The sequence below is a fragment of the Phalangium opilio genome, unplaced genomic scaffold (assembly GCF_054372755.1).
Source record: "Phalangium opilio isolate 3A_F unplaced genomic scaffold, DU_Popi_V2 ptg000009l_1, whole genome shotgun sequence".
Classification (NCBI taxonomy): domain Eukaryota; kingdom Metazoa; phylum Arthropoda; class Arachnida; order Opiliones; family Phalangiidae; genus Phalangium; species Phalangium opilio.
Window position 1 is genome coordinate 11775897 of NW_028324146.1, and position 72089 is coordinate 11847985.

Here is a 72089-nt window from a genome sequence, read left to right on the forward strand (position 1 = left end):
ATCCACAAGTATCCACAAGTATCCACAAGTACCCACAAGTATCCACAAGTACCCACAAGTACCCACAAGTACCCACAAGTACCCACAAGTACCTACAAGTACCCACAAAAACCTACAAGTACCTACAAGTACCCACAAGTACCTACAAGTACCCACAAGTACCCACAAGCACCCACAAGTACCCACAAGCACCCACAAGCACCCACAAGCACCCACAAGTACCCACAAGTACCCACAAGCACCCACAAGCACCTACAAGCACCCACAAGCACCCACAAGTACCTACAAGTACCCACAAGCACCCACAAGTACCTACAAGTACCCACAAGTACATACAAGCACCCACAAGTACCTACAAGTACCCACAAGTACCCACAAGTACCTACAAGTACCCACAAGTACCTACAAGTACCTACAAGTACCCACAAGTACCCACAAGTACCCACAAGTACCCACAAGTACCTACAAGTACCTACAAGTACCCACAAGTACCTACAAGTACCCACAAGTACCTACAAGTACCTACAAGTACCTACAAGTACCCACAAGTACCTACAAGTACCCACAAGTACCTACAAGTATCCACAAGTACCTACAAGTGCCTACAAGAACTCACAAGTACCCACAAGTACCCACAAGTACCTACAAGCACCCACAAGTACCCACAAGTATCACAAGTACCCACAAGTACCAACAAGTACCCACAAGCACCCACAAGTACATACAAGTACCCACAAGTACATACAAGTACCCACAAGTACCTACAAGAACCCACAAGTACCTACAAGCACCCACAAGTACCCACAAGTATCACAAGTACCCACAAGTACCAACAAGTACCCACAAGCACCCACAAGTACATACAAGTACCCACAAGTACATACAAGTACCCACAAGTACCTACAAGAACCCACAAGTACCTACAAGTACCCACAAGTACCTACAAGTACCTACAAGTACCTACAAGTACCCACAAGTACCTACAAGTACCCACAAGTACCTACAAGTATCCACAAGTACCTACAAGTGCCTACAAGAACTCACAAGTACCCACAAGTACCCACAAGTACCTACAAGCACCCACAAGTACCCACAAGTATCACAAGTACCCACAAGTACCAACAAGTACCCACAAGCACCCACAAGTACATACAAGTACCCACAAGTACATACAAGTACCCACAAGTACCTACAAGAACCCACAAGTACCTACAAGCACCCACAAGTACCCACAAGTATCACAAGTACCCACAAGTACCAACAAGTACCCACAAGCACCCACAAGTACATACAAGTACCCACAAGTACATACAAGTACCCACAAGTACCTACAAGAACCCACAAGTACCTACAAGCACCCACAAGTACCTACAAGCACCCACAAGTACCTACAAGCACCCACAAGTACCCACAAGTACCCACAAGTACCCACAAGTACCTACAATCACCCACAAGTACCTACAAGTATCCACAAGTACCTACAATCACCCACAAGTACCTACAAGTATCCACAAGTACCTACAATCACCCACAAGTACCTACAAGTATCCACAAGTACCTACAATCACCCACAAGTACCTACAAGTATCCACAAGTACCTACAATCACCCACAAGTACCTACAAGTATCCACAAGTACCTACAATCACCCACAAGTACCTACAAGTATCCACAAGCACCTACAACCACCCACAAGTACCCACAAGCACCCACAAGTACCCACAAGAACACACAAGTACCTACAAGCACCCACAAGAACCCACAAGTACCCACAAGAACCCACAAGTACCTACAAGCACCCACAAGAACCCACAAGTACCTACAAGCACCCTCAAGAACCCACAAGTACCTACAAGCACCCTCAAGAACCCACAAGTACCTACAAGCACCCTCAAGAACCCACAAGTACCTACAAGTACCCACATGTACCCACAAGAACCCACATGTACCCACAAGAACCCACATGTTCCACAAGTACCTACAAGCACCCACAAGTACCTACAAGCACCCACAAGTACCCACAAGTACCTACAAGCACCCACAAGTACCCACAAGTACCTACAAGCACCCACAAGTACCTACAAGCACCCACAAGTACCCACAAGAACCCACAAGTACCCACAAGTACCCACAAGTACCCACAAGAACCCACAAGAACCCGGGCAAAGCACCTACAAGAGCTCAAACGCCATGTTTTTCTTGATAATATCCCTCTGACGAAGTGCATCACAACAAAAACGCCGTAAGTCCAACATAAAAAATTAGGGCTAAAATGCGTGTCTCTTACAGTGGTAAAACGCCGTAATTCCAATACCCAAAACAACGTAAGTCAAAGTATGTGTTAATAATGATAAAAATCAATACTTAAACTTAATTTATCTTAATGAAACTAAGAAAAGGCACATCTATGGACTGTTATCTTTCATTTAAGATGGTTCCCAAACGTAACGAATGAATAGTTTTCTTTATACACGATCGCAATTAAGGTCATTTTTCAAAAAAATCCCATGTTATCTCTATGGAACAATATAGTATCTTTCACCAAATGTCTTAATAATTTTATGGATTCTAAAACCACCCTTAACAACTTTTTTCATTATAGAATTAACTATTAGTTGGATCTCTTTGAAATTTTAACCACAAAAGTAGGGCCCAAATTTTAGTTCACTGGCAAAATTTCAAAGCGGCAAACACAATACGAAAAAAGTTACAGCCAATCAAAGAACCCTCCTTTAGCATTAGAGGGAGTATCAAGTCTTATCTAAGAGAGCGACCGCTCTCCTAGAATAGATTTAATTTTAGAAGTAGAATTGGAGAACGGTTAGTGTTTAATTCAGTCCGACTCATAGCCCAGTATAGAGCCCTCCCTCCAACGTGTGATGAAAAGTTTAAATTTTGTGATTGCTCACTTAAACTATACGTTTTGCTGACGTTGCAGACGGGATCGACGAAAAATGCGTAATTCCTTTTTACCTTTGTCACTATGACCAGCCTCTTCTTTCATATCCCCCTTTCCGTGGAATTTGACGCGCTCATAGATTACTCTATTCTCTATTCCCACTTCTAAAATTAAATCTATCCCTGGCCTCACATTTGCGCTAAACGCGGGAGGCTATAGCCCAACTTCAGGCTCCGTTTAGAGAAGCTCAATCGCGTAGCGAACATTCCTAGCATAGAAGCCCTTCTCCTCTGAAGTTGTTTCATGTATAGAATAATCGAATTTGTCTATTTGAAGGGATCTCGTGCAGCGCATATGCCATCATGAATGCGATTTTCACTGGGCTGCAATGAGTCGGGCTGAAGACCCAAACGTAATTAATGTGAGTTCTAAATATTATGATATCATGGCCCAAATAACAATATTTTCAAACCGCTTATCCTCTTCAAAAGACGCGAGTTTTCTCTTAAAGGGAGGGGAAAGTGGAAATGAAAGTGATTTTTATTGATTCTTCTACTAATCATGAGACCAGTATTCATAATGAGAAATTCAGGAAATACCACCCATAGATTTTAATATTCAAATTAGGCTAAGATTTTAAGAATAGTTTCAAAAAAGGAACTCCGACCAATCGCGTAACGCCGTGCGTTTTTGATAATAAAATTCTCGTGACACACTCCATGTCTCGCGCCACAATTGTCACATCGCGCAAATTTTTTGAAGTCTCGCCATAAATTTATTCAACACTGAGCGTGCCAAGAGAAAATTGTTGATAAAAAGGCAGGGCGCTACACGATTGGTCGGATGTCCTTATTTAAAATTGTAACGGATCGCCCCGGGAAAAACTATGTGGCCGGTCGTGGAAGGGGATTCGCGTTACAAGTCCCTAATGTCCGATAGCGAGGGGAGTTATGTAGGCCTAACTCAAATCGTCACTATCGTCCCATAGGGGATTTAAACCAGAGGAAAATAAAACATACCTTGAAGTTGAGCTTTTGAACAATTCTTTATTTAGTTGAATGATATTTACTTTGAAAAATATTTAAGCGAAGATCCAATTGTGGAAACGCGATGTCACGCGGAATACAAATCTTGTTTTTTCTCGAAATTCGTATAAATAAAAAAAAACGGACCCGTGCCTGGTCCCGCGGAAAACGCGAACTAACTCGTTCGAAACGAAGCGGATCTGACCCGCAGTAAACAAAAAAGCGAACTTATGGTTCGAGAACCAAACTTGAACTAACTTGACTAACACAAACCGGCGTTTCTTCTCGTCTCGGTTGAGTTTTGGGGACAAGGGTTTTTCAGATGGGATAAGAAAGAAGGAGGGGAAGCTTAGATGATGGCGGGCTGAACATAGTCCCAAAGGTGGACTAGGGTGCTCAGCCCTCCATCATCGTCTGCAGCGGCTTCAGAGGTGAGGCCGCTGCATGCACCCCCTCGGAAAAGAAGGAGAAGATGGAGAAGAAAGCAAGGGTATAGGGAGAGTGAAGAGAGTAGGGGGGGATATAACAAAAAGGCACGTCATAAATATTGGGTGTGTGTGTTATTTTTTTTTTTTTTTCAAACGTTCAATCAGTGTGTATGCGAGTTTTCATATTTCCGTGATGGCGGTCCCTCAAGATGAATTTCCGGGGGCATAATGAAGAAAAATGACGTCCGACGGCTGCGCATGCTTGGCATACGTACGTGTGACTTGGGCGGTGAAACATTGGATAACCGTTCGGATGAATAGGATACAGGCGGACGGCTTGGCCATTTGGAATTCCCTCCCAGGCAACGGGGAACAGGTCTCGATTCTTCGGGGGTTCCTGGAGATAGGGGAGTTCTTCAAGGAAGAGTTTATCATATTCGCTGAATTGGTACAGCCTGTCCTGCGGGATGGGAAGTGGGCCATAGTCTTCAAAATCTCGGTAGGCCTGAGAGCGGAGCGGAAATGGATTTTGCGGTCTCGGGATAGCTGCGTCCTCGAGGTCTAGTATTGGTTCCGGCTCGGGCTCCGGCTCGGGCTCAGGTTCTGGCACCGGTTCAGGTGTGAGGGGTCGTGGTTCGTCCGCTATAGGCGGGTCCTGTGGTGGAACGTCAGCCTGGGGGGATACTTTCGGGCTCTTGGGCTACAACCTTGGGGATGGTGTTGGCGTGATCTGTTAAACGTGGTTTGGCCCCCTGGGGGAGCGAAAGAGCCATTTCTGGAGCCATAGGCCATGGGGCCGGATATAGGAGTGCAGCCTCCAACATTACTTCTTCCAGTGTACACCTTGGGATTCCTCCGGTAGCGGCCGCCTGAGCTTGTACGGGCCCGTCTTGGATGGTGCGTGCGTCCGGCAGAAAATTTTGACGAGGGCGTGCGGGATACTTGTTCGAGCCCGTTGGGTCAGGGCGAACGGGGTCTTGTTGAAGGTCATGGCCCAGATCCTCGTTTTCTTCGTGTAAGAGCAGTATATCTAGTTCCGGGACCGGAGGTGCGATCCGAGGAGGACGGACTTTTTCGGAGGGCGTTGGTTCTTCTTCCCGGGAAAGTGGGCCGAACGAGTGGGCAACGGGGAATGAAATAATTGGCTGCTCTCTGGGGATTGGACGCAATAAGAAATCCTCAGGTGCGACTGTGGACATCCGGCCTCTTTGTCTCCGGGGAGCCACTCTCCAATATAGAGGAGGAGGGGTAGCCATCTAAAAAGGAAAAGATTTAGAAAAGAGTCCCATAAGGATATAGTAAGGGTTCCCATTGGGATCGAGTGTGACGAATCGCAATGGTAGGAACACGTTGTTCTGATTAAACAGCTGTGGGAGCCAACCGCCTCGGGTGAGCTAGTCGAACCCTTTCCCAAGGTGGTTTTGCAATTGGTTTTCGCTTAAAACAGAAGTCTATCGGGTCTAAGTCCGTAATGTTGTTTATGCGTAGGTACTGAGCGACTTCATTTGTTGAGCGTTTCATGCGCTTCTTTCCTCCCGGTGGATAATAGTATATATCTAGTTCTACTTTGCCGGGTTGTACGGTGTGTCTATAACACAGCTCGCGAACCCATCCTTTTTTGAATGGCTTCTCATAATTTGTCGGAAACTGTTCTGCAATCGCTGGAGAGTCGGGAGAATGCATATCTTCTCCAGTACTCGTGGATTCGGACAGTTCATCCATAGGAACTAAAGGGTTAGGATTCGTGGCTTCTGACTTATTCGAACTTGGTTCATTTGGCGGACGAGGGGCTTCCCCTTCCGGACTAGTAGATATGGTATGGAACTTCGGCGTCTTTTTCACTGGCTTTGTCGATGAACTAGTCGTCGTTGTAGCTCTCCTGCGCTTTCTTCGTTGTTGTCTGTCTTCCTTTCGGTCTATATCTTCTGAAGACGAACTGAGTTGGTCTGGTAGACGCAATTTTCTTCGTCTTTCAGCTTGGGGACGCGAGAGGGACGGTTCTTTTGACGACGTGCTTTTGCTGCTCGATACTTTGCGCAGTGGTTTCTTTCTCCTTCCAATGACTGAAGATGAGGTAGGGGGGTGACTTCTTTTGCGGGGATCGTGGATCTCTGGCTCGTCACTTGAGATACTGCTACTCATCATTTTCCGTGTAGGGCTTGGAGTTGGTTCCTGAGCGACGGACAAAGGGGTTGTAAGACCTCTCTTTTCCTGTTCCGGGTCCGTTATTCGGTCGACATCCGTCGAAGTACTCAATTTTCGGAGTGTCTTTTTCTTAGGTTTAATGTCTTCGGTTGTTGACGTAGTCGGGTGTTCTCTCTTTTCTCTCTCAAATCTTGAAGCTTCCACTGGAACTTGGGGTTCAGGGGTCAGTGGTGTGGCTTCCGGGTGTGTTACTATCGGACTGACGATCTTCTCTCGACCTTCCTCCGCTGGACGGACTTCTCCCGTTGGCGTTTTAGGTTCTTTCGATCTCGTTTTCGGAATCTTGTCCACAAATCGAAAAGGTCCGATCATTTCAACAACTTCCTCGAAGGATTCGGAGGAAGGTTGGGATCTTTCCTGGGGTACTTCTTGGGGAAGTGTTCCTTCCGGAGGTGGCGTGTTGGTTTCTTTTCCTGGAGGAAAAGGTTCCTTCGGGACAGTATTTTCATTTTCCTGAATGAGTTCCGCGGTTTGGTCTTCTTGTGATACAATGGGAGGTGGTACTCTTTCTGGAGCTGGCGCTCTGTGTCTCCGTGGGGAGGAAATTTCTTCGAGTTGTTGGTTTTCATTTCTCTGGATAGGGTCTTCAGTGGTTATGTCAATCTCGGCTGGTTGTCCCGACTCTTCTCCTGGAGATGGCGTCCCTTCGATTCCCTCTAACGGTACTTCAGGAGTTTGGTACAGTTTGAGTTGAGACATATTAATCGGGCCGGTCTTTTGTCCCGAGATCATGTCTTCTAGGACATAGACTAGTGGACTCCTCTTTTCGATGATCTTGTAGGGACCTGTCCACTTTGGACATAATTTGGCCATTCGTCCCAAGTTAGCGTTAGACAGGGGATGAGTCAATTTCCAAACGATTGTCCCAATGTCGAATTCTAGATTTTCTCTTCTGAGGTCATAGTATTTTTTCTGTTTGGCTTGAGCCAATTTGGAGAAAGTCTTAGTTAATTTCCACTGATCCTTTAAGGTCTTCAGGGTCTCCGAACGATCTTCGAATTCCTCTATGGGCATCCCTATGTCGATGTCCCATGGGAGTCTCGGTTCTCGTCCCATGTTTAAATAAAAGGGAGATCTTTTGGTCGTTTCGTGGGGCGCTGAGTTTATCGCGAACGCAAGGGCGTTCAGAGTTTCATCCCACGTTCGGTGATTATTTTCAACGTATATGGAGATGGTTTCGCCAAGGACTCGGTTCACCCGCTCCGTGATGTTCGACTGAGGGTGGTATGGCGATGTATGAATAGGTCCAATGTTGAATAATCTGCACGTGTTGCGCCATAGTGAGGACACGAACTGTGTTCCTCTGTGGCTAAGGGTTTGTTTCGGAGCTCCCCATCGACATACAAAGTTCTTCAATGCGAGGGCACATGCGTCGGCTGTTATTCTTTTTAATGGGACTAGTTCCACGAATTTGGTCATATAATCCGTAAAGACAAGAAGAAATCGGTATCCTCTCCTGCTGACCGGAAAGGGTCCCATGATATCGACTCCTATTTTGTCGAAGGGTCCAGTCGGAACTGTAGATATCATAAGGCCAGGTGTCCTACGGTTACTGATCTTGTACTGTTGGCAAAGAACACATTCTCTAACGTATCGTGTGACGTCTTTGTCAAGATCGGGCCACCAGTACCGATGTCCTACTTTTTCTCGCGTCTTGTACTTTCCTCTATGGGCAGACAGAGGATGATCATGTAAGAGTCTCAAGGCTTCTCTTCTGAGAGATTGGGGTAAATAAATCCTTGCTGGACGAACTCCCGATGATTTCCGGTAAATGAGATTGTTTACCATCTCGTACTCTGTATTTTCTGGAGGATTTTCTTGTCGGAGTTGTTCAATGATTCCGCGAATAACCGGATCTTCTCCTTGAGCGGTGATGATGTCATCGCGATCGAAGATATGAAAATTCGCGTGAGGGTAAGGTGGTAAAATGTACGCGACGTGTGAATGATCCGATGGAGCGGTCGATTCTTCCGGTGACGTGATCTGATTATCGTCTTCATCCATGGTGGAGGCTATCGACATGGCGAACAGTCCTATGGGAGCTCGTGATAGGGCGTCGGCTACGACGTTTTCGACTCCCTTCTTATGCTGCACTTTGAAATCGAATGTTTATAGATACATGGCCCACCTGACAAGTTTCGAGTTTGGTTCTTTGAGTCCAAATAGCCATTGTAAAGCCTTGTGGTCGGTGACGACGGTAAAGGGTTTGCTTTCCAAAAAAGGGCGGAAGTGTCCGATGGCCCAATAAATTGCTAGACATTCCTTTTCTGAAGTACTGTATTTGGATTCCGCATTTCCAAGATTTCGACTCGCATATGCGATTGGAACTTCTCTTCCATCTTGGACTTGAGATAGCATCGCGCCCAAGCCGGCGTCTGATGCATCTGTTGTCAATATGCTCGGCGCATCTGGTTTGTACGCGGCCAATGGTGGTGAGCTGCAGATGGCATCTTTTATCTTCTGAAAAGATTCCTCTTGATCAGGACCCCATGTGAATTTTACGCCTTTCTTCTTCAATTTATTGAGTGGAGTAGCTAGTTTGGAGTAATGAGGTATGAATCTATGATGCCATCCTGCCATTCCAAGGAATCTTTGGACTTGTTTTAGTGTCTTTGGCTGAGGATATTTCTTGATGGCATCGACCTTGGAAGGATCGATGTAAATTCCCGTTTCGTTAATTACGTGTCCCAGGACGACTGCTTCCGATTGGGCGAAGCGGCATTTCTTCAATTGAAGGGTTAAACCAGCGTTCTTCAGTTTAGTCATCACGTACTCTAGAGCATTTTTCTGCTCTTTCCATGTTTCGGAGGCAATTAGTATGTCGTCGAGGTATACGACGATAGCAAATTTTTCTCCATCTCGGAAGACTTCGTCCATTAGTCGTTGAAAGGTACTCGGTGCGTTGCAAAGTCCAAACGGTAATACGTTAAATTCGTATTTTCCAGCGTGCGTTATAAAAGCTGTCTTTGGTGCACTTCCTGGTTCCATTTCAACTTGCCAGTATCCTGATTTCAAGTCCAATGCAGTGATGTACTTTGGCTTTCCCAATTTACTGAGAGTTTCGTCGATTCTGGGAATCGGATAGGGATCTTTTGCAGTGATGGAATTCAATTCTCTGACGTCGATGCAGAAACGGTATTTCTTCTTGCCTGTACCGGATCCGTCATCTTGTTCTAGAATCACCACTGGCGAAGCCCATGGTGACGTCGAAGGTTTGATTATTCCATCCTTGAGCATGTCATAAATGCTTTGTTCTATTATTTTCATCTTGGCATCACTCACACGATATGGTCTCTTATGTATCGGCTTAGCATTTCCGGTATGGATTTCATGGACCACTAAGCTGGTTCTTCCTAACTTATCACTAAAAAGTTCTGGGAATCGGAGAAGGAGTTCTTTCAACTCTCTCTTCTGCTTATATGAGAGAGAGGTTGATTCAACTGCTTCATTAACGTTCGAAACCATTTGGGGTGAGGGAGGAAATTTATCTTCTGTTACTTCTACGAATTTCAATTCTAGTCCATCTATGTTACAGGTTAAGTTTCCAAAATCGATAATAGTTTTCCAGTCTTCAAGAAAATCTTGGCCTAGAATGGCCTAACACAGAAGTGAAGGGACGATGTGGAACTCTTGACTAAATTTCCTCGTTACATCTTGTTCAAATGTTATTTCAAAATCTAGTACGGTTGAGCCCTTAGTGAAGGAGTATTGCCCATTTCCCATTATGATACACTCTGATTTTTCTGAGTTCGGTTCTAATCTGTTATCCCCTCTAAATCTTTGTATGGACCGCCATTGATCTAAACTAATCATGGAAACTTCTGCACCATTGTCTATTCTAGTCTGTAGGGTTTCATGTTCAAATTTAATGTTTATTAGATGTGGATTTCTTTTTCGGGGTCTTCTTCTTCTTCGAATTGTGGCCAATTGTAACGGTGGTGTTGTCACAATTTGGTTTTTATCTTGCGGGACTATTGGTTGGCGGGAGGGAGACGTCCTCTGGAATTCCCTCCCGGGTTGGCGTTTCCCGGAAACGGACTTCTCTGTCTTTCCACCCTTGGAGATGGACATTCACTGGCATAATGACGTAAGCCACCGCAGTTGAAGCATGTGATCGGTCGATCATCCTGAGTGACTCTCGGAGGATCTTGGTTATCCTGGCTTTGGTTCTATGGACGTCTTGGGACGAGTTGCCTTTCATTTTGTTGAGGCTGGTTTTCTCGAGGCTCAATTTCAGGATTTCTCCTCTCAAAGACTCGAGTTTGTTGAGGAAAGTCCCTGGGTAGGCTTCTTCTTCGAGGAGGTCTGGACGCAAGGTGGGATTGCCTTGGTTGGGAGTTTGGCCTCGGGAAAGGAGCTCGACAATCTTGATTCGGATAGCTTTGGGAATCATTTTGGACTGGGGGAGGATTGTAATATTCGTCCCGATGGGGGTTGTTAGTGTTCCCATGCGGGATGTCCCTGTTAGTATGAGTTCCCATGCTCGGGATATTCCCTTGATTTACTCTTTTTCTGGGGGCTAGATATGGTGGGATCTGTTGTATGGATTTCTCTCTAACATCCCTATTGTGTTGTGAAACTGGATTTGGGTTGTCTTGTGACGAGGAGGGTTGGTCTAACTCAAAAGTTTGCTCTATTTGTAAACAAACATCTTGTAAATCGGACAACGTTTGCGCTGGCAAAACCATAAGTAATCCCTTAAACTCCATCCTTAAATTTTGTTTAATTATAAGGAGTAATTCATCTTCAGGTATTGGAGGGTTTAAATTCTGATTTACTTTCACGAAATAGCCAAAAAAAATCCTCGATGGACTCATTTTGGTTTTGTTTTCTATTATGTAATGCTATTCGGGCCTTAGCTCCCTCATCCTTAAGCCCAAAACGCCGTTTGATACGTCCCTTAAATTCTGCCCAATCTACTCCTGGGGGAAGGGAACGGTACCAATGTAGGGCATTGTCTCTTAATATAATGGGCATGAAAAGCATCTTATCATTCTCACTGATTTTATGGAAGCTAACATATTCCTCGAATTTTCTTATGAATTCAGGAACGCTTTCATCCTTTCTACCATAAAACGCTAATCTCTCTGGGGGTTCTAAACCTTTCACATGTCCCTGATTTGATGTTGCCAGGTTTGTAAAGGACTGTAAGACTGATGCTAGAAATGCAGCCTGTTGGGCACCTCCCGTATTTGGATTAGTTTGGGGTTGCGGATTTGCTGTTCCCTGGGTTTGACTAGCACCCTGGGTACTTTGAGAGCTACCTCTAGGTGGGGACTGAGCAATTCCCTGTGGGTTCTGTCCTGTAGGATTCTGTGGTTGTCCAGGATTTATGGGACTGGGTCTATTTGGTCTACTAGGAGCAGATGTATACCCGACCGAGCTTCTACGGGGATTTGCCACCTCTGATAGAACAAAACTAAAGTTGCATAGATTTTCGAAGGCTTCTTAGACCATTCTTGAGTGCGACGTGCAATATTGGATACCCTCTTTATTTTATATAACATTCAAATACTTTCCAAAAGTTCAATGTACATTGAAAACTGAAATAGTAGTGTGTGTTTAGTTCTCAAGAAAACATTTTAGTTTCTCAAGAAAACATTTTAGTTTTAAGAATTAAGATTTTTCAACACAGTGATTATATAAACAGATTTTTAACCCCAGATTGGGAACTGCTAGCATTGGTTAACGAACTGACTACATGACAAACTGATCATTCAGAAAGCTCGGGTTGATTTTCTTCTTTTCCCTTCTTTTGATCATGCACGCTGACAAAATCTCCAATGCCACAACGACGCATGAGACGACTATACCCTTGACCCAAAATTCGAAAGGGAGAGAAACGGTGCTGAAGTTTAATGACTTGACTTTCGGTTCGGGTTTTTTCCAAGTAACGAGGTCCAACAGCGCCTTCGACTCTGGCGTCGTCCAGCGATGGAATTGGTGTTCCGTGTTAAAAAGCAAACTGAAAATTTGGCCATTTCAATTTCTAAAACTGAATAAAATTAGAATAATGGAAAATGTTAGATCTAACACTTTTCGAAGAATTTCCGTCTTGGTGGTGTCGTTGATGCGGCTCGAAAGCGGCACGTATCTAAATTCAAAGTAAGGCGGTTCTTGTTTAACGTGAACCGACTCGGAATAAAACCATTTGTTTGTTGTTTTGATAGTTTTCATGTTTGATTTAAAGTCGTCTTCTTTGATGAGGTAGGCGCCTCGCCTTTCGCTCAATAATTTCACAATACATTTGCTGTTACTGGGAATTGGTATCGCACCCGGAACCCCTTTATGCAACGGATTTTTCGCTACCTGTCAAATAAGCGAACATTGAAAATAAAGTAAAGAGAGAACCGGCACAAGATAAAACTTCACCCATTGCTGGTAATAAACGTTTTCAAATGAGTGAGCAGTGACATATCCTTGTAGCTTCGGTCCAGTGCCTTCTTTAGCAAAAATATCCGTAAACTTATCCAGAGTTTTGTAGTTTTTTTCAGAAAATTGACCTCGCATGGTGGCGCCAACACAGGCAAGGATCACTGTAGACGCTAATAACCAAACTGCCAAAACTATTTCTTCAAATGGTTTGCCTTGTTTTTTCCTCGGATAAGCTGAAAAATATTGTGAAAGAAGTGCACAAAATGGAATTTTTTTTAGAGAAAAGTTCAAAATTGTCCTTAAATCAAACAGATTTTTACGGGAATACGGAAACATTTGTTGTAGTAAATTTTGGAAGAAATGTTAATATTCATGTCTAGATCGTAGTCGGCCTTCTAGGAAAGAACGGGAAAAAAGGGGTTCTGCTTTCCAGACGCTGAAGGGAGTCAATCCCAAAAACATTTCTAACTCGAATGATCGCTATTCAGGGTTTAAAAATTTTTTAGTTGCCGGATTAGTGCCGCTTTGACCAAAGCTTACGACCTCGTTTCTAATATTAGTTTTATCAGAAGTAAGATAAGGGAGTAGAAGTATCGAGCTAACCAAATTCTTCACTTGGCGAAAGTGAATATTCTTGATAACACACCAGCGGTTGGTCCTCTGGTAGCGGTTTCTGAATTTTCCCTCCAAAACGTGAGACGCTCGCGGTGGTAGACGGCCAAACTAGATTCAAGCACCCGCGTCTGTGTTTCGCCGCTTAGTGTAGGCACGATGGAAGCGGCATAAAATCCTCGAATTTGTTCACTGGTGCCAGGATCTATTACCAACGCTAGAGCACTTCACTTCTAGTCCCTTATTTTACTTCTGGTTTTATTAGGTATTAGAAATTATTCAACTATAGAGTAAATGTTGCGATATTTTCATTTTATTTGGAGGTACAGGCTAACTATATGTTTACCTTAAATAAAATAGAATTACCTTCGGAGAAAAATGTTGATATCAAGTTCCAGACATTGTTGAAAGAATTAGTGAAGATTTTCGTGATAAAATTTGGAAATTTTGGTGTTCTACGTTTTGAATTATCCAAATACAAGTGGACAGATTTTCTTAGCGACAAACAACAAGATATGATGAAAAAGGAAACCACCAAGAGAAATACGGTCTACAATGAAATTTAAGAGTGAAACAGAATATTTCTATCATTGATTAATTGATTGAAATATTAGTCATCCAATTTGTCTATAAAATTACATTGCCATCCATTTCTAACAGTTGAGATACTTTTTTAATTTCCTGTTCAGGTTTCGAAGAAGCTGTGACGATCTTTTCACAAAAGAAATAACCCGGGTAAAACTTTGATTTAGATTCTTCGTAATGGTAAAGCGTATTTTTTATCATCCAATACATATCTATGATCTGAAATTTATTTGTGATATACGTTAGACCAAAACAATTAGCTTGCATGATATTTAATTTTTCCTTTTTTTCAAATTTTGTTATGAAATGGAACCAAAATTTGAAATCTACACATCGCTTGAGATTTTAAACGTACATTGGCCCAGAACTTGAAACGACTGTTGCTTATTTCGCAAAATCTTATGACGAAATTTCTGAAAATAAAAAGCAATATTTTTTCAAAAGTAGATCAAATGGATAAATTGATCGTCGATATCAATAATGTTAAAGATATAACAAACGATGGAATGGGTACATAAACAACACTCTTGGTATTACGGATAGTTAAATGCTGCTCTACTCAATAATTGAAGCAAGTTCGTTAATAGCAAAAAACAGATTGCACCATGCACATTCGGTGCAATTGAACATCTTTCCCGCTGTCAATTAGGGCTTGAATTCTAGCTTTTGATTCGAGACTCAACGGAGCCTCCGAAATGAACTAGGCCCATGCGTGTCGGTTTTTATGTGGGGAAATATCCAGTTTCATAGAGGAAATATTTTTACCCTTTGTGTGTACGAGGTGGCGCTTTTATCACCGTTGCGACCAGGGTCTTCCATAAATTATCGTTTATATTTTAGGGGTCAATTATAAAACTTTTATGAAAGAGAAAGGTTTCACCTTTAAATTAACGTAATTTTTAGGGGCTATCCACTTTTTATTGAATCTATTGGTTAGATTGTATGGACAAAAAAAGTAATTATGAGATTTAAACATCGTTGTTTTTTCAGAAAAACAAAACTTCTTGAAGTTGCTAATTGACAGTTTTCATATACCATTAGAGGATTTTTTTACCCCTTCATAACATTTCATTTTTTTCACCTCAACTTTTTTATCCTTTATTTCTCTGGAATGATTGTTTAATAAAGGTCTTCGGAAATTTTCTAAAACACTTTTTAACTATCCGCGACCTCGGCTTCACCGCTCTACGTCTATATCTTGCCCTAATATTGTAGAAGTCGACGGGGTAATGAGGCTAAACTTATGTTTATTTTACGGTACAAAAAGCGCCACCAAGCGGAAAAACACGGCGAACTAAATTTGTTAAAAAAATATTCTCGCTTTGCTACACGCATTTCGGAGGCTCCGTTCTCAAGTATTGAAAATTTCTCTTATCGTGTATCGAGCCGAGTCTCGAGTACTCGAATCGAGCAGTTGGAAAACTTGTTTCAGGTATTTATAGATTAATGGGAATAGGTTTTCTAGTATTTCCACACTTATCTGTTAATTTATCGCCCTCATCATGAGTGAATCATATACTAGCTCCCTATAAGTTACTCAGCCACACTGGCCTAATGTATCCAGCATTTTCTTCCCGTCAAAAATGTGTTACCTATATGCGACAACCAGTGAGAGAAAATAACACCACTCTCGGCGCTTGCGTATTTCCGGCAACAAACCGGTAAAGGGGATCAACCAGTGAAACTTTGAACTGAAAGGTAGTTAGTATAAGCAGAGGACGTTTCAGAAATGTTGTGATTGCTTGCGGACGGTTCACATTCGTATTTTATCTTTGAAATTATTTTAATGGGTTAAGGTTGGCGCAAAGTTTTATTTTTTCACATTAAAATGGCAGAATTTTGGATATTTTTTGACAAAGCCTAAACGAAAGAAACTCATTTGAATTCAGAGCGTTGCCCACGGAATAAGAATTTTTATTCCGTAGGCAATGTTCAGAGGCAGGAACTATTTATGGTGAGAGAACCAAACTTTATCAAAAAATAAGAAAAACAACAACTTAAAAGTTATCTCGAAAACCTTAATAAACTTTTTAATAATGCGTCTAAAGAACTAATAGAAAAACTTAAAGAAAGGCCCAACCCATTTTTAACAAAGCCTGTTGTGAAAACCAGATTATTTTTAAATTAGCAAAAGAATGAATGTGACGCAAAGAAACCAAAACCTCTAAAACCGTTAATAACATTTGGAACTATCGTCACTTTCAAGTTCTCGATATATTAATTTCAAAGCCCTATGGGAGGGCGCCGTCTACTATCACTTTCACCCGCCTCCCCTCCTCTCGACTACTATTCGGAAGAAAATGCTGGATACATTAGGCCAGTTTGGCTAACTTATAGGGAGCTAGTATATGATTCACTCATGCCCTCATACTAGACATTTAGAGTAATTTCGATCATTACTTAGTTTTGACAGTGGAAGGCTCAATATTTTTGTAAAGATTTTTATTTATAATAATAAATTTAATTTATTACTCAATCATCGTTATGAATTTATTTACATCATATGCGTGCATCATGCATGATACTATCATGCTATGTATTGGTCCAGGCCGGTTTGGGAAACTACGCCTATGATAAAAGCAGTTGCAACTTTCTCCCTGCCCGTCTTCAATGAGTCGGGTACTCTAGCGAACTCGGGTCATAGTGACGTAATAAGCGGATAAGTGCATTTCGAGTGTCAACCTGCCACCACGAGAATTATCCCTATAGCCTATATGCAATAAATGTAGAATGTTGAAACCAAAACACACAAGATCTCGTCTATTATTATTATCAAATGGCTTGGTAAATTAGTCCTAATTTTATAAAATGACAAGTGTATTTTACTTTTTCGTTATGTAATCGAAAATCTCGTTTCTTCCTCCCCAAACATCAGCAATACCGCTCTGAAATATTTAGATTTAAAGAATTGTCATGAATGTGTGTACCTTACCATAAAAAAGGGTAGTTTTTCAAAACTGCTGTTCAAGAAATAGCGGCTTCTGTTTTAAAAGTAGCAGTTTTTAGCTTGAGTGTTCAACAATTCGTGGCCCTACAGTTTACCTTGCCAATTAAGTACAACCAGGTCATCATACACCAACCTAACCTAACCTTACCTGACCTAATACTACTCGGCTTAAGATAACAATACCTAAACTGACCCTAATACTATTGGGGTTCAAATAACCAAACCAAACCTAACCAAACTTCATTTCACCTAACCAAACCTCACCTAACCTAACCAAACCTCACCTCACCTCACCTAACCAAACCTACAGCATAAACGACTGTAGTTTTTCACTACTCGGTTGTACTGCACTTTTGGGAACTTCCGTAACGGTATATATGCTGGGTTTTCGGGAAACATCTATTTGGGGAACAGCGGTTATGGAGACCGCTATTATGGGATCCGCTCATACGGGAAGTGGTTATATGAGAGTTTCTAGAAATGAACACGTTATAAACTTAAGAACAGCCGTATGCTTCTTATTAAAGTTTCGTTAATGGTGGAAAATGGGTATCAGCAGAAGTATATAATACTTCTCTTCGAGAGAAGTGTGCCACAAAGCGGGGTAAGTGTGTAACGTCATTCTTCTCAATATCGGAACATTTGGAGCAAGGTTACTAAACCGAATCACATACGCGATAAATAGTTCCCTCATCATTACTCTATTAGCGCTTAAATATTTGGCAAAGACGCGCTTGTGGATCTTTGTCTCACCTCAAGGGTTTGTGGGATGATTGTTGGGGATTTAGTGCCAAACAATTATAGAATTCACCCTAGCACGGTGCGATGCCTATCTGAAGTTTGTTGAGCGGGAGAGCAAACGAAAAGGGGATAAGCCCGGGAAGAATGACTTTACATAACTAAAGTATTAAGAGGATGCAGAGTGTCATCCTTCTTCTATTACCCCCTTCTGGTATCACGGAAATATGGATTTTAAAGAAATGATAAGCATTCCTTTGGAAATTTATTTTTTACTTGAAGTAATAAACGGCCAAATAAATACTTACTTCGTAGGTGAACACCGAAATTATGGACCCATTAAACCCCACATTTCTTGTATAAGAGAAAAAAACCAGAAATATTATTTTTCTAATTTTAAAATGAGTACTGCTAAAGAAAGTTAATCATTGTGAACGGAAGAAGAGGGACCACGGTCTGAGAGCTCCCGTATTAAAGTTTTAATTTAAATATAACCATTTAAGAACTCCATGAAGATAGCAGTACTCATTTTGAAAAAATACTTTCGAAAAACCATGAATCAGAATTTTAATATTAATGAAATCAAGAAAAAAGTGGCCATAATTCACTCGAAATTGTGTACCTATCATTGGCGTAATTGACACAATAAAGTGAGATTTTTTCGACGTCCTAAAACGTGGAAAGCATTACGAATTATTATTGAAAAGTAATTATTATTTGTCTTTAACTTGCCAAACTGTATGGTGCACTAACAATCATTTCGAATTAATTTTGTCTTGAAAACTGCTCTAAATAAAATAATAGTAAATTTCTTCACTTAAACAATTGGGAAACAAATCCGGGTCAGTCAAATTTATTCCCAACTTAATTAAGGAGAGGGTGAAGTGGAAAATCAAGTGATTTTTTATCGATTCTTCTACCAATTTTATGACCAGTCTGCATTGTGAAACATTCAGGAAATACTTCCGAATGATTTTAAAATTCAAATTAGGTTCAGACTTTAAGGAAAATTTTAAGCAAGGACATCTGACCAATCGCGTAATGCCCAGCCTTTTTGTTAACAAAATTCTCGTGCTAAGTATTTAAGGGGAAGCCCTCGTATAAGCAGTTCCCTTATGAGCGGATCCCATAATAGCAGTGGGTCCTCATAACCACTTTTCCCTAAAGAGAGGTTTCCCGAAAACGCAGTTTATCTGTTACGGCGACTCCAGAGGATCTCCTACAAGTTGAATTTCCTTGCGAACTCTAGTTTTGGCTTGGCGAAGCTAGAGGCATTTGTAGGCGGGATTTGTACGTGCATGTATAAATCCCGCCCACCCACTATCCTTTGCCAAGAAAAACCCGGAGTTCAGGAGGAAAGTCCCCTTGTAGGGGATCCACTGGAGCCGCGCTATACTTTAATTAACTGATATCAGAAGTCTATAACCCATCTCAAAGTACTGAGATGTAACGGTTTATACCCTGGCCGTCTTCAGTATGGAAATTTATCCCACCCCCCGCCTGTTTTCCTACTAGTTCTGGAAAAAATATTCCCCCCCACCCCCTCGTTCAAACCGGACTTGGCGCCTAAAATATTTTAGAGAGGGTTCTTTTTCAAGAACGGGGTGACGTCATGTAATATTGACCAATCAAAACGTTCCCACTCTATCGTTTCCTCTTGTCACTATCATATCTTGTCATAGTTAATATGAAGAGAGTAATTAAGACAGATGTGTTCCCATTGAAATTCAAATCATGGGAACTCTATTCAAAGTTAGTAAGGGACGAGTAATGACATTGTTCACACGAAAAGTTAACAAAAACAGAGTAGAGAAGTTGACTTAGGATAGAGACGATTGGTTTTTATAGTTAAAAAAATCAACAACGAAAGCTATAGTGGGATACACTTAAAGCTTATTTAAAGAATTGTTTTCATGCAAAGCATAAGACGAAGCGATAATATTTATAATTCTTTAAAAGCGTGCAGTCTCTACTCCTTGGTTCACACTACCTTCTTGTTTTTACATTGTGCTGGCATGAAAATAACTCTCAAAAAACCATAATATTTTCTTTCTTTGCAATTTATTAAATGAAAATATGGTAATTATGTTTCGGCATTACGAATGTTTTAGTAGTTGTGTAGCTATGATGCTTTGTTTCATTTCGAAATTCTAGGAACATCTTTTGATATTAATATATCAAATGCGTTGTTATATTTTGTATTAGCTATACTAAAGAACCTTAAAGTGATACTCTCAATGTTTTCCGACAAGTACAAGATGAGGGCAGTTTTAGGTAAAACAATGTGGCTTAAATTATGTGTGCCAAAAATATATCGAATTAAAACGTTTAAAATTAAGAAAAGTACGTTAGATATTTTGAAATTCAAACTAGCCACGAAATACCGCCCAACTTGTTTTTCACGTAATGACGTTGATAATGTCTCTGATTTCATTGGTTTTTTGGAAATAGGAGAATGTAGGGTGCTCTAGACCACTGTATAGTAGCTTTTCACCATCACTGGGGAAGCGGCGCATATTTGAGAAGACCTTTGTAAACATAGGGTTGGTACCGGTAATTGTGAACGACTCTAAATGTGAACACTTTTTCTTTAAAATTTTGTAACTAATTTTTGGGCGGCTCAAATTCCTTTTAAAAGAGCTTATTTTGTAGATTGAATATAGACGATTACGATAAAAATGATCCGAATATTGTAAGAATACGTGGATGAAAGATACGGGCCAATATACGCACCAACTCGGACTGATCGACTTAAGTTGATGCCAATTTTTAGGTGTTTCTTAATACAATACCATAATAAGCTTTAGCAAAAGTTACAATAATCCCACGATAACAAACCTTTAACCATTAGATAGAACACGTTTTTTGCTATAAGTTTGATATTAAAATCTTTGGTTTCGGTTCGGAATTCGATTTAAAAATAGAGTTGGAAAAAACCAAGTAAAAATTGCAAATGTGAACACGAAGTTTCAAGGTTAATTTGAATCCTTTTTAAGCTATTTTACTAAAATATTAAACGTAACAGTGGTGTAAACAAGCTACTTTCTGATAATATTAACTTTAAAATACATCATTTACCCAAAAAAAGACTCAAATTTCGCGCCTTCAGTAAAGTTTTCAATTTAGCCGTAAGAGGGCCGTAGCTACCACTACTTATTGGGCGGGAAAACGGCAAACCGAGTCGGCTGTTATGCTAGGGACTGAATAAAATGTGACTTCTCAACAAATTATTGAGCATTTTGACTCAGGTATTGTTTTTAATTATATTATCCTATTATCACTTATCAAATCTGCGTAAACTTCAATCCAGGTGCATGAATTTAGGCCCTACGTATTGGTAGCTTTTTTTCCAAGGGCCTTTTTTATTCCTCCCATTTGATTAGCATTGGTGTTCACATTTTGGTCCCGCGTTCACTATTTAGGGTCAGGGTGTTTACATTTACCAGCGATTGTTCACATTTGGGGTCCTCTAAGGGGTTTTGGAAATAGGATATTGTGCAAAATTTAAAAGAGTTAAAAAGCTAAAATCATAGCGAATTGTGTTTAAAGAATTATATTTCATGTCCTGAAAGTTTCAGGTGTCTAACGTTAGCGCCACGGAAATTATTCAAAGATTTGTAAAAAGTGTTCACAATTATCAGTACCAACCCTAATTCTGATTTTTCATGTTTATTATCCTTTGTTCTCTTAACTCTTGGTTACGTTGTAGAGTAAGGATGATTTGTCAAAATTGTTACAGGTAATGTCCAAAACACCACATGTTTACGCTATTTTGGCAAGGCTTAGCTTCCATGTATAATAATGGTATGGCCACATTTTAGCCTAATGGCCCTAATCTAAGCTTTAACATATTTTTATTTGTAATTAAACATAGTAAAACTATTACTTTGAACACCAAAATTACAGTGAAACTCTATACCTTCCTTTATAACTTTCAAAGCATCCCCGTATCGAAATGAGTTATATTAATTTGGCGAAAATGCAGAATAGTATGAAAACTACTTTTAGGAGTAAATCTACTGTACCTCCGAGCGAGAGGAGAGTCGCGGGAGTAATTCAGTTTTTTCGCTCGTGTTTTTGCAAACGACTGTAGAGGGGGCAGTGATCGGAGCGGCGCCGAAAACTAATACTTTTAAAAATTAATTAAAAATAGTTAAGTTATTAAAACTATCAATATCTATATATTTTTGAAAACGTAATTTTAGGTTCTATCTGATTTAAAAAAATGAAAGCTTTTCATTAGAAGTCAAAAGATTGATTCTATCCCTTTAAGCGGGGTTTTCACTTGACCGAAAAAAACTACTTTGCAGCTGGACGTCAAACGTCAGATTTGTTTTAACGTTGTCGCCCAGCGTTATAGCGTTTTCACTTAGCGTAGTTCCCGCAAATAATGGAACCAAGGCTTAACAGATAAACTGAACACTGCACTAATTGCGGCCTATTGTCTTTCTTTTTTTGCAATCTTTGTTTCTAATATCATACAGATTTGTATCGTTCCTAACCTCTTCAATAAACCTTTCAGCATTGAACTTCGGCACTTTCAGGGATTTTTATTAGTGACTGACTCGATTAGGATCGAAATAAATAAAAAGATGGCGGACCGCGGACGGCCTCTTTCGAACACGCGTGGTCGAAAATGACGTCACGACTCTAGCTTATTGCTGATTGGCTCACGCTGTCGCCACTTCTAATCGATCACCTCCAAGCTAAAACTAAACTAAACTGAACTAAATTGAACTGAACTAAAAAACTAAACTGTTAACTTAGAAAACAAACCATGTTTGAACTTTGATATCTAAATAGACATTCTGGTAAAAAATGATGATCTTACATTTATAAAAACCCATTCCATTTTTTAAAGAAGGCAGTTATCTTAGAGATCTCGGCGGAGTAACTTAATTTTAAATCAAAACAATTGACGCGCAGTTAGAGTAATTTTGCTGTAATGTTTTTAAACTAATAAACTGAAGTATTAAGTAAACATCCGTATCAAGAATTAGTCAATTTATCACAACCTTGAACAAGGGAAGAATAGTCGCGACATTTTGGTGCCGAGACCCGGGAGCAGAGAACGAGAAGTAAATATCGTGGCATTCGAATAGAGAAGAATTACGAGACAGTTCAAGGGAAGTCATTGAGAGGGACTTGTAGAGGTGCTATATTGACTGATCCACGGTATGGAAGCCGCAAAGAAAGCTAGAGGTGTACTTCGTCAAAGAACCACTAAGTTGCTAAACCAGCTCGAGAAAGCCTTAGAAGAAGACAATTTGGTCAAGGACGAGTTAGAAGAGATTCTGGAACAGCTGGAAAGCAAGAACACCAGTCTTAATGAGCTGAATATTCAGATCCAAGAGCCAATGGACGAAGACGAGATCGAAATGGAGATCGCGGTATCTGAAGACTACAAAGAGAAGATAATCAAATGGAGAACGAAATTGAACAGAGCAATTAAATCCCTAGAGGCTCAAAGAGGAGACGAGTCATTCCGGTCAAGTTTGGAAGCTCAAGATCAACCTAATAGAGAGAGAAACCGCGGGATCAGAGCAACCGTAAAGCTACCTCATTTGACCATTCCCAAGTTCAGTGGGGACTTCTCGTGCTGGCAGAACTTCTGGGGACAGTTCGAAGCATCCATACACCATAATCCAGCATTGGCGACTGTAGACAAGTTTGTATACTTAAAGTCATTCCTCGAGGGTCCGGCGTTGCAGGCTATTGGAGGTTACTCGCTGTCGGACGAGAACTACAGAGCGGTGGTAGAGAAGCTTAATAAACGTTTCGGCAAGAAGTCTCAAGCCGTCAACAGTCATATGGTAACGCTGTTGCATCTACAACCTGTAAGGAGAGCCACGGAGGTAACATTGCTAAGACAGCTATATGATACTTGTGAAGTACAAGTAAAGAGTCTTGAAGCATTGGGAACGACCATGGAGACATATGGAACCTTCTTATACCCCATTCTTACGCGACTCCTGCCACAAGAGATACTATTGGACTTCAACAAAAACTATGCAGACGAGGAACAAGACGCGAGACATCTGTTGAATCATCTCAAGCGAGAGGTGGAGAGCCGAGAAAAGACCATGGTCCTATGCGTACCTAATAGAGCCGAAGAAGAGGGTAGAGCTGCAGGCGTGGGACGTTGGAGTTCACACAAATCGAAACATGAGCCTAGTTATTTCAAGAGTCTGCAGAATCCAAAGGCCGTGTCCCAACAACAGCGGTCCTCAAGACTGACGTCTCGAAAACCTGCCTTTTCTGTGGAAGTACGGAGCATCCAACGGAAGAATGCGAAGCCTTATCATTAGAGCAGAAAGGTGAGCAGATAAGGAACCAGAATAGATGTTTCCTTTGCTTGAGTCAAGGTCACCCGGTACGCCGTTGCACATCAAAAGCAAAATGTCAACACTGTGGGAGAAAGCATCATGCATCTATCTGTCGGCAGAGATTCAATGAGACTTTAAAATCTGGAGCGGAAAAACCGGACGAAAGTGAGAAACATCAAGAACCCGAGAAAAGATCCCTCACCATGACAACATTTATCCCACGGCCACCAGAGAAAGAAGTTTGACGCAAGTTATTTCTTCAAACTGTAGTTGTTTGCGCAGAAGGAAGAAATACCAGAGCTCCCGTGAGATGTCTATTTGATGGGGCTAGCGAAGGGACCTTCGTACGAGAAGATTTGGTACGAAGCTTAAAATTACCTGTCGTAAAGGAGGAACTCGTCAACGTATTTGCCTTTGGGAAGTCAGAGCCGGAAAGAGTCACCAGAAGAACTGTAAAATTAACGCTTCGAAGCGTAGTGGATTCCAACATCACTGCCCAAATCGAAGCCTTAGAGGTACCAACCATCAGTGGAGCTATCGTTACCGTTCCTGGGGAATGCATTCGACAGCAATTAGACGAGAAAGAAATAACGCTGGGCGATATGGACCAAATCGAAGGAGTCTCCGTTTCGCAGGATGTACCCATTTTAATTGGCGTCGACTATTTCTGGTCTCTAAATACTGGAGAGACGAGGAGGCTCGATAATTCCCTGGTAGCTGTGAAGAGCGTATTCGGATGGTCTGTGCACGGAGTTCAAAACCAATCTGTGGCGGTCAACTCAATCCAAGTCATGAGGGTCGGAATCCAGAATGAAGAACTTGCGAAATCTCTCAAAGCCTTCTGGGAGATTGAATCCTTGGGGATAAAGGAAGAGAATACACATACCATGGTCGAAGAAAGTGTACTTGCCAGTCATGAAGACACTCTGGAATTTGAGGATGGAAGATACAAAACCAGTCTTCCATGGAAGGACAACAAAGACAAAATTGGGGATAACATCGCCTTGTCTACGAAGCGACTGAGTTCTCTTATCAAGAAGCTACGACATGATCCCGTTCTGTTCCAGAGATACGAAGACGCCATAAACGAGATGCTGGCTCAGGGCTTTGCTGAACGAGTACCTGAAGAGAATATCGCCATGAGAAACGGAGTGCATTACCTTCCGCATTTCCCAGTCCTCCGAGACGAAAAGACCACTACAAAGCTCAGAGTAGTCCATGATGCTTCCGCCCATGAGAAAGGATCGCCAGCGCTAAACCCTTGCCTACACGTTGGACCAAGTTTAGTCCCAGATTTGCTAATAATCCTGCTTCAATTCAGACAACATCGGATCGCTCTAATGAGCGACGTTGAAAAAGCGTTCCTGCAGATAGTCCTCAGGCCAGAAGACCGAGATTATGTCCGATTTTTATGGATTACCAAGTTACCGAAACAAGACGAGCCACTTCAAGTAGTACACTTACGAATGACGAGAGTTTTGTTTGGAGTGGCCTCCAGCCCATTCCTTCTCGCGGCCACCTTGCATCATCATTTGAAGAAATTCCATGAAAAGTATCCTGTCCTCAGCGAGATGTTAGCCAAAAGGCTCTACGTTGACGATCTTGTAACCGGTGCCGACTCTAAGCACGAAGCAAATGAAATCTACCATGGATCGAGACAGATATTTTCCGAAGCTGGAATGAACCTACGCAAGTGGGTTACGAACTGTGAAGAGCTCGCAATTCAATGGTCCGAAGATCAAGCACCAGTGACGCTATTGAACCAAGAATCAAACTCCAACTTGCTGAAAGTACTTGGGATAGCTTGGAACCCGAAGAAAGACATCCTAACTTTCGATATATCTACTCTACTGGCGTTCCTGAGGGAGACCCAAGATACAAAGAGAGGGGTACTCAAGGCGGCGGCTAGACTATTTGACCCGATCGGACTGTTATCACCATATCTCATCAGAGTCAAGTGCCTTTTTCAGAAACTGTGGATAAAAGGCGTTGGTTGGGACGACAAGTTACCTTCTGACATTCTAACGTTATGGAACGACTGGGTCAAAGAGCTGAAGGAGTTCGGGAAAATGTCGATTCCACGATGGTACTATTCTGGAATCCATGGAAAAGTTGTCGATAAAGAGATTCACCTTTTCTGTGACGCGAGCGAGTCGGCCTATGGAGCAGTAGCGTATATTCGTTACGAGACGGACAAGGGAGAAATTGGAGTCTCATTAGTATCGTCGAAAACCAGAGTCGCCCCGATAAAGTCACTCACCATACCAAGGCTTGAGCTTATGGCAGCTTTCATTGGATCTCGCCTACTGAAGACGACGATGGAAAGTTTTGAAGGAGCAATTACTGCTTACCGATGCTGGACCGATTCAGAGATAACGCTACACTGGATCCGTGGTGTGTCGAGGGAGTGGAAACCCTTTGTCGCCAACAGGGTGATGGAGATCCAATCAAGTACCAATCCGAATTGCTGGTCACATGTAGCTGGAAAGGAGAATCCTGCGGATCTAGCGTCAAGAGGCTGCTCGGTAGACACCTTGAACAAGACAGCTCTATGGTGGAAAGGTCCAAGCTGGCTTTCGGAAAAGAGAGATCAATGGCCATGTCAATCCAGGTCAACGGTCTGTACTCTAGACGAGTCAGTTACCAAGGAGAAGAGGAACATTATCACGTTGGTTTGCCGCGTCACAACAGAACCGCTTTTGGACATAAAGAGATACAGCCGAATCAGCCGTGTGTACAGAGTACGGCATGGGTACGTCGCTTCATCCACAATATAAGAATCGCAAACGATGAAAGACGCAAGGGACCTCTGTCGGCTGCCGAACTTCAAGATTCCAAACTCTTCTGGGTACAAGAAATTCAAAAAGAGAGCTATCCGGATGACTACCATTGCCTACAAGCAGGCGAACCATTAGCGAAGACATCAAAACTCCTTCAGTTTCGTCCATTCCTCGACAACGATGTCATACGTTTGGGAGGACGACTTCAATTCGCCAATATCAGCGATGAACTTAAACACCCACTCATCATTCCCGCAAATAATTGGCTAACACAGATAAAAGCGATCGAGGCTCATCAAAGGGTGAAACATTGTGGACTTGAAAGCACCTTGGCGCAATTACGAGGAGAATTTTGGATACCGCAAGGACGCCAGTTAGTCAAAAGAGTCGTAAACCGATGTGGTAGATGTAGAAGATTCCGGACAAAGCCTGCAGCTCAGATAACAGCACCTTTACCAGTCGATCGAATAGTAGAAACACCTCCATTTGTTACCACAGGAGTTGACTTTGCCGGCCCTCTATTCATAAGGAGCGGAGAAGAACACGAGAAGGCGTACATCGCGCTCTATACATGCGCAGTCACCAGAGCAGTGCATTTGGAGGCAGTAACGGATCTGAGCACGGAGAAATTTACATTATCCTTTCGACGTTTCATTGCCCGAAGTAGACTCGTCACTACGGTATACTCGGACAATGCGAAAACATTCAAGAGAGCTGAGAAAGAGTTAAAAACTCTTTACGGAAGGATAAACCAAGACGATTTCCGGAACTTCCTGGGACAACAATGCATACATTGGAAATATATCGTTGAGAGAGCGGCTTGGTGGGGAGGCTTTTGGGAGAGGATAGTACAGTCAGTGAAGGAATGTCTCAAGAAGACCCTCGGACGAAGCAGTTTAACTTATGAAGAGCTAACAAGCAGCCTGGCGGAGATAGAAGCAGTTTTGAATACCAGACCGATGACTTACACCTACACTGATTTAGGGGAGCCCTCCCCCTTAACTCCTTCTCACTTCCTCATCGGCAAACGACTGAGCTGTCTTCCGAGTGCCAATTTTGCTGATATGCCACCCACAACCTGTAGAAGTCAATTAACCAGACGACTTCGCTATAGACAGAGGATTCTTGACCAGTTCTGGAACCGTTGGAGCAAAGCCTACCTCCTGGATTTGAAGACCGCTCACGCAAGCAAACCAGTCCATGACGTGGTGGAATTTAAGAAGGACGATATAGTACTCCTGGCGGAACCAAAACTTCCTCGTCAAAGTTGGCGCATGGGACGAATTCAAGAAGTCTTCCCGGGACGAGATGGAAAGGTCCGAGCAGTCGCCGTCAAGCTTCCAGGAGGATCCACAATAAGGCGAGCAGTCCAAATGCTTCATCGATTCGAAGTCACTGACGGATGAACGGAGTCCATGGTGGGGAGAATGTCGCCACTTCTAATCGATCACCTCCAAGCTAAAACTAAACTAAACTGAACTAAATTGAACTGAACAAAAAAACTAAACTGTTAACTTAGAAAACAAACCATGTTTGAACTTTGATATCTAAATAGACATTCTGGTTAAAAATGATGATCTTACATTTGTATAAAAACCCATTCCATTTTTTAAAGAAGGCAGTTATCTTAGAGATCTCGGCGGAGTAACTTAATTTTAAATCAAAACAATTGACGCGCAGTTAGAGTAATTTTGCTGTAATGTTTTTAAACTAATAAACTGAAGTATTAAGTAAACATCCGTATCAAGAATTAGTCAATTTATCACAACCTTGAACAAGGGAAGAATAGTCGCGACACACGCAGAGCGTTATCGTTGAACGCGGCCGAAAAAATAGAAAGCTAATATCGTCACACTCAACGTAATTTCTGTCCAGCGTAACTATGTTTTTTTTCGGTTGTCGCTCGACGTCGGGAGAAAAGTCGTGATTTACGCCAAGTGAAAACCGTGCTTTAAGTATGGTACGATGTGGCTGCTATTATGAGCCCTTGGGTCGTCCTTGTTATTAATTCATTCAAAAGAACAAAAGTGTGGATACCAATCACGCTGAATTTATGAATCTGGTGGTTCCTGAAGTCGAGGGTCAGGGCCAGGTCGACGTTATTTACCTCGACCTGGCCAAGGCCTTCGACAGAGTTTCTCACCCATATTTATTAGATAAACTTCAGGGTCTCGGAGCAGGTGGTTCACTACTTAATTGGTACTGTTCCTACCTTGCGGATCGCGTCAATGTCCTTAAATGTAACGGCTCCATGACTTCAACCACCTACAAACTTAACTGCGGCGTTCCACAAGGTTCGTCGCTTGGACCGCTTTTATTCAACATTTACATTTACGACTTACAATTTTTGGTTAAATATTCGCACCTTTTTCAATTCGCTGATGATAACAAAGTTTGTAAAATCATTAACTCACCTCGCGATAGCGCGGAGTTACAATTGGACCTTGACGCAATCTCCGGTTGGTGTCTTCACCATAACATTCCAATCAATCCCACAAAATCGGTGCATGTCATCTATACTAGAAGATTTTGCCATGAGGTGCGATCAGAATATGTCTTACTCAATGCTGCCATTCCACAATGGACTACCATAAAAGACCTTGGCGTTATATTCGATCGACAACTTTTAATTAGAGAACATGTCAATTTAACGGTCAGTATGACTCGCCGCACATTGGCAGTAATACTCAAACTGGCGAGAAAGCTAGGTTCGCTCTCCCATTTTCGGCTTCTCTATCTAAGTCTGGTTCGGTCCCGCATCTTGTATGGTTGTCTCGTTTGGTCTGGCTGCAGTGTATACTTAAAAAATAGGATCGAGAGGATACAAAGAAAATTTATCCTCTATTGTCACACTTTCTATTTAAAAGATAAAGTATATGATTACCTCTCTTTCTTGAAAATTGTAAAAATTGCCACTTTGGACCACATTTGCAAAATTTTTTATGTACAATTTGTCTATAAGCTTGTAAATAATACAACTCCATCCCCCATTTTGCTCTCAAACCTTACCTTTTTAGTGCCAAAAATCTACGTCGATGTGCCCTATTCTATAACTCAAGAATTAGCAGAAATCCGATTATAAGAATGCAGCAGTCCTGCAATCTCCTCAATGATAGATTTGACATATTTTCTGATAACTTGAATACAATAATTAATTTCTACTATGTCTCAAACTTTTATTTTCCTTGTATAAATCTCTAGTCATGTCTTAATTATTAATCGATTGTACATACCATTTATGTAAATGTGTATTTTCTCGTGAACCACTACGGTTCTTTTTATGCACAATAAACAAGATATTCATTATTGATCCCTCAATACGTATTCCCTTTAAATTAATTAATTTCATGATAAAATGTTTTCGGAAAATGGAATTGTTCTTAAAAAAGCGTAGATATACAATCTTTTGAATAAATTTAGAGGGAATAAATTGATTAACAGTAAAATCAGAAATAAATTGTGATTAAGGATTAAATTAATAATAATTAAAGAAAAATTGCAATATCTGAACTTCAGTCAATTGATAAACCTCACTCATATCGTTTATATTTCGGCCTTGGTTAAACCAAGACATTTTTGTATAATATTATATGGCACTGCATCAAAAACTAACTTAAAGCGGCTTCAAGTATTACAAACCAGTTGCGCGAAACGTAAAGCAGAGAGAAGTATTTGGCTACATTCTTGGGCATTTCAGACCTCACCCCGACCAGTATCTCCGCCTATTTGTCACTGGGCAAAAGCGTCCTCACTAACGCCGTTTGCGAGGGCGTCACTAGGTACATTCACAAACAACCTGGGGCTGACAACTCCAACGTTATTGTCTTGAAACTAATTTGTAATTGTCATTCATACTTGAACGTATTCAATTAATACGTGAACACGCGCGCGCCCCGGGTCGTGAACCCCAAAACTTGGGGGTGGGGAGTCCTCAAACGGCACGCGAGTGTGGAGGGGAAGAGCGGTAGGCCACCATGAACGCGTTGAAATCATTTTGAAAACTAAAGACATCATCCTGCCTTTCACTATAGTAGGTTCTTTAAGCATTTAACCAGGACTCTCACTATTCGAGATGGTAAGATTTCTACTGTTAAACCAAAGACTCTTGTACGGACAACCAAATAAATACTTGGGGGGTTTTTCTAAATGTCTCCAAAAAGAAAGACACCTGAAAATCTTTAAACCAATGACAAGGTTTCTGATAATTTTTCCAGCGAAAATTTTTACCCTTGTACGTGCCAAATACCTATAAGTCACGTGTTTGATCCTGAACACGCCTTCTCCCTAGTAAAAAGTATAACATGATGGGGTTGATACCTCAAAAGGTACCACATTCTCTCGAATTGCACCAAAGATGAACCACTAACAAGAAGAAGAAGATCAAGCCATGGATCTCTCTTCAACAGAGTAAGAAATACTTTTTCTAAAAACTTTTAGAGAAGACTTCGAAAATCTTTCTCTATAGCTACCTCCACGGGGTTGATACCCCTTCTTCACCCTGCGAGTATTCGAACTCGCCGAGTACTTCTCAATTAGGTACCCCCGAGCCATGCGACCGGATCCCCTACGACGCCCGCGCTGCGTCGTTGGACCTCGCCGATGACAAGCGCGCAGCCTAGCCCACCACACTCACCAGCACCATATCCGTCTCTCCCGGTTACTTATTACCGATGGCTAGTAATGTCCCGGCCGGGAGAGGATGATCAGAATTTCAATTTAATTTTTTTTCATTAAAGCCTAAAACTATAATCTCTATTTATTTATAGCGTTGTTTACCAAATCACAGTGTACCTGGCGGTAATCGCCGAGCTCCTGGCGGAAGACGCATTTATGCACGACCTGCTGAATCAAGTTCGGCAGATCGTGTATAATAATTACGTCTTTATTCCCCACGAGTGAGTTTTCATGCATTAATCTAAATTTAGTTTTATTATTTTTATTACAGCCTCATGAATGATATAGAAGTTAAAAATTAGTGTCTTTAAGTTTTTAACTTCCATCTAAATGCACAAGTGCCTTCACTTTTTCTTGTACGCTACGAAGTTAAAAGGATCGTTTCTGAGTGAAAGTATCATTGCTTTAAAAATAAATGTCAGATTGGCCTACCGTTACTCTCTCCTTTTTTTTTTGCAGATTTTTAAAACTAACTACTTCTCAACAAACTTAATTAATGAATGAACAGATATTAATAAAAGAAACTGTCTTAGTGGACAAAGACTAGAAAAAGTAAACGATAAGAGAAGAAAATGGAATGACCGAAGTCCCAGATATTAAAATTTTTCATTTTATTGACATGATTATAAAAGGTATCTTCCCATTGCGCAGAGTTCCATTAGACCGAATCCCGCCAATGTTTTTAATGAATTTAGCCCAACGGCGGGATAGGTATTTAAATCAAACGAATCTATTTGTCGAAAACAGCGACCCCAAAAATGCTATGTAGTTTAATTTCTATTAATGTCGGTTTTAATGAAAGTGTTTTAAATACATTTTTACTGACTTGGAAACGCCACTATTTGGTTAAGCTAGGTTAGTTATATTTTATAAATCATTTAACAATGTTACGCCTTTTCCAAAATATTGATGTTTATCTTCATTGACTTCTCAAATAATATGCCTTTTCCAAAAAATTACTGTTAGGTTATGTTTGGTTAGGAGGACGTCTCTAACTCTTTGGAGCGGTTATACACTTCAATTATATTAAAACGGCTCAAAGTATTTTCATGATGAATATAACATAAAACGGCACAATTTGGTTAAGTTAGGTTAGTAACATTTTACAAACCACTTGACAGTATTACGCCTTTTCCAAAATATTGATGTTTATCTTCATTGACTTCTCAAATAATATGCCTTTAACAAAAAATTTCTGTTAAGTTAGGGTTGGTTAACAGGACATCTCTTCCTCTTTGGAACGGTTATACACTTCAAGTATATTAAAACGGCTAGCTTAAAGTATTTTCGTGATGAATATAACTTACAAAATAAATAAATATTAGCAATTGGTTTAGGGTGTGGTGGCGTAGTGTTTAGCGCTTTCGAATCGCAACAAAAGGATCCCGGGTTCGAACCGGCACCGGGAGAAAATCTGGGAACAAATCCTTCTGCGAAGAGTTTGCAAGTTCTCTCCCCGCTTGTTAAAAGTTTTCCTCCGCGGTCTAACCCGGTTTCTCCTTTCCATCAAAACTTGCAGAGGTTAACGGTAATAGTTTTTATAGGGTGCTGTAGGTTAGCTGTGGCATAGGGGCTAGCCACCACCCCTCTATGCAATGTAAAGGGACCCAACTGTAAACAAGCCACAGGCTTAGTGTGAAAATCCCTTCATAGACAAAGCCTAGATTATTATTATTATGTCATATTTTGCTGATTTATTACCAATTTGTTCTTACAATCCTTAGTTTAAAATAATTATTTAGAAAATGTTTGGATCTAGTATTAATTTTACATTGGCTTTAAATAGTTTTAAGTTAATTTAATTTTTCCTAGCAAAGATAAAATCTTTGCATTCCCGGGAATTTATTTATTTAAATTGTATCGGGAAAAACCCGAAGTGCGGGTTTTTCGGTGCAATGGGGATGTCCCATTGAACCGTATCATAAATCCGCCAAAGTGCGTGTTTTTCGGTCGAAAAAGGATTGGGTTCGGTTGTTTGGGATTCGGCGCAACGGAACTGAATCATTATAAAACATCAATTTTTTTAAAAAAATACATATCTTCGTTTTTTCACCATAATTCCATTTTCCCAAAATATTTGCTCATGAAATTTTGAATTATGGTCGAAAGAGCACGTATGAAGACCCGAGTGTTAACATAAGTACCATAAAGGGGGTCGCATAATAGTATCGAATGGATTGATCTCGAATAGAGAGTTGCTCTCAATTTACGATATTAACCAAGAGTCGAAAGGAATTGTATTGATCGTACTTAAAGTCGAAAAATTTCGCTTATTAAGGATTAGCAGCGAACCCCATTTCGACCAATTTGATTTGTATCGAATGGAATGAGGTTGTAAATAACAAAATACGGTCGACACGGAACTATGTCGAACGTCATTATAGTCGAAAACATATAGCGATTTCCACTGACTGCACTAGAGCACTCTAAGTGCACTCTCGGGGCGTTTTCGTCCGCCACTGGGAACACGAGTGCAACACTCGCCCAGAATCGCGTTTTCCACTGACAACAAAAACTGCCCGAGAATTGCTCTTTCGTGCTCTGAAAAATTCGACGGAGCGTCGACGGTGCTCGAGTATGACGTAATAAAATTAAAATGGCGGACCAGGCGGTATGTGATAGAAGACGGGCTCTCGCTTACGCGTATTCATTTTTGGAATCATCTTCTGAAAGTTCTGAAGATGAAGAATACGAAGTTTTGTCGCATTACTTTAAAGATATTACGCCTCGTCCTAAAATCAATAATTTTATCGGAGACGTTGTCGATCACTACTCTGATATAGAAGTAATGAATCAAAATTGATTTTTTGTAAATTAGTTGAAATATTAATTCTATTAATTGGTTTCAGTTCCGTAGAAACTTTAGGTTAGAAAGAAAAACAACAGAGTTTCTAATTGAACGGTTCGAGAATTCCACATATTATCCAAATAATGTCTGTGGGGGAAGCCCAGCAATTTCTGGCAAAATTCATGTGTTGGCATTTTTATGGTTCGCTGGTAATAAAACAAGCATTCGTGATGTGGCCAGTAGATTTGGTGTTGGTGAAACATCGTTCCATCGACAGATATCTAGAGTTATGGACTTTTTAATCAGTTTAGCCCCTTCAGTAAAATGCTTTCCTAGTACGGAACAGGAAAAAGAAGATGCGGCAAAAGATTTTGAAGCTATACCAGTAAGGTTTCAGGAACATAGCAAGTGTAAAACTTTATTTTGAAATTTTTTTAAAGCAAGGTGGAATTCCAGGGGTTTTGGGCTGTATTGATGGATCCTATATTTCAATAAGAACACCAGCGCATAAAATAAAATCAATGTATATCAATCGACATGATGGAACTTCTATTACTCTTCAAGGAATCTGTGATGCGAAGCGCAGATTTATAGATGTTTTCACAGGCACTCCAAGCAAAATTCATGATGCTAGGGTGCTCCGATTATCATACATATATAAAGATCTTCCCTCAAAATGTGGTGATGGATATCACTTGTTAGGAGATGCAGCTAATCCATTGCGAGAATGGCTTTTGACCCCTTACCGACAATATGGAACTTTAACCAATGCACAAGTTAATTTCAACCAAACATTTTGTGCTACACGCGTTTTGATTGAGAATACGTTTGGTATTCTCAAGCAGCGTTTTCGACAGTTAATTAGACTAGACTTTCATCGCGTAAACACTTCCACTAAATTCATTGTTTCCTGTTGTGTTTTACACAACTTATGTATTGATTTCAAAGACGAATGGGAATATGAAAAAGAGACCCTAGGCGATGACTCTAATGTTGAATGTTCTAATGAATATGGAAAACGAGAAACATTGCTTAGGAAATTAAGCGAAGCAAAAAGATATAGAATTTGCCAAATTTTGAAAAAATAAACATTTTATTGAGCCACTTTAATGATTTGGCGCTATTAAAAAAAATAAAATAAATATTCAAACAAAATGAAAATAAATAAACAAAATGAAAATAAATAAACAAAATGAAAATAAATAAACAAAATGAAAATAAATAAACAAAATGAAAATAAATAAACAAAATGAAAATAAATAAACAAAACGAAAATAAATAAACAAAACGAAAATAAATAAACAAAATGAAAATAAATAAACAAAATGAAAATAAATAAACAAAATGAAAATAAATAAACAAAATGAAAATAAATAAACAAAATGAAAATAAATAAACAAAATGGAAATAAATAAACAAAATGGAAATAAATAAACAGAAATGATAATAAATAATCAAATTTGCTCAATCAGTTCTAATAAAACTTATTTTCCAAACAGTTCTTTTAAAGCTTCTATTTTCTCTTTGTGTCTGCGTTCTTTAGCCTTTTCTTTTTCCTTATGAATTTGAACCAAAGTCTCCGCAATCACACTAGGTGCAGTCTTCTTACTTTTCTTTTTAACAGGCGACGAATGTGCTCTTTTTGAGTTAAAGGTGACTTGTCCAACGCCTCTAATAACTTCAGGTATCACACTATCATCATTAGCAGCTATTTTAAGAATTTCCTCTTCAAATTCAACCTTTTTGCGAGTTTCCCCTGATTTTTTATTACGTTCCACACTGTCCTTTTTCCTTTTCAACACAGTTTTAAAATGATTTTCACACTGAGCAGCGCTTCTATTTAGTTGTAGATGTTCTTTAATATCTTGAGAGATTTTTTCCCACATATCTTTTTTCTTCTTAAATTTTTTCATGGGGCCAATTTGCGATAGATACAAATCATATCGATCTAGAAGAAATTTTGTATCGCCATCATCCCATTCAACATCTAAAATGTTTTTCATTTCATTTATTAAACATTTAAAATATTATTATATTATTATTGGTTATTTACTTTTTGCAAACTCTTTGTGACTAGTGGCTGAAACTTGACTTGTAGATGGTAATGATGTATCAAGATCAGAAGCTAAACATGATTCTGGAGTTACATCTAGATCAGGAGAACTATGTGATAGTGCCGCATTGCTTGTTGATTGTGTTAAGGTTTTACTACTTGTTCTGATAACGTTGATGGTAGAATGCCAGATTTCTGCAGAAGTATTTTTGCTATTTCCATATCTTGACTTTCACCTAAAAATAATTAACAATTAGGATATGAACTATATTGAAAAATACAAGCAGCCAAGACAAATTTTAATAGCCAAGTTTAAGCAGATCATAACAATTATTATAACATTGTGTAAGCTAAGGCTTACCACAAAATCCTCGGTTTAGTTTCCGTGACTTAAAAGACGGAATAAGTTAGAACGAGAAATGTGAAATAACCAAATAAAAAGTAAGTTTCTTACCATTTAATAAAACATTACAAAGGACGCCATTGATGTTGATACAGGTAGCCCATTTGTGTCAAAATATATGAACTTTATTACAATTTCGTCTCCGGACGACGCCATTTTTGATTAATGATCCAGAGCGCCCTCGGACCTCTCGATCGTGTTCCACTGACTAAACTATTCTCTCCAAAACTCGCCGAGGGCAGTTACGTCATCCTAACCCTGAGAGCACTCTTTGGAGCAGTCAGTGGAAATCGCTATCAGTGGCGTCATTTAGTCAGAACATTAAAACCAGACTTAGTACTTCCGGAAGAAGAAGAAACTCAATGCATGGTGTTAGGCGATGGACGTTATACCTTCACGAAGAGATGCGCGCGAATAAAGTTCCGCTTAGGACATTTAAAACTAACGCAGGGATTTCACGTAGTTCCCTCACTGCCAAACGACTTTTTTCTGGGGAAAAATTTCCTGTATATACATCGTGCCGTTTTGGACTTTGGTACAAAAACGTGTCAGATTGACGGAACATCCTTTCCATTCGTGCTTAATCTCCCTGGGTTAAAGACTCCAACAGCTCAGATTATCGATGATATTGAACAAGCTGTGGCGTCGCCTACGCTGAGTCCTAAACAGAAGGAAGACTTGAAAACTTTATTATTACGATTTCCAAAACTATTTTCGGAAAAAGCGGGACGTCCTAACTTAGTCTATCGCGAGATACACACTACCACTGATTATCCCGTTAGTCAACGCGCGTATCGTGTTAGTGACGAGAAAAAACGGATAATTGAAGATCATCTTAACGAAATGATCCGCGACGGAATCGTGAAACCATCCATTAGTCCTTACGCGTCGCCAGCGGTACATGTCCATCAGAAATGCGGAAAGATCCGTTTCTGCGTCGACTATCGCGCGTAAAACAAAGTGACCGTGAAAGACCCTTATCCGCTACCGAGAATAGAAGAACTCTTAGGAAAAATGGGTGCCCCAAAGTTCATCACAGCACTGGACTTAAAGAGCGGCTATTGGCAGATAGACCTCCATCCGCAAGCGAAAGCAAAGACTGCTTTTATCACGCATGCGGGGAAGTACGAGTTCGAAGTACTTCCGTTCGGTCTATGCAATGCGCCGTCGTCGTTTCAACGACTCGTCGACGAAGTCTTCAGGGATGGACATCACTTTTCCATCTGTGTCTATCTGGATGACATCGTCATTCCATCCATTACTTGGGCTGACCATTTACAAGCCTTGGAATATGTCTTTCACCGACTGTCTGAAGCGGGACTTACGCTTCAGACTAAGAAATGTCGCTTTGCGCAAAGCGAAGCGACCGTGTTAGGGCATATAGTAAATGAACGAGGGATTCATATTCATCCCTCCAAGACTAGGGCTTTAGTAGACTTTCCAGTCCCAAAGAACGTGAAAGAAATCCAAAGGTTTCTGGGCATGGCGGAATGGCACTCACAATTCATCCCACTGTATTCCAAGATCGTTGCCCCGTTAAACCATCTCAAGAAAAAGGACGTTCCGTTCCAGTGGAAGAAAGAACAGCAGAAAGCGTTCCAGGCCATCAAGGTTGCGATCTGTATGGCGCCTGCTTTAGCGGCTTACAACCCTAAGTTGCCGTGTATCCTGACAACGGATGCTAGTGACGCCGGACTTGGAGCTTTCCTGTCGCAAATCCAAGATGACGTCGAGGTACCTATTGCCTATGCCAGTAAACAGCTGACCGACGTCCAGAGATATACCACGACGGAAAAGGAATGTTTTGCCATCTATTGGGGAGTTGGAAAGTTCCGGCCATACTTGGAAAACATACCGTTCACTGTGATCACCGATCACAAGGCACTACAGTGCTTAATCACCTTGAAAGAACCAAATTCTCGATTTGTTCGTTGGGCAATGTACTTGCAAACGGATGACTTTAAGATCATATACAAGAAGGGAGTTGAGAACAAGGTTGCGGACGCATTATCAAGAGCGCCTGTCTCTCTATTAGCCATGTCTTTGGAAGACATGACTTCACCGTCCTCGTCAGAAGATTCCAGTCCAGCGGAATCCTCTTCAATGACGTCGACTTCGTCCTCAACCAGTAGCGGATTACCTCCTCCCGCTAATCACGCATTGTACCACTCTTTCACGCTGGAAGAAGTGCGAACGGCCCAACAAGAAGAACAAGCCACCAATGACATCATAGTCCAGTTATCAGGAGATAATCCTCAAAGACATCGGTACTACGAACTAAAGAACGATGTCTTATACCGAAAGGCCTATGGTAGACAACCCGCGAAATCTATTTGCCACAGCGGTTCCGGCGGGACGCCATCCGCTTATTTCACGACCACCCTCTATCTGGACATCGAAGTCGGGAGCGTACCTTCGAGAAAGTACGGACCAGATACTGGTGGCCATCGTTAAGGCAGGACGTTACCCAGTACGTCCGCGGATGTCCTTTGTGTCAGATGCCCAAGGCCCGCAATAGAAAACGTCCAGGTCTCATGCAACCTACGGCCATTACTGAGCCTTTTGATTTGCTGGGAGTGGACATAATGGGACCTCTACCAAGAAGCCGTCACCATCACAAGTACCTCCTGGTTTCCACTATGCCACCAAATTTGTCGAACTGTACCCGATGAAGAACATCACCGCCAGAACGTGCGCGAAGAACTCGTCTCCATGATAGTTCGCTACGGATGTCCGAAAGCCATCGTAAGCGACAACGGGACACAATTCGTTTCTCAACTTTGGAAGGACATTCTCAAGATGTTGAAAGTCAAACCACGATACATCACTCCGTATCATCCTCAGAGTAACATCGTGGAGCGCACAAACAGAGTTCTGGGAGAAATCATTTCGATGTTCGTTGGTCGAGATCACCGAAGATTGGACGAGAACTTACCATTTATCCAGTTCGCCATCAACTCGACTACACAGGAAGAACTCCTTTCTACCTTAACATGGGTAGGGAACCGAGATTTCCCTGGGACTTGGACGTGGGTATGCAAGTAGCGGACTTTGTTGAAAGGTCCGCATCGCTCTCAGCTTTAGCGAAGCAACTTGCTTTGTCTAAAGAACTTGCCAAGAAAGCGCAAGCACGCCAGAAACGCTACTACGATCAGAGGCGGGAAGGGATTGAATTTCCCGTTGGTGCGCTTGTCTGGAAGGAGATGCATCCCTTGTCTCAAGCAGCACGTAATGTTGCCGCTAAGATATGTCCCAAATGGGATGGTCCCTACAAGATCGCAAAGAAGATAGACCGTTTGCGATATAAATTAGAATCCCCAGAAACTGGAGAAAACAAAGGAATCGAGAATATCGCTCATCTAAAGCTGTATTGGTCAAACAAAGATGTCTGCCAACCGGACGGAAGCCAGCATCCTCAACTTCAAGTTCTACAACGTCACAGTCCGTACCTATACTTCAGGACGCTGGAGTCAGTACTGGTGACGAACGTCGTGAGACTCGACGAGAACGAAGACAACGACTGTTGAGAGACCAAGAAGCGCAGACCGAGTCGTCTGGAGAAGAAACGAGGAGCAATCAAATCTCATCTTCATCCAATGATGATGATGGATCCTCTTATTTTCCCTCGGAAGAAGTACCAGATCTACCTGCGGAATCTGAACCAGACGCTTTCCCTTATTCTCAGATCCTCACTCGCTTTTCCGAGTGAATCGGATACCGCCAGACCTTTCTCCTCCTTCCTCTCCTGATAGGAGCTCGAGGGAGTAGTCTCTCCCTCTACCCTCTCCTCTGTCTCACCCTGACGATTCCAGTTCTTCCTCTGAATGCGAGGAAGATGATACGGAATTGTCCAACCCTGTTCCCATCAATCCCATGAGATTTGTAAATCCTTTTCGTAAAGGATGGAAACGTGGGATAGTACTGAGAAAGAATCCTAAGCCTGGAGTTCCTGAAATGGACATAAATTATCACCCTCCAGCTAATTATCCGCATAAGACTCTTCGGTCTCGCGCATACGTGGAACAGTATTAACGCGTGCATGCAATCACAGATGTGACGTCTCGTGATTTTTTTTTCGCGTAAAGCAATCTCGCGAGAACCATGGGAGACTGTACGGGACGCCCATTGACAAGCATCTATGCAAGGAGATTCAGCATCGGTAACGCCATTTCCCGTGGAACCCTCGGTGAGTCCCAAGGCTACTCCACCGCACATGGTCCCTGATGAAAGGTCCACTGCGAGGCGTACAAGGCCCGCCGAAGTTACAGGCCAAATCAAGACGGCGCCGAATCTGCGCCGCCTGACACACAGGGTCCAAATCACCTTGCAGCAGACGACTTTTCTTTGGGGGGGGAGGATGTAACCGTCCACCGCCAGCACCTCCTTCCCGGGAAAAAACCGCGTCGTCTGCCTTACTCGTATTGTATTTTTTATACTAAATTTTGTATAATGCCAAATTGTCCCGAAGTGGCGCCTTAAGCGCCACTGCTGTAAAAGTTTAAAAAAAAACATTTTTCGCGGGAATAAAAACCCCCGCCTCCGCCTGTAACGGGGTAGTCATATTGTACGCGCGCTCTTGTCGAGACGCGCTTTGGTTTTGTTTAAAAATAAATACGAATTATTGCCATTCACACTGCGTTTTTCGTCGACAATGGATTACCTGGTAAATATTGCTAGTCATGGACAATAAGTCCTTTAAACGGGTAACCTGGGAACTTCTTAATTTGCTAGTTTTAATTTAAACTCTTTGTGAGCCGTGAAAATTAGGCCCCATTTCCTACATTTAAATTTTACGGTTACAAACTCTTCTATTTTTGGTCTGATCTGCAAGAGGAAAAATCAAGTTTGGACCCAAGTTGGGGTTAGAAATATTGTCGAGCCCAAAGATATCGGACATCTGAATGCAATTAAGTATGGGAAACGGTATGAAATTATTGCCAGAAACAAGTATCAGGAAAAAATGCATAGCTTCGGCCATTGCGTCACCATCCATTCATCTGGATACATTGTAAACCATAACAAACCGCGGCTGGGAACTTCCCCTGATGGCTTAGTAGAAGACCCAAAGGAAGCAGAGCCTTATGGGCTTCTTGCAATTAAATGCCCCTATTCAATTAGGGATAAAAACCCCAGAGAAGTTCTGAATGAAGATTTTAGGGTTAAAATGGTTAACGGGAAACCTGTTTTGAGTGAAAACTATAATAATTTTTTTCAGATTATGGGCCAAATGGCCTTATCCGGATTGAAATGGTGTGAATATGTGACTTATTTTCCCGCGGGCTTGATAATTGTTAGGGTACACTCCAACCAAGAAAAATGGGAGAAGATGGAAACAATTTTAAAATATTTTTTTTAAGCACGGTCTACCAACCTTAGCAAAGGATTTGAAGTATTAACAATTTAAATAAGTCTAGTGATAAAAATTAATTAATGATCTCATTTTGCGTTAAAAAATGGTTAGTTGCAATATTTATAACGTGACCTTTAAGTTTTAAGAATAATCTCCAGGGAAACAATTTCCTAAATAGTCAATATTTGTGATAATTTATTTCCAAACTAGTAATTAAAATGAACTACTGGTTGTTGAACAACACTGGATTAAATTTAAAAGAAGAGGCTAAATGCAGTACTTTGGCATAAATCTTTTCAATTTCTCTGGCTTTTCTAACTTAAAAGTTAATATGCATATTTTTGGATTAAAAACAGTTTTTAGAGGGAACTGTCGAAATCAATTGCAGGAATTTCTTGCTCTGTCCCACTCTCATCTGAATTAACATCTTCAACGGACATATTTTTTGGTTCTAAAATCTCTTCTTCAAAATCATCCAGCTCGTCAGCATGGACAGTCAAAGTAGAATTACCCGGTTCCAAAATATCTTGATAAAATTCATCACTTTCCGAGGAGCTGTGGTTTGCATTTTGTTCACTTTCCATATTCACGATGAGAGGACTTTGGAAGTTAGCCATAAAGGCTACAACAGTCCACAGCTGATTAACGACAGGTGCAAGAGTCAAAGGAATTGGCCGATCAAGGATGTGAAAGCCTCTTATTCTAGCAATTCGCCGTTCTACGTGGATGCGAAGGGCTGCGATCTTTTGCGATTTTTCCAATTGCTCCTTGGAAAACTGGCCTTTTTCACCAAGGAATGGTAGTATATTCAATTTAACCTCTTTTGCGTTTAGCATCTTTTCAAACAAAAAACCTTTGTCTGCCATAACACTATCATTTTCGTTGAATTTAAGTTTTAAAAAACCACTTCGTCTTGTTATTTCCTGATCAGATATACTTCCGGTGAACAAATGAGATGCAAATGTGACATAGCCATTAGGGCTTATTCCTAGAAGTCCTTTGTAAGTGGTGGTGGATTTTTAATTCGAATAAGAAGCAGACTGCAACACCATAGACTTGGAGGCTTGACATTTAAGTTCTGTCGCATCAATTATCAAGCGAGTACTGGGATAATCTCTCTTGAAACCCTCCGGCATAGTTGCGTCGATTTGTTCTCGTGTAGGCCATATATTAATTTGTCCTTAGCGGAAGTACATGAAATTTATCCACGTAATACAATAATTGGGCACTGTGCTTGGTGAAATACCAAAGCGATCTGCTAAATCTTTTAAAAACAGCCCTAGTCGCAGACGCATCAAAACTAGAAGAAATTGATCTTTTACGTTCAGCTTCCTATTACGCGTCACAGGTGAGGTTTTTGGTATAATTTTCCCACTATTCCAAAAGTTGATATTTTATGAATTGTGACCTGGATTAAGCCGATTGTAAGAGCCATAAGTTTGTTGTAACTAGGCAGACCAGTGTAGAATAATAGGTCCTTTTTGTTATCCTTTAATTTTTCTATACTAGGTTTAAGTTCATAGTAAAGTTGCTCTGCAATTTTGGCTTGATGCTTTGCTTTAAGTATATCCTTCTCGGCTTCCTTCAGTTTGTAATTTTGGATATTAATTGCCCGCTTTTGGAGAGATACTTTCAAATTCAGCTCCGCAATGCACGCTTCCAACTCTTTCACTCTTTTAGAACATTCACAATTGCAATCATCAGCTCCAAGACACTCCTCTGTTGAAGCGACAACCGCGATTATATCCGATACAATATCTATAATATCAGATTCCAGAACTTCAGTATTATTTAACCTTTCATCCGTTGGTTCTGTTGAGTCGTCTATTTTGGTACTAGTTGCAAAATTCCAGCTAAATATGGAAGGAACCGCCCCATTACTCAAATAATTCGACCCATTACCTCGTGTAGGTTCATAATCAGTTGTTTTAAAATGTTTGGAGCACACATATATGTATTTCACCGGGTTATAAATATAGTCTCGACGGTGGAGTTGCTTAAGCGGTACTACTAACTTACGTTCATTTGAGGCTATATGAATTTTGGGAAATGAACAAGCCTTTCGGCGGTGTGGTTTGCGTTCTTGTTTTTGGAGATTTCTTCCAATTGCCACCTGTACATGGTAATCCTGCGTTTTTAAAAGTCACGTCCCAGGAAGCTAGACTAAGATTTAATAGCATTGGAGGCACTGATCTTTGGAAGTATTACCGATACGATAAACTAACGCAAAACGTTCGCCAGGCGGACGACCGAGTTTATCGCGACCTTCTTAACCGAATTGGAGTCGGAACTGTTACAAAAGATGACATTTCAACCTTAGAAAGTAGACTAGTTACGGGAGGGAAAAATATTGAGGCGGCTATGAATCTTTACGTTAAGCTGGTTAAAGAAGGATTTCATCCCATCTGTTTGATGCCGAAATTGGCCATGTGCGATAAATGCAACATAAAAATGCTCGAAGAAAGCCGACAGAAAGTTGAATGCGTTGAATGCGAAGACAAACTCGTTGATTACGACAAAAAAATTACCAAAAACATTGTCAGACTCAAAATGTTAGACAATGAGCCGTCTAAAACTGGAGGTCTAGAGAGCAAGCTGAATCTCTGCGTTGGATCTCGAGTAATGGTAAGGAGAAACATCAATTTTGAAGAAGGTGTTATTAACGGCACCATGGCCATTATAACGGGATTCCAAAAGAACGACAGTGGGAACATCACTGGTATCCGTATCAGAATGGATCGGGAACCAAGCGACGAGAACAATAAGCCCGACTTTTTAGTCGAGAAAATGAGCGTCAAGTTCTTGCTAATGACCAATTTATACGTCAAACGAACGCAATTTCCGGCAATCTTGGCATACGCCATTACTAAACATAAAAGCCAGGGAATGAGTTTAAAATGCGCAATTATGGATTTGGGATCAAATTTATTTGGAACTGGCATGGCATACGTCGCTTTATCGCGAGTGACTTCCTTGGCCGGTCTCCATCTCTTGCAATTAGACCCGAATAAAATTATGGCAGATGGACGAGCCATTGCGGAGTATAACAGGCTGCGTCAAAAACACAGACCTGATCTTCCACTTATAGAAATAGTGGGGTCGGAAGCAAAGAGAGGTACAAAAAGGCCAACGTCGAAGAGTATTTTAGAAGGTGAAGGAGAGCGATCTGGTGAAACGAAAAAGAAAAACCAAACAAAAAAATCAGACTTGGTCTTCAGAGTATGGACATTTTTCCCTTGAAAGGATTTGAAAATGGAGATGGAGTAATGTGCTAGGCAAATAGCGTTTCGCAATTGCTCTTACTGATTCCGGAATTAAGAAACAACTAAAGGTCCTAAAGGATCATTGAGCGATAAGCCTATTTTGACTTGCCTTCGTAACACTGTTCAGCATGTTGAAAATTCAAATACGAGTTCCTGCGACGACGGTTGCGATTTGCGAACGGCTGTTGGTCTGCCTTTTACCCACAACCAACAAGAAGATGCTAGTGAATTCTTGTGGGTTCTGTTGCCGAAACTAAGCGAAGAAATATAAAATTCTGACTCTAACTCTCTTCAAGAATTATTATGTCAAAGATCGCTTGCTCTTTTTAGACATTCAGTAGAATATTTCAAATACTCAATATTGATCACTCAACACGTACTCCCTTCAAAATAATTACTGTTAATATTACACTTGAAGTATATTAAAACGGCTGGCTTAAAAGTATTTTTATGATGAATGTAACATAAAAAAATAAAAATCTGTAAGCAATTAATTGCTTTTATTATATCATATTTTGATGATTTACTACTATTTTGTTCTTAAAATCCTTAGTTTTAAAATAATAATTTAGAGAGTGTTTGGATCTAGTGTTCATTTTACGTAGGCCTTAAATTGCTTTAAGTTAATTTAAATTTTGCTAGCAAAGATAAAATCTTTGCGTTCCCAAGATTTTATTTATTTAAATTCCATCGGGAAAAACCCGAAAAGCGGTTTTTTTGGTATAATGGGATTGGGTTCGAGTGATTGGGATTCGGCGCAATGCTACTGAAGCGCTAATTGCGAATACTAGGCTTAACTATTCGTGATAAATCGGTTTGAAAAACAATTATCGAGGCCTAACTTGGAATGAACTATTCGATTCGGTATTTGACAAGGACAATTTGTTGGCATTCGTTAACCGGTTCAATACCCAAAAAGTGGTTTTCCCACACCCCTAGTTTTATGCATTAAAGGGAGTAACAACCTTTTTCTCCCCGTCTCCTCTGATCTCCATGACGATGATAAACATTTCCACACAGATTCGCAGCCTCTTTTGGCGCTTCCCCTCACAGTAAATCAGATATTTGCATGGCATCTATGGCCTCTTTAAGATAGCAAATGGTAAATCTACGTATTCGTGATTAGAAAGACATTATTTTTGCGACCATATTGGAACTTGACAGCAAATATTGACGTCACGTTTGGAATTAAGCAAGGAAAACGTTTTCAGCATTTATCTTACATTTATTTCCGAGAAAACCATAAAACGTTATGGAATTGGTGAAATTTGAAAACAATATACGATTTGAAAGGGGATCAACAGTGGCCTGGGCTTTAAGTTGCTCGTGTAAGCATAGTTTCAGTCGAGTAAAAGGAAGAAACGTGTGTTCCTGTGAAAGTCTTGGTAAACCCTCAGTGAAACACGCACGTGCGGGGAAGTCGGTAAAAAAACTGTTTGTGTGAACAAAGAGAATTTAGTAAGCTACATTAGAAGGTTTGATCTACAAAAGTATATATACTTCTAGTCGAAGAGGAGGAAATTCTCAATGACGATTCTTCAGGTAATGATAAAACAGTGATAGTGACGACCATGAGACATTAGACTCCCTTGTTATGGATGATTTGTCCATAAAGCCAAAGGTCTTGTACGATCGCAACATTGAAATATTTTTTGGTCAAACCAGTTCTACTTCCGCAAGTGGAATAAATTATGTTTAGCAACTCATTTCTCATGTTTCGTCTTTCGTGGAAAGAAACAAATATCCAGGTACCAGCTGCATTTTGTTTTACACTCTTTAAACCAAAGGTGTGATTTAGCACTTTTTGTCTTAATTTTGAAGGGTCCAAAAACTGCACAATTTATATGGTTTCATAACACTTATCTGAATGGAGGATGCTCTCGAGAAGTCTGATTAGAGGGTTAATTTAAGTCGTCTGGTGTTTAAGAGAAAATAAGGCTGAGTCACGCCATAAACGTGCATTCTATTATTTTATTTAATTGATATGGGCTTCGTGAACAGTTCCATCAATGTCACTCACTTTGTTGCGCAACGCCCACGGACTTGCCTTTCCCTATGAATTCTTCATTTGAATCATCTGGTCCAGATGACGTATTTTCTTCTGGTCCTGTGTTTTTCTCTTGGCATCGCTTGCTCCATCCTTTATTTAAAGCTCGTCTGACATTCGCACATTTCTTATTGATAATGGAAGTAACCTTTGAACGGCTTTTTACAGCACCCTTTTTGTGGTTAAACTCCCGAGCAACAAGGCCTGAGAAGAACAATGGGTTAATCACACCAGAAAATAACATCGAAATATACTAGTTAAGTTCTTTTATAAGATAAATACTTACCCAGAATAACTTCTAAACGCTTTGTAGGGATTCCTTTCTTTTCTCCGCGTCCTTCTGCAGTGAGCTCACCTTTTCCATAAACACCTGAACAACGTCCTTCTGCAGTGAGCTCCGCGTGCTCCTACTCAGTATGCAGTGTTAAGAGTATTTCACTAATCAATTCAGATGGTGTAGGGTATTTGTATTCTAATTTTTGTTTGTCTAATTTAGTTACAAAAACCTCACTTCCTTCAAGTAGCTCCACCTATTTATGAATTAGTATCTTATTCGTTTATAGTCTCAACAGCTTGCTTGAGGACTCAATATAATATTTACCTTCTCTTCATACTTTTCAAATGTAGTGGTAAATAGCCATATATTTGCCAAACTTGTCTCAAAGAACAATTAAAAGTAGAAAAAAGAATGCGTCCATTGCGTACAAGTTCTTAAGAACGACTTTCGGATGTATTTTAGAACATGGCCTCGTTTTTTTCCACCCTTATTGTTCAGCTATTTATGGAAAAGGGGCAAAACTTTTTCATATGCATAACTTGCCAGGATTTTATCGCGGATACAGTAAAGGTAAATTGAAGGCACATGTTCTGACTAACCTGCGTGAAACGCCATTTGAAAGTCAAGAAGAAAAAATTGAAGTGCGTCGTCTTAAGAACGACTTCGGGTCGTATTTTAGGCCATGGCCTGGTTTTTTGTAAATTCTTCATAGTTATAAATTGTACAGAAATTCAAGAGTATAGTAATTAAACAATTCACTTGCCCAATTTGTCGTAATTTTGAGACCTATTCGGTAAGTCTAAAATGTGGCAACACTTTTGCCAAAGTTGTCTTAAGAAGCAAATAAAAGTAGAAAAAAAAGAAGTGCGTCCATTACATACAATTTCTTAAGAACGACTTCGGGTCGTATTTTAGGCCATGGCCTGGTTTTTTGTAAATTCTTCATAGTTATAAATTGTACAGAAATTCAAGAGTATAGTAATTGAACAATTCACTTGCCCAATTTGTCGTAATTTTGAGACCGATTCGGTAAGTCTAAAATGTGGCAACACTTTTGCCAAAGTTGTCTTAAGAAGCAATTAAAAGTAGAAAAAAAAGAAGTGCGTCCATTACATACAAGTTCTTAAGAATGACTTCGGGTCGTATTTTAGACCATGGCCTGGTTTGTTATTTTTTCTTCATACTAATACATTGCTCTGCTATTCATGGAAATATGGAAGATTTGAAACCCGGTCTTTTTGGGAGACATGGAATATGAAAGATTTGAAACCCGGTCTATTTGGGAAACTGGGGATATCTGACATTTGAAATCAGGTTTTTTTCGGGGAAATGGGACTATTGGGCATTTGTAACCCGGTCTTTTTGGGAAAATGGGACTATCGGGCATATCAAAAGGAAAAGTCCCTTAGCCCAGCATAAATATACATTACAGCGCATTTTGATCAAGAAATTTACTCAAGCGGGACAGAGACTATATCGGATCTGAAATGAGGAAAAATGTTAAGCATAATCTAAAGGCGTTCTGGAAATATGTCGGTTCTATGCTAAATAACCCACAACACGATATAACTTTGAAAAGTGATGGTAGTGTCATAAGTGATCCAAAGGATATTTCAAAGGAACTGTGCAAAATTTTCTCAACATAGGCTGAAGGTAAATCTGACCTGTCATTTGCTTTAAACCCCAGAAATAAAATTCAGCAAGAGCTCTCATTAATCGAGATCTCACCACAGGATGTGCCGAACGCTTTTAAGAAACTTAAGCCAAAATTAACATGTGGAATTGATGGAATACCAAATTTCATTATCAAAGGCTGCCCGCATACACTAATCCCACTTATTATCTTCATCACAAATATGTCCATTAAATGCGGCATATACCCCGACGCGTGGAAATATTCTCTCGTTTCACCAATATTTAAAAAAGGTTGCAGAGTCGACCCCCAAATCTATCGCTCAATATTGTTGCTATGCTCCTTAAGCCTAGTCTTCGACTACATTATGAAAAAGAAACTCTACGCCTGGTTCCTCCAAACCTGCCAGTTCAAAAGCATGGGTTCCTGAAAGTGAAAAGCGTAGAAACCAACCTGTTAACCTTCTGGAACTCTGTGAAACCCGTAATTTAGAGCAAAGGGCAGGTTGACTCAATCAATATTGACATGTCAAAAACCTTTGAGCGAGTCTCACATCAAATACTTTTAGAAAAATTATCCTACTATGGCTTAAAAAAATGAGCTAAATGGTTCAAAAGTTATTTATCCGAAAGGAAGCACCATAAAAGTTAAGAAAATGATCTCATCGATATCTTATGACGTTACCTGTGGTGCACCTCTAGGTTCTTCAATTGGCCCTCTCTTATTCAATATCTACTCCGCCGATCATCCCGATGTGCTTAAAAACGGATATTTTGGAATTTGCAGATGATACTAAATTAAGTAAATTGATTATATCGGACAAGAACTGCGAAGAATTACAGGCTGACCTGATCATTTACTATTGGTGCAACAAGAATAACATGTCGATAAATGAATCAAAAACAGTCATTTCATATACCAGAAAATTAAGCAATAAACTTGCTTTCGACTACAAAATCAATAAAAATCACTTCAACGTCAAGACACTGTTGTTGACCTAGGAGTAACCTTCGACTACCGTTTCTTATTTGCTGAATATATTTGTAAGACTGTCTACTACCAAAAAAAAATTTCAATTGCTTACTTAGCATCGCTAAAAATTTAATTCGAGGTACTGTTTTCTAACTTTGTATAAATCTCTAATTAAATCACGGTTAATGTATTGCTCCGTCATTTATAAAAATTGTAGTAAATAAAATCTTCATAAATTAGAAAAAGTTCAAAACCATTTACCTATTATATGTATCGCTACTTTTCTAAAGCCATTCCCTTTAATTATGAATCCTATCTCTGTCAACTAAACTGAGAAAACCTGTCTTGCGCCACTGACAAAAACGACATATTATTTCTAAACGAGCTTCTATTGTTCAAACTTAATTGTCCCGAACTAGTTTCATACATCAAATATAATTGTCAAACCGAAAATTTCGGGAAAAAAGGATATTCACTATTAAAAACTTTAAAAAAAAAGTTCCCCATTAGGACGAATATTTGACACATTCAATAAACTTAACAAAGATCTGCTTTTTCCCAACGATAAATTATCTGCGAAAAATTTAAAGAAACTATTTTTCAACGAATGATTTAATATATACAGGGTGTTTCTGATAAGCATGTCATAAATTAAAGGGTGTGTTCTTTGGGTCAAACTCAGTGAAAAGTGTCAAAGAACACGGGGTCTACAACGCTTAGTTTCCCGCAAAACGTGAAAAATGTCACAAATGTGGAGTAAGAAATATTGGCTTGCTCATCTTGTTTAGACACTTACAATACCCTCCCATCTTAGAATTCTAATGAGCCATTTTCTAGCTGAAGCGTATTATTAAAGGTAGAAGCGTGCAAGGACTGGTTAATAAAAGTTGTTTCAAAGTGACAAACAAAGAAGAGTTTCCAGTTAATGTATCATTTATTCGTACATGTACAAATTTAGCAGCAGTCTCAGAGGTATTGTTCAAAATGCCCATCATTAACATTAATGCAAACATGTTCCCGTCTAACGAACGATTGATTCTTGGATATGTTGAAAGATGCCTGGTGTGTTTCGGATTGTTTCACACCCTTCCAGTATTCGTTGTCTTAAATCGTCCACATCACGGACTTCACTCTTGTACACCAAGTCCTTCATATGACCCCAAAGGTAGAAATCACACGGATTCAAATCGGAAGATCTCGCCAACCACGCAACTGGTCCTCCTCGTCCAATCCACCTCAAAGGAAATGTAGCGTCGAGATGTTTTTGAACCATACGGCTCAAGTGTGGTGGTGCCTCGTCGTGCATAAACCACATGTCACGTAGCAATTCTAACGGTGTGTCCTCAAGTAGTTGCGGTAAAATCTCTCTTAAAAACTCGAGATATGCCTCTCCATTTAGTCTGGGTGGTAGAAAATGAGGCCCTAATAAATGTGAGCCGACAATTCTGCACCACACAAACTAAATTGAATTTGGTGACTCCTAACAGTTGTTACATGTGGGCTTATCTGACGCCATTCATGGTCATTGTGATGGCCTTCAAATCTAGCCCAAAACAATAGGCGTCTAAGATAATCTGCATGGTTAAGAGCTTGAACTTTCTGAATACACCTCCTTCTGCAAACCATCTCCAAGAAAATGTCGCATAAGCCAGAACGTAAAACCATCAGAAGCAAAAAGATTTTACTCGGATCGTAAAAATTGCGGTCGGTTGGTATAAAGTGCGATGCGGTTGTTCACAAAGTCACAGAGTCGCTTAAACCCTCGGTAGTGACATAATGGCGTACACTTATGAAGAATATGCGGATATGCATCTTATGTATGGACTTGTGCGGGATAATTTTATGGAGGCACGAAGACAATATCAGGAACAATTTCCGCAACGTCGCGTACCGGATAGACGAACATTCGAGGCGGTTGACCGGCGCTTAAGGGACACGGGTCAACTACAACCACGAAATGATCGGGAACGAGATCTTCAAGAAGGCATCGAGGACATCGACCAAGACGTTCTTACCATGTTCGAGTATGACCCATCAACTAATACCAGACAAGTTGGACGACAGTTAGGCGTCAATCACATCTTAGTATGGAGAATTCTAAAAGTGCATCAGTTTCACCCGTATCACATTCTCAAGGTTCAAGCACTTAACCCTGCAGATTATCCTAGACGTCTAGACTTTTGCCGGTGGTTTGTGGCTAGAGTTGAAGATCATCTATTCTCACGCGCTCTTTTAGTTACCGATGAGGCATCTTTCTCCCGTGAGGATATTTTGAACTATCACAATGACCATGAATGGCGTCAGATAAACCCACATGCAACAACTGTTAGGAGTCACCAAGTTCAGTTTAGTTTAAATGTGTGGTGAGTAATTGTCGGCTCACATTTATTAGAGCCTCATTTTCTACCACCCAGACTAAATGGCGAGGCATATCTCGAGTTTTTAAGAGAGACTTCACCGTAACTACTTGAGGACATACCGTTAGCATCGCTACGTGGCATGTGGTTCAGAGACCTGCACGGGCCGAAAAACCAAGTATGTACTCGGACTCGGGCCGGGTTTCGGCCTTATTCAAAATGCTAAAACCGGGCTGGGCTTGGGTCGGGCCTGAAAAACTCCCATAAGTCAAAATCCAAGAGTGCCATACGCATGTCAAATTTCCATAAATCATAATTTGAATCATTGAGTTTCTTAAATGAGAATGTCCCACTCTGTTCGTCGTGGTCAGACATATTGATTATTCTTTCATACGTGTATGACTCTTCTTTATTATTAAGCCTTGGTCTATCTTTACATAACTTCACTTGACTATATCGTTATAAGCCTTGGTCTATTCTTCTTCATACATTTCACCAACATTTTGTCTTACACACCAATTACCCAGTTCAATAGTCCTTTGTTCCTTGTTGTTTGTTTCAAAGACTCCACTTGACTATTCCTGTTGGCAACCACGCTGTGCTACCATGTTGAAATTTAAATCGTGAATCAGTTGCCAAAACAAGAACTCGCAATTGTGCATATTGAAATAGTTAATTTATTAGTCGAATTCTATATTTCCCTGGGTTAAACTTATTAATTTGTATATTACATAGAATAGAATCATGTTTAGTTAATTTAACATGTTAACACCTTGAGACCGGTATACGAACTGACTCATTTAGCCAAAAAATGCTTATCAGAAAGCTTATCACTACATCGCAAAAAGAGGGGAACATAAAAAACTTATCAGTTTATGTCCTTTAGTGACGTCACTATTTAAATATCTAATAAAAAAACTGACCTATTTCAACATGTTTGTTAATAAACCTCTCCAGAATCTCTCGGCATGGTCAAATTTTCCAAACTCCGATTCTCATATATTTTTTTCTTTTCTTTAAAGAGATACTTCTAATTAAGAGAAAAAAGACGTTCCAGCTTGTAAAATTTTCTTTCAACGCGGAGAAAATGCTATAGCCGCCTATAATTATTTAACAAAACAAAACATACAAGGATATAAAGGCAAAAAAGACTGAATTTTCCCTTCTTTAATTATTTTTATTTAACTAACACATGTTTAAATGTAACAATATTAACCTAACATTTTAGTTTTGTTGATTTTACTCTCGTTGGTATTTAGCGCCGCCCGAGCGAATTGACTTTCGTAACGACTCAAGATTTCACTTTCACCGAGAGTCGGTCTTGTATGGCGAGCCAAAGCGGACAAAATTCGAAATTCGCTCTCCCTCCTTAGATATTTCGCGCTGTCCCTCCTTATAATACCCTCGCTCCCTCTCTTTAAACCTCGCTCCCTCCCTTCAAAACTTTCCCTCTCTTTCAAAACCTCGCTCCCTCCCTTCAAAACCTTCCCTCTCTTTCAAAATCTCGCTCTCCCTCTTTTTATTACCCTCGCTCCCTCTCTCTTTAAACCTCGCTCCCTCCCTTCAAAACCTTCCCTCTCTTTCTAAACCTCGCTCTCCCTCCCTCCTTATAATACCCTCGCTCCCTCCCTGCAAAACCTTCCCTCTCTTTCTAAAACTCGCTCCCTCTCTTTAAACCTCGCTCCCTCCGTTCAAAACCTTCCCTCTCTTTCTAAACCTCGCTCTCCCTCCTTATAATACTCTCGCTCCCTCTCTTTAAACCTCACTCCCTCCCCTTATAAAAGCCTCGCTCTCCCCCCTTATAATACCCTCGCTCCCTCTCCTTATAAAAGCCTCGCTCTCCCTCCTTATAATACCCTCGCTCCCTCTCCTTATAAAAGCCTCGCTCCCTCTCCTTATAAAAGCCTCGCTCTCCCTCCTTATAATACCCTCGCTCCCTCTCCTTATAAAAGCCTCTCTCCCTCTCCTTATAAAAGCCTCGCTCCCCCTCTTTATAATAGACTCGCTCCCCCTCTTTATAATAGACTCGCTCCCCCTCTTTATAATAGACTCGCTCCCCCTCTTTATAATAGACTCGCTCCCCCTCTTTACAATAGACTCGCTCCCCCTCTTTACAATAACCTCGCTCCCCCTCTTTACAATAGCCGCGCTCTCTCCTCGGAAAAAACTGTCGCTCTCTCCCCTCAGTAAAACGGTCGCTCTCTCCCCTCAAGATAGCGTCCGGCCTTCTTGCTTGTTTTTTATCGTTGCCTTCCACAGTACATTTTTTTGTTGGGATGCGCTATTTTGCAAAGCCATACAGTTGCGGTGAAGATATTCAAACAGCTCGCGCTACTTTGCAGACCGTAGTTCAGGAGACTCATACTGCAGAGTCTGTGTAGGTTGAAATTATATACAAATTATTATGGATAATTACAGATAATTATAAAATAAAGTGCAAAATAATCTAAAATCGTATTATCCATAATTTTTTCATGTAATACCATGCCAATTTTCTGGGTAATTTTAAAATAAAGTGGCGTAGCTTATGTTTAAAAAGACAGAGCTCTGGTGCTTAACTATGCAAACGTTAGCTCACACGATTGTCAGATATTGAAGAGGTAATTTCGGAAATTACTCTGGTATAAGCATGCTTGTTGTAGTGTTTTTTCGACAGTCATTTAGGCGGTCCAAAACAGTCCGAAAATTAGTGAGTGCACTTTTCGGCAAATTGCAAAATGAATTAATTAATCTTCATTAACAAATTAATTCTAATATCAATTTTGTCTGTAAGTTGTACTCAAGCATTTATTGTGCAACTTTAGAAATAATTGCTTTTGTGTTATGGTTTTAATCAACTTTCCCATCCCATTTCTCCCCATCTCAGAGAAATAATCGGATTTTTTTCTCCCAATTTTTAAGATATCCATTTCTCCAGAAGTAAATAGCAGAAGTGGCCCAATAGACTAATTTAGCGAGGCGTCACTTTCTGGAAAATTTCGCGCCGTCCTAACTAGGTGATTTTGGCGGGAAAACGCGGATGAATACATGGATTTCCAGGATTGGTAGTAGTCGTCTGCTTCATTTCCAACCATAGGGTTATTCTCACCCATATATTTCAGAGGAGTTGCACATTCATCAGACAAATCAGTACCTTGTAGTTTTCTTTTAACAAAGACTGCCGCTGAATGTTGTTTAGCGCCAAGAACACCAATTTCCAAATTAGTTCCAGGATTTTTCAAATTATTATCCTTAATTTCAACCCCTTCCCTATCTGCAAGCTCGCCAAGGCTTAAGTCTTCCGTAGAGATATTCTTAGTTTTCACATCTGGTTTGGTTTGACTTGCTTTAGTTTTTCCTTTAAATACAGTTTGTGTCTTCTTCTCACTTTGATCTTTGTATGTAAGATCACACATTGAGTTGAAATATTCATATTTAGATTTGACGAACGGCACGCGAGTTCTAAGTATAGAATTTCACGACAGACGATTGAAATAGTTGAGAAGCTTATCACCAGGTAGCGATCAAATGAAAATGAGAACTACTTTCTGGGCTCCTCCTGATTGGTTTATTTAAAATATTGAGCGCGGGAACCGTTTTTGAGGGGTTTCGCGACGCCTTGCACTAGCCAAAGGTACAAAGGGCCACTTCTGCTATTTACTTCTGATTTCTCCCAATCGGATTTTTTCTCCCAATTTTTCAGATTCCCATTTTCCCCAAAACCACGTTCCTCCCATAGCTCTTAGATACAGAATTTAGTAAGGTGGAATTGATTAGGTTCGTTGCAGTTGTAATTGATTACATAAGGTTAGGTTTGGTTGGAATTGATTAAATTTGAAAAGGTTGGATTTGGTTGGCATTGATTAAATTTGGTTTGGTTACGTTTAATTGGAATTGATTAAATTACGTTAGGTTTGGTTGTAATATAGTTAATAAGGTTAATTAATTAATTTAGTTTGGAATTGAAAAAAATAGGTTGGGTTAGGCCGGTTTCTTATTGGAAATGTTTTCTATACGTTTTTAACTATATTTGGAAAGTCATTATTTTTGTCGAATACATCTTCTTTAGCAAAATATTGCTTCTTTTATAGGGCAGGTTTCGTTAGGTTGGAATTGAAACAATTAATAATGTTGCGCTTACTCAAAAACCAAATTTTTAGGAATTTCGGGAAAAATAACTACCGATTTATAAAAAAACTCAAAATTAATAAAAACTCAAAAGGACTGTATGGGATTTGATTAAACGTCGTAACTAATTCAGTATCTATAACCTATTGTGGAAATTAAGAATGAATGATAGAGCCAATTATAAGAAGTGGTTGAGAATGACTCCGACAACATTTGAGAGTTTATTGCAAATAGTGGGTCCTTATATTCAGAAGAACGACACAATTTCTATTGCTTAAAAATAAGGCCAATTAGGATGAAAGAAAGAAAAAAAATCTTCTTTGGTCGCTAGAAAATAGATTTTTGGGCGATAATAGGTAAGAGCTGAGCAGCGAATAAAAAGGCCTCCTACCCACCCACATTTTATACGGACAAAGCTGACCTATTCGCTCGTAAAAATAGTTTGGAAACTATTCCGGGCGAAAGGGGTGAGCGAATGGCCATAAATATGTCAGACTAGGCGAACGGACGAGCGAACTGCTCATGACGGGCTATTCGCTCCTCCGTTCGCTTCTCAATTCGCCAGGTGTGAACCAGGCTTAAAGGGATACTTTCTTTTAATTTCATTGCAATAAATCCCTATAAGGTTACTTTATTTCGATAGATAGACAAATAAGGATTCTGAAAATATATATGTTTTTATATTTTAGTTTAATTAATGATTTTTAAATTACGATTAAAAGATCCAAAATGCTCTAGTTTTGCGATCATGAGGGCACCTGGTGACACAGAGTCGAACCACTGAAAAACGTTACTAGTTCGTCTCTACCAATTTCGACGTCATAAGTCTCTAAGGCTCCGTAGTGTTTTTCCTACTGGTAGGGGGATTCATTCTGTGAGCGCAGTATGATACAGATTGACGGGAATTAGTATGGCTGCACACCAAATTCTTCTACTTCAGAAGAACTACCCTCAGATTCGTTTATTATAAATTGTTCCGAATTTTCGGAATCCAAAGAATCAGAGTTCGAACTTTCATCTTCAGATTCAGGACCGGAATGATCAGAAATACTTTCTCGTCTGACATTCTTAAGCATATAAGCAGACGACGATGCACCAGGCAAGCTGACCTAGATTCTCGTTCCTACTACATTTTACTCCTTAAACGACAGTTTTCATTCCAACTACTACCAACCAATCAGAGACCGAACTTTACCTACGTAGGTAAAGGGTTGAAAATGGTGGCCGATTTTAAATCGGGCGTTCAAAATTTTAATTTTTATTCACGTTTATTTTAATTAACAAATGTTTCTCGCGATTTCTACTGACCCCCATGTTTTTAGGGGTGGTTAATTTATAGAAAACCAATGTTAGTGTGACCAACTGAGATAAATCCGATTCTATCCCTTTAATGTTAAAGTCCCATAGAGCAGATCATTTTAGCGGGCCGTATCCTAAAAAACTTAATTCACCGGTATATTTCGGTTACATTTTTTCCCAAAATTTTCAAATACCGACGAAAAGGTAACTGAACATAGTTGGATATAAAAAGATTCTACGAGTACGAAGAAAAAACCTGTGTATTACCATAAGTTAATTATCCTCCTCTAAGTTCACAAATGCGGGGTTTTGGCTGGGTATCTTCGGCAGGGTAGCGTGACGTCAGAACTTGTATGGCTCTAAGATCGAAAGGGAGAAAATTCTGTCGAGGTGCAGCCACCGAACGGCCGAGACTGTTACTAAATGTGTGGAGCTATAATTTGGGAGAGTTTACTAGTAGTATTTCTGTTAGTGGTCAAGCTGGCAGGTGAACCCCCCCTCAAAACTTCGTATTTTTATCTCTCGCGTAGGGTATTGGCGGAAAGCATTTTTCAAACCGAACCCCAAAATTCTTCTCTCTGAAGAGTTCGAGGCAGGTTTCAGGCCTAAAGCGTAGTAAAGAATATGTAGGAAGCGCTAGCTCATACAGCACAATTTTGTATTAATGTTCAGTTGATACATGTTACGGATAGGGTATAGGGTCTTTGTAAAGGAATCCAGACAGACACTATTGCCATAGGAAGCATAGCGTTTTGTGTACTTAGAGGAGGATAATTAACTTATGGTATTACCAAAAATATAAAGATATTAGAACAAAAAGTAGAGTTCGTACAATCTTAATTGCGAGGGGGTAGACACTTCATTTTTTTGTGTAACCTTGAGTTCGAATTTTGCAACCACCAAAGTTAAATAAAACCATAACACAAAAGCAATTATTTCTAAAGTTGCATAATAAATGCTTGAGTACAACTTACAGACAAAATTGATATTAGAATTAATTTGTTAATGAAGATTAATTAATTCATTTTGCAATTTGCCGAAAAGTGCACTCACTAATTTTCGGACTGTTTTGGACCGCCTAAATGACTGTCGAAAAAACACTACAACAAGCATGCTTGTACCCGAGTAATTTCCGAAATTACCTCTTCAATATCTGACAATCGTGTGAGCTAACGTTTGCATAGTTAAGCACCAGAGCTCTGTCTTTTTAAACATAAGCTACGCCACTTTATTTTAAAATTACCCAGAAAATTGGCATGTTATTACATGAAAAAATTATGGATAATACGATTTTAGTTTATTTTGCACTTTATTTTATAATTATCTGTAATTATCCATAATAATTTGTATATAATTTCAACCTACACAGACTCTGCAGTATGAGTCTCCTGAACTACGGTCTGCAAAGTAGCGCGAGCTGTTTGAATATCTTCACCGCAACTGTATGGCTTTGCAAAATAGCGCATACCAACAAAAAAATGTACTGTGGAAGGCAACGATAAAAAACAAGCAAGCGCGGACGCTATCTTGAGGGGAGAGAGCGACCGTTTTACTGAGGGGAGAGAGCGACCGTTTTACTGAGGGGAGAGAGCGACCATTTTTTCCGAGGAGAGAGCGCGGCTATTGTAAAGAGGGGGAGCGAGTCTATTATAAAGAGGGGGAGCGAGTCTATTATAAAGAGGGGGAGCGAGTCTATTATAAAGAGGGGGAGCGAGTCTATTATAAAGAGGGGGAGCGAGTCTATTATAAAGAGGGGGAGCGAGTCTATTATAAAGAGGGGGAGCGAGTCTATTATAAAGAGGGGGAGCGAGGCTTTCATAAGGAGAGGGAGAGAGGCTTTTATAAGGAGAGGGAGCGAGGGTATTATAAGGAGGGAGAGCGAGGCTTTTATAAGGAGAGGGAGCGAGGGTATTATAAGGAGGGAGAGCGAGGCTTTTATAAGGAGAGGGAGCGAGGGTATTATAAGGGGGGAGAGCGAGGCTTTTATAAGGGGAGGGAGCGAGGTTTAAAGAGAGGGAGCGAGAGTATTATAAGGAGGGAGAGCGAGGTTTAGAAAGAGAGGGAAGGTTTTGAACGGAGGGAGCGAGGTTTAAAGAGAGGGAGCGAGTTTTAGAAAGAGAGGGAAGGTTTTGCAGGGAGGGAGCGAGGGTATTATAAGGAGGGAGGGAGAGCGAGGTTTAGAAAGAGAGGGAAGGTTTTGAAGGGAGGGAGCGAGGTTTAAAGAGAGAGGGAGCGAGGGTAATAAAAAGAGGGAGAGCGAGATTTTGAAAGAGAGGGAAGGTTTTGAAGGGAGGGAGCGAGGTTTTGAGAGAGGGAGCGAGGGTATTATAAGGAGGGACAGCGCGAAATATCTAAGGAGGGAGAGCGAATTTCGAATTTTGTCCGCTTTGGCTCGCCATAGTCTTGGAGCGTTCACGCTTCCTGTGGAAGCATTGTTTTGTTCTTTGTTTAAATTTTTCCCCAGTGCGGCAAGGATTTTTCTCGATTCCGCCATGACATCCGTGAGTAGAGATGTGAAATTACCGTAATTTTTAAAAACGGTAATTTACCGGGTAAATTACTGATAAATTACCGGTAAATTACCGATTGAAATTTTGGGAAAACAAAAATTACCGTTCAGTCAGTAATTTTTGGTAATTTATATTTTCCTGTGCTTACAATACATTACTTCAAACAAAGTTTAATTGTGAGCACTATCTGACTCCTTTACACGTATTTGCGGCTTTTGCTACCAAGATGACAGCCGTGGCCTTTCAATTCTGATTTCTAATTAAAGAATTATTAAAAGACTGATTTTTAGCGCAATTTTGTAAGTACTGACTAGCGAATAGCGCCTGGTGAGTCATTTTGGAAGTAAACACAGAAATAATTGATCATTTAAGTGTAAAATGAACAATTAATGCGTACTAAAAATGTTTCGTAATTTACCACGGTAATTTACCGCCGTAATTTACCGGTAAATTACCATTGTAAAATTACGGTTAGATATAAAACGGTAATTTACGCGGTATTTGGTAAACTACCGACTCACATCTCTATCCGTGAGTGAATCGTAATCACCAGTTTCAATTTCAGTTGAAATTTTTGTCAAAGCGTTGATCAAGGCCTTTGCGTGATAAATATTATTCAGAATACCTTTTATTCTAGAATGAGGAGCCAGTTAAGCAAATGACTTTGACAGTAGTACGCGGTGTGTCCTAAGAATGCAACTATTCTTGCGACGATTTCCGTACCGTCTGGTGTCATAGACACGTTGCATTTAGAGCAAAATTGGTTTCTTAAATCTGAGCCAAAAATTTTAGTCAAAGATTTTTCATTCGCATTCGCAACCGTGTTTACGAAAGCTAGTACTTTCGAAATGGCTTGATTTCCCACATTACAAATGTCGCTGCATTCCCAATAAACGGTTTTCGGTTTAGTTTCCATAAGCCCACCTTCATTAATCACGAAATTAGCTTTCGGATTCTTCTCCACAGTTTCCACAATGTTGAAAAGACTCGTAACAGCTCCAAACTCATTAACTTGGAAGTATCGTTCAATGTCACCAGCTGTGCTATTGTTTTTTATGTCAACAAAATTTCCCATTTCGTCAACAAACAACTCTTTAGATGAATTACTAGCACGGTCTCTCAGCACCTTTCGTACAAGACCATCAGAATCTAATTGGAAAATTTTGCTGTAACGTGACTCGTCGGCATTTTTCAATATTTTTGCATTATTTCCAATTACATAATAGGTGATTTCGTGGAAATATGCTTCTTTCAGGCTATTGTGAAGCCTTTTCCCACCCACTACTTTCTCTAAACTGTCTTGATTAACAGACCGAAATTTTTTCATTTTCTCAGCAATATCTTTAAATTCACTAAACACCCCTGATAGGTTGGCTTGGTATGCCGAATACATTTGTCTTTTCAAATGTAATATTCTACCAGCTAACAATTGGCATTTTAGCTTGTGAGAGACAGATTTGGTGGATCTGTTTCTAGTCTTAGCGTCAACAGACTTCGATACTGCTAATCTTTCAGTTAAACGTGTGACTAGAAAACGTTTGTAGCTTTCAGCCATGAATTTCTGGTTTTTCGTTTTGAAAATCCCTGGATTCAAGAGCTTTTTCGCAAAACCCATTTTACCCTTCTGAATTCGTTTCTTATTAGTTTTTTTTATTTTTTGTACGCACATTAATGCCGCCACCTGGCGGCATAGTTTTCGTATGTACTTTCACTTTCTCAAGCAGAGATTTACGCAACACTTAGTTTTTCGCATTCTTACCTTGAAAGTACGCGTTGTTTTTCAAATAGTATTTTTTGCAGTATATCTTGTTAGCGTGACTCCTCACCTAAGTTTTACTCTGAAGTTGCAATTTTAACTTTTCTTGCGCTCTCCTTTTTTGCATTGCTTGACGCAACTTTTTTCCCTTAACTGCTTCAGTTGTAACCATTGTTATTATTCGTAAAAAGGTGCAACACAGTTCCGTATTTTTCAAACAGATCTTAATTGCACACAGCGTGTATTTTTAAAGAACACCTTTGGTAGCAAAGAAGTGCAATAAAGCGTTGCACAAAGAAGTCGTTGAACCCCAAAGAAATCCAATAAAGCGTTGCTCAAAGGACACTTTGAACCCACAAAGATGTCCAATCGAGTGTTGCACAAAGAACACTTTGGACCCACAAAGATGTCCAATCGAGTGTTGCGCAAAGAACACTTTGGTCCCACAAAGAATTACAATTATATACACTCTTAAATAAAAAAAGCATACAGTAAAATGAAGTAGAAAGTATTAGGCTTAACGTGAATGGAAAAAAGAAAAATTAGAAAATTAGAAAGGTGAAAAACAGAGAAATAATTTAATAAATACCCTGTAAAGAAATCAAACGAATTAAACTTATTAACCCTCAAAAGATTATTTAGAAATAATAATTAGTAGCAGCCGAAATAAAAGGTACCAAAACCCAAGAATCAACCTAATTTCCCGAAAAATTAATTTTAGGCGCACTCTGGCTGGCTGTAGGAATAGGTCAACGGATGGAGCCACTGAATTTTTTTAATAGCAGGGTTGGAAATAGGGAAATGATGTGTCCAGTGACCCCCTTCCCCCTCCGTTTGACTACAAAATTCATAAGACATTGTCCACTAGAATAAGCAAAGATAGTGTCGTATTTTCCTAGTCAAGTTTCGGAAAATTGAACAGTCACAATGTCCAGTGACCCCCTCAGTTATTTAAAAAATAATGCAAAAAATTGAACCATGTCCCGTTTCCACTCTTGTGCTTATTACCGGCCCTGATACGCATAGTTTTTAGCCGTTAGAAATTTCCATCTGGCACGATGCTCACGAATGCCATTTCTTTTTCTTTCGACTCTTCAAGGAAGCGGTCAAGGACTAAAAAGAGTGAGTTCTTTGCTAAAATATATTAAGGATATTTATATATAAATGTTTCTTTAAACTAAGGTATATATTTAACGACTTGAAGAATTATTTATATGAACAAGGCATAGGCCTATTTTAAAAATAGATTTTTTGAACACTTATTGACGTGAAATTGTAATTTTTTTTAAATTCCTTGTAAACGACCAAAGATAGATGTACAATCCGCGGTGGCACGTTCCACATTCATGCAGAGTCAAACCGTCGCGGTGCGCGTGGCGGTCGTGGTGGTCGTGGGGGCAGGGTAGGAAAACGGGGCTCAAGGCGGCCCCGAATTTGCTACAATTGTAGAAAGGAAGGGCATATGAAACGTAATTGCCCTCTCCTCAAAGGTATGGGATAAATTTTGAAAAGCAGTTAACAAGTCAGTTGTACAGTATTATCTATAAGTGGTTTTGCATTTATATTTTTATTACATTATAAATACTATTTCAATTGTAATAAAAATGTTTATTAAATAGTCAGTTGTATGGTATTGTCAAGAAGTGATAAACTCTTAAAAGAAGTTTTCTATTTATTTTTTTTATATCGGAAAAGTTCTTACAATACAACGAGGCTGTTAGGGAATGTTTGTACGACAATGTTTGTAAGTGGTCAGCTTTCCTAAAACGGTTTTCTTTTTTCTACTTCTGCCTTTTCATTAATGTGCAAAAAGATTTGAGTTATAAATTTAGATAATTGTTAGAGCAAATGTATGGCTTACCAAGTAACAGGCAGATAGATAGTCTAATTTCAATAAAGATAGTTAATAGCCTCGATAGTTATTACCTCTATTCTTGGGAGGGCAAGGAAGCGCCCCAAGGTGAAGAGAAGAGTGAGGGGGCGCCATCGCAAGCGTCCCAAGGTGAAGAGAAGGGTGAGGGGGTGCCATCGCAAGCGCCCCAAATGGATGAAGGGCCGGCCACTCTGGTGACGGTTTAATTTTTTTTGTAAGTATTATAAATAATTAACCTAGTTAGAAATGAAGTGATCAATTATGTTAAACCGGGGCACAGTAAAAATGCAAAATTTTTAACGTTAGACTTGAATTTCATAAAAGCATTCTAAAATTTAGGAACAAATATAATTACGAAATATAGTTGCTTAAGCATAAGGAAAGTACATTTTACGCCCTATAAATATGACCATAATATTCCTCCAGAATAGGCAAGGTTTGGTTAGGGTTAAAATGTATTATTATGAGTTAAGTCTCATTGGTTCCTCTCTTTGCAAAAACAAATTGGTGGGGATTAGCCAGCATGGTTTGGGTGCCAATAAAGGGACCTGTTGCTTGAATGCACGCGAAAATTCAAATTTTAAACTAGTCTTATAATTTAGATGTAAGAAGTTTTTCTACTATTTTCCTGTGTTCCAATAACATTCTTCTTAGAATATAATTTCTTGTTTTATGTAGCATCATCATTCATCTCTTTTCTTTTTAAATTGAAATTATTATTTATTTATGTAAGTCACATATCTTCAATGTCATTAAAATGATCCATAGATAATTATTTTTATTATTCATTCCTCTTTTATTTAATCATTTAAATTTTATCTATCTTGACAATTTTATTGTACATTTAAATTTCACTAAGCATGGATTTAATGCAACGTCATGAAGCATGCCAATTTTATTATTCTATGAAGCATGCCAATTTTTTTATTCTAAGAAGCATGCCAATTTCATTCATTTAAATTTGATTATAAGCATCCAAATTTTATTATTTTTTTAAATTTGAGTATAAGCATCCAAATTTTATTATTTATTTAAATTCGATTAAACATCCCAATTTTATTATTTAAATTTTATTACGCATTCCAATTTTCTAATTTGTACGACAACCACTCAGTATAATAAGCGTACACGATGGACTTTTGACTGTACTAAGTGATTACTTTCTATTTTTAATTCATTAACATTTTAATAATCGTTGCAATTCCACATTAATCATAGTCATTGTATTATTTTATAAACTATTTAATTAAATGTAATGTGTTTCTAATGATTGATTAGAACGGAAACTGTCATTAGCCTTGATATCGAACACCTTAATTTTTGAGGATATATCATGTTTTACTAGCTGCGAGATACTTAAGTATATTATATAACGCTGTGTGTTGTGTAGGAACTAGGAAATCCATCATGAACATAATAGTTAATTTCCAAGCAGGAATGTGTTTTACCATAAGTTTATCATGCCTCATCAGGCATGATAAACTTATGGTTTTACTAGTGTTAAAATTAATCTACTTTCAATTACAGAGTTAAAAAATAAAAATCAATCTATTTAACTAAAAAAATTATCTACTTCGTTCGATGACACCGAGTGAAAAAACTGGGAACAAAACCAGTCTGCGTAGAGTTTGCAAGTTCTCTTCACGCTAGTTAAACATATTTTGTCAAAATTTCAACAACCCCAATCCAGGATTCCCATAAAACTACGTTAAGAATTGAAATAGTTTTAAGTAATATTGACTTAGTCTGTTTGATATTTTCCTCAGAAACTTCTTAAAACCATATATAGAGTCAGCGCTACCCATAAAAAACACAGAGACAAACCAGGAATGCCAACTTTAAACAATTTTTGTTAAAATTGACTTACGTTTTGTTTGATAACTCCAATAATTTCAGAATCTTATTTTTAGTATAAACCAAAATTAACTTAAAATAATCTACTTATAAACGTCTTTAAAAGAACGGTACACTGGAGAACCAGAGCTACATTCGTATCTTCAAAATTATAAAAAATATGGTAGACATCTGATAGCAATGGTTTATCATGTTTATTATACAGTCCTTTGAATTAAAAAATAAGCCACATAAAATATTGTTACATAAAATAATAAGATATAGTGACCTATTACTATTATATTATTATATTCACAATAACATTTAATGAATGTACGATTCATCGCTCAGATAATTACCGTTTCCACTAAAGTAGAACTTAGCTTATTACAAGTTGGAAAAACCAAAATATTACCTCTCCGTGTCGAGAAGATTATATAAACAAAATTATCCAATGAAAACACTTTTGCCCTCATCCTTTATATATATAGGAGGCAATGAATGAAATATATCACAATTCACGGGCCTTGATAGATATAGGAGGCAATGAAGGAAATATATCGCATGCACGGGCCTTGGTAGATATAGGAGGCAATGAAGGAAATATATCGCATGCACGGGCCTTGGTTGATACAGGAGGCAGTGATAATCTCTCTTTGTACGAGAGGTTTATCTTTAATATTTAAATAAATATAATTATTTTTAATTATTTTAATCTTCAATAATTAACATTAATAATAGTTAAATCGTTTAAAATAAAGTTATACCTATTATCTTCTCAAACTTTGCTAATATTGACGTTTAAAGTGAAGGGTACCCCTCTTCCCGCTTTCTTCAAATTTTGGGGTATATATACGATTCGTTTCCATTATAATAGTAAGGAAAAAGCGCAATTGCGAAAACCTTCGGTGGTCGATCCCACCTTAGGGAGGCTAGACGTTTCTCGTAACCCTAGCTGATCGCCGCGTATATTCTAAAACCAAACGATGATAATGGAGTAGAAGCCAATGATACAGATTGGTGTCTATGTGGAATAGACGGAAGACCAGTGGATGGTGGTGTTAGAAGCCAGTATGTACAGACTGGTGTCCAAGTGGAATGGACGAAGACCAGAAGATGGTGGTGATTAGAAGCCAGTAAGAACAGACTAGTGTCCGTGTGGGATGAACAAAGACCAGAAGATGGTGGTGTGAGAACTCAAGTGGAGGAGCCATTTCCGTGACTGTGAAAGCAGTTCGGAAATGGCGAACACGTTTGCTCCGATACGCAAACTGCGAACGCGGTCACGTGGGTGTAACAACAGACAGACACACAGACACGGCCGTTACAGAACCTCTCCTGGACTACGTCACACGGAGAGGTAAAAATTCTCAACCTCCCAAAGATAAATTATTGTCATAAATTATTAATCTACCAGTAAGATTGTTAATTTATTTATTCTAATAATGCTGGGAAAGGCGGGTTATTGTTGCAGTAGATTAATCTACAGGTTACAGCAGGGCCTCAGACCTGGCTTTGATTGTTGTTTTGGCCGAGACTTAGTAAAATCGAGGACTTTATAAATTATCGGCTAAATCCTTCATTTAAATGATTTTGTAATAAATTATAATAAAGTTACTTACGAAAAATATTAAAATCAGATCTAATTACATTATTTTCTCTTCTAACAGATTTACGAAACAAGTTTATATCAAGTTTGGAGTTCTCTGGGTATATATAAATAGTAAATTTAAGACTCAGATCACGTATTGAGCAATCACTACATAAACGGAAATAATTTATCCCGGTCTGGTTTTATAAAATGGGAAGCAGTTCTCATATGAGTGCTCCCCATAACCGCGGTTCCCCAAAATAGCTGTTTCCCGAAAGCTCAGAAAGGCAGATCCCTTTACAGCGGTTCTCGTAAACGCGGCGTTCCGTTAAATCAGTTCCAAAAAGAGAAGTACAACTGAGAAAACAAATATGATAGTCGTTTATGACAGTGTAGGTTTGGCTAGGTTTGACAATTTGAACCCTACTATTATTAGGGTCAGTTTAGGTATTGTTATTCCAACCCGGATAGGATTAGGTCAGGTAAGTTTAGGTTAAGTTAGCTTATGATGATCTTGTACTTAATAGGTAATGTAAACTGTAGGGATAAGAATTGATCAAACCTCAAGCTAAAATCTGCTATTTCTAAAACAGCAGTTATGAACAACGCCGCGCGGTTTTTATGGAATCACCTTTGCTATTTCGGAAACTGATAATACAAGGTACACCCAATAAAATTATCTTTCTTAGGAAATGGATTTACTAGCGCTACAAAAGAAAAAAGGCATGATGCCATCGGAATGATCGAATACGGAACTATGATTCATAATGTTACGTAATTGGTTAAAAAGGTGTGAAAAATGGTTGGCGTTTTTAAGATTGTATTTCGTTCAATAGCCCTCTTTACGAACCAATAAGCAACTTGAACGTCATGGAAATTCCCAAGGGTGGAGAATTAACTACCGTAAGCAACAGAATTGCAAAATTAGCGTAGAGGAAAATCCCTCTAAATTGTATGGAGTTCATCATTCCCCCTAGAAGGTATTATCTAGAACACATTGTGGTCATTAGTATTCAGAGATCTGATGTATTTTCAGAGTGTGGACGTCGTACTTGATCCAGTGGATGTTTCCACTTTAAGCAAGGTGAAAGGGCTTATTTCCAGTGGCTTCTACGACTTCACCGAGAAATTGTCACTGTCATCTTCGCTCTCATTCTTGTCAATAGATTTCATGGTACATCTGGTCAAGAACGGCGTATCGTGTAACTCCAAAATTTTATAATCGATTTAATTTCTAGTCTGTGGTCGGAATTTGTCTTTTCGCCATTGTTACATCACTGTTATTGACTGACAAATTGTTGCACGTCAGCCTAACCGAGCGATACCTGATAGTTTTATGGGATGTCTTTTCCGTCTTATTCTTTGAACGTAAGTTTTATATTCTGTTAACTCTATTTATTAACTGAGAAACAACTAGTCTAATTCAATAATTATATGGTTTATTTGATATAATAATTACGAGATGATACATGTGTTACGCCCGTGTGTCTACGTTGAGGCCGGGAGCCCGAATGGCACATGTTCGCTGCCTCACACTCGGAATAAAGGGAAGCGCCTCTATATTTTTAGAGCGTGGCGCGATCTGTAACGCGGTGCATGTATTCATAACAGTACCTTCCTGATAGATCAAATGTTCAGGAATATACATAGAATCATAAGAAAAATAATATATAGCTCCCTATAAGTATGAAACGTAGTACATTTTCATACTACAGCATTTGCTTCCAAATTTGGCGCGCTTACGCATTTCCGCCCCGCGGGAGAAGTTTTGGTACTACGAGTAAAAGGGGGGCGAAACCGCCACCGCCACCTAAGGCGTCCGCGAAAAGCATGATGGGTCGGGAAAACATGGCCGCGCCCGTAGCGGGTAGCCTCGGTCGTAGACTCGTAGTCGTAGTGATTGGTTTCATTTTGGCATTTCGGTTGATTGCATGGATTGGATTTATATTTTACTAGTAATTTTGTATTATTAAAAGTAATTTCAAAATTATGGCGAACTTCACTGGATTCCTAAATAAAGAGCTGAGTAAAGAAAACCATTTGATTGAGGAAGGTTTGCATAATGAGCGTAATAGAATATACAAAGAAGTCGTGTCTAAAAACCTTCATGAAACATGTGTTAATCAATTGATTGACTATTTCGGTGAAGAAGTAAAGATACTCAAGTCCAGCATTAAATTGAAAACGAGTGATGTTTTAAAAGTTCCTAGTCACGCCAAGTCTCAAGGTAGTGGCCGTAAACTCAACGTTCCTAACAACAGCAATAGTGTTTTGGATAAAAAAGCCACAAAAAAACAATGTTAAAGCCCGTAAAGGTAAAGCTGATAACAATAATATTACTAAAAAAGACCAAAGTCTGCTTGAAGAGTCAAATGACGACCCTGTACCAAGTACAAGTAGAAGCGAAGTAACCTTTACAAGCGACAATAGTGAAAAGAAAAAGAAACCAAAGCCTGTAATTCCATTTGGCAGTATAGTTAATTTCCGATTAAAATATTTAAGAAAAGCAAGCACCTTAAAAGAAGCTTTTTTTTTAAAATGTTCAAGAATGCGTCAAAGATTCAGCGTGGGATGATGTTGAAAAAATTTTTAATTTCACCGCTCGCGTTTCTTATGATTTTTGTTTGAAACAACTTGACAAGGATCCAGATTCCTGAAATTTTGGGCCCATTGTCAATTTAGTTGAGCCACCGGAAGAAGCTATATGTGAAGACGTTATTCAAGAGTTTGAGAAAGAGGATGACTTAGAATTTAACAGCGATCTTCTAGACCAGCTCGAAAATTACGCAGTTTTTAAGGTGCAGCCAGAAGAAATTGATCGTCAGCTAATTGAAATAGACCAATATTTTTCCATAAGTGGGGAGTTTATGGCTGCTGAATCATTATCCGCTCTCTATCGCATCGCTGGTGGTTCAATTCACCAAATTAAGAAAGTTTCTAAAAGGCTGAAAGAAAACCCACGACTAACTCTACAACAGAAAATTAGACAACGTCACCTTTATAACCTGCTTAAAAGGATATGTCAGACGAAGGAAGAAAAACTAGCAAATCTTCCTACTTCAATTACTATTCGAGATTATGGCAAAAATGGAGGATTAATGGTTCCAAAGAAAGAATTCCTCAAGTTTGTTGGAACCCTAATTAACATCGTAAGAAAATATGTGTCTTTGGCTGGATTTGAGAAATTTGGAGAATCCATGATTAAAGTAAGTACTTTAATATCAAGGTTAAATATTTCTGAGGTTTGGTTCTTCCTACTGGATATTTAGATCAAAACTAGAATAAAGAAGGCTAAGATAAATTTTTAATAACAGGTCTGCAAGGAAAACATAAACAAAAATATGACAACCCTGTGGGTTCTCTTTTGTCAAGCATTGGAACCTTTGGACATAAAACCAGATGAGAATGGAGTAAAAGACTTCTACACCATATGGCTTCGAAAAATTACGAACGCCCGAATTCAAGAATTTTTTCAAAGCAATTCAGACCGCTTGTCTAAAGATGCTCAGAAAATGGGTAAAGGGGGTCAAACTCTCATAGATAATTTTTACGCGGCTGTTTCGGAGAACAAGAAACTAAAGAAGACCTCGAAAGTGGACAGTCAACAGAGAATTAGTAAAAACAGATCAATCCCAAAGCCCAAAAAAATAAAGGACACAAAGGTGACCACCATCGATGAAAAATCAGAATCTTCTCTCAGAAATGAAGTACCTCGAATAAAAATCAAAAGGACACTGATGAATATGATGTGGAAAGTAGAAATTTAGTTCAAATTGCAGAAAAAGCAATACAAAACTGTGATAAATTAAAGAAGACCTCAAAAGTGGACAGTCAACAAAAAATTAGTAAAAACAGAGCAAGCCCAAAGCCCAAGAAAATAAAGAAAGCAAAGATGACCATCATTAATGAAAAATCGCAATCTTCTCAAAGCAAGGAAGTAATCTCTAACGAAAATCAAAAGGACACTGACGAAAGTGAGGTGGGAAGTAGAGACTTAATTCAAACTGAAGAAAAAGTGATACAAAACTATGATAATTCAGATTCTAGTCCTCTACATAAACGAAGATGTAGTAGTCGTATTATTAAAAAAAGGAAATTTTTTTAGCAAAGCCGCGATTTTAATATTTGTTCCTAGGCTACTTAAGATTGATCTCGTTATATAACATTAGTGATATTATTTTCTAGTGATATTCAAAAGAAAGTCCCTTTAAAAGTCATAAAGGTCTTGTGCTAAAATAAATAAAGTTTTACTTAAAAAAATCTGTTTTTATTTTTCTTTGTTTTAAGTAAATTGAGAAGTATAATAGTTATCTTGCTTTTAGGTTACAAATTTAAAATGTTTTAATATTTCCCACGTAAAGCAATAATAATTATTATCATGAAA

The 72089-nt window shown here is 39.5% G+C and overlaps 2 protein-coding genes and 1 long non-coding RNA gene across 3 annotated transcripts; 2 read left to right on the top strand and 1 right to left on the bottom strand.

The window, feature by feature from the left end:
• The first annotated feature begins 22990 nt into the window (after window positions 1–22990).
• Window positions 22991–28325, top strand: LOC149714380 (uncharacterized). Its single transcript, XM_089844826.1, has 4 exons — window positions 22991–23933; window positions 23999–24130; window positions 24410–26408; window positions 26510–28325. Exons 1-4 carry the CDS (start codon window positions 22991–22993, stop codon window positions 28323–28325), a joined length of 4890 nt encoding a protein of 1629 aa, XP_089700952.1.
• Window positions 28326–44236: 15911 nt separating this feature from the next.
• Window positions 44237–45721, top strand: LOC149714381 (ATP-dependent DNA helicase PIF1-like). Its single transcript, XM_089844827.1, has 3 exons — window positions 44237–44616; window positions 44731–45077; window positions 45507–45721. The coding sequence occupies exons 1-3, from the start codon at window positions 44237–44239 to the stop codon at window positions 45719–45721; spliced, it is 942 nt and encodes a 313-aa protein (XP_089700953.1).
• A 7669-nt stretch (window positions 45722–53390) lies between these two features.
• LOC149714382 (uncharacterized) lies at window positions 53391–53767 on the bottom strand. Its single transcript, XR_016369389.1, has 2 exons — window positions 53660–53767; window positions 53391–53569 (listed from the first exon to the last, which is right to left on the bottom strand). It is a non-coding gene; the product is annotated as an uncharacterized LOC149714382 (long non-coding RNA).
• Window positions 53768–72089: the final 18322 nt, after the last annotated feature.

Coding starts and splice junctions, on each gene's coding strand:
- LOC149714380 (XM_089844826.1), top strand. CDS start 22,991: ATGGAAGCCGCAAAGAAAGCTAGAGGTGTACTTCGTCAAAGAACCACT. Junction 24,131..24,409: donor CTTATCATTAGAGCAGAAAG/GTGAGCAGATAA, acceptor TTCAAACTGTAG/TTGTTTGCGCAGAAGGAAGA. Junction 26,409..26,509: donor AAGTCACTCACCATACCAAG/GCTTGAGCTTAT, acceptor GGACCGATTCAG/AGATAACGCTACACTGGATC.
- LOC149714381 (XM_089844827.1), top strand. CDS start 44,237: ATGAACAAGCCTTTCGGCGGTGTGGTTTGCGTTCTTGTTTTTGGAGAT. Junction 44,617..44,730: donor TTGATGCCGAAATTGGCCAT/GTGCGATAAATG, acceptor AAACATTGTCAG/ACTCAAAATGTTAGACAATG. Junction 45,078..45,506: donor ACATAAAAGCCAGGGAATGA/GTTTAAAATGCG, acceptor TCCGGAATTAAG/AAACAACTAAAGGTCCTAAA.